The sequence below is a fragment of the Chelmon rostratus genome, chromosome 8 (assembly GCF_017976325.1).
Source record: "Chelmon rostratus isolate fCheRos1 chromosome 8, fCheRos1.pri, whole genome shotgun sequence".
NCBI classification, from domain to species: Eukaryota; Metazoa; Chordata; class Actinopteri; order Chaetodontiformes; family Chaetodontidae; genus Chelmon; species Chelmon rostratus.
Window position 1 is genome coordinate 28,955,761 of NC_055665.1, and position 72,089 is coordinate 29,027,849.

The 72,089-nt window shown below is 41.5% G+C and overlaps 3 protein-coding genes and 1 long non-coding RNA gene across 4 annotated transcripts in view; 2 read left to right on the forward strand and 2 right to left on the reverse strand.

The window, feature by feature from the left end:
* Window positions 1-2,379: 2,379 nt before the first annotated feature.
* LOC121610931 lies at window positions 2,380-5,130 on the reverse strand. The gene is made up of 3 exons (XR_006007056.1): window positions 4,206-5,130; window positions 3,820-3,914; window positions 2,380-3,462 (listed from the first exon to the last, which is right to left on the reverse strand). It is a non-coding gene; the product is annotated as an uncharacterized LOC121610931 (long non-coding RNA).
* A 9,694-nt stretch (window positions 5,131-14,824) lies between these two features.
* Window positions 14,825-40,519, reverse strand: LOC121609938 (aldehyde dehydrogenase, mitochondrial-like). Its single transcript, XM_041941744.1, has 13 exons — window positions 40,294-40,519; window positions 39,226-39,330; window positions 38,562-38,702; window positions 36,864-36,943; window positions 36,425-36,536; window positions 27,042-27,170; window positions 26,469-26,582; window positions 19,834-19,936; window positions 19,117-19,301; window positions 18,595-18,759; window positions 18,099-18,256; window positions 15,651-15,765; window positions 14,825-15,092 (listed from the first exon to the last, which is right to left on the reverse strand). The coding sequence occupies exons 1-13, from the start codon at window positions 40,408-40,410 to the stop codon at window positions 15,060-15,062; spliced, it is 1,557 nt and encodes a 518-aa protein (XP_041797678.1). The 5' UTR covers window positions 40,411-40,519; the 3' UTR covers window positions 14,825-15,059.
* A 9,284-nt stretch (window positions 40,520-49,803) lies between these two features.
* On the forward strand, window positions 49,804-65,016 carry fbl (fibrillarin). The gene is made up of 9 exons (XM_041942692.1): window positions 49,804-49,919; window positions 51,278-51,370; window positions 51,724-51,879; window positions 53,682-53,776; window positions 56,311-56,481; window positions 57,477-57,609; window positions 58,557-58,669; window positions 59,085-59,230; window positions 64,771-65,016. The coding sequence occupies exons 1-9, from the start codon at window positions 49,910-49,912 to the stop codon at window positions 64,793-64,795; spliced, it is 942 nt and encodes a 313-aa protein (XP_041798626.1). The 5' UTR covers window positions 49,804-49,909; the 3' UTR covers window positions 64,796-65,016.
* A 1,862-nt stretch (window positions 65,017-66,878) lies between these two features.
* The window catches only part of dyrk1b (dual-specificity tyrosine-(Y)-phosphorylation regulated kinase 1B), a 74,744-nt gene continuing 69,533 nt past the window's right edge, over window positions 66,879-72,089 (forward strand). The window contains exon 1 of the mRNA XM_041942378.1: window positions 66,879-67,555. The gene's annotated coding sequence lies outside the window, so the exon portion shown is untranslated. The remainder of the gene's footprint in view (window positions 67,556-72,089) is intronic.

Below are 72,089 nucleotides of genomic sequence, written 5' to 3' on the forward strand. Positions count from 1 at the left end.
AAACGAGAGGAGAGTTAGACCTTCAAAATAAAACAGGAAATGACAAGACAACAAACCCAAAACGAGACAACCTCCCCACGGTGTGAAAGAACCCCCCCCCCCCCCTCCTTTAGGACCAGCTACTAGGCGGTCCAGGCAGGCTCGGATGCTTCTTAGCTTCGTATGGAAGTCCTTGATAAGATCATTGTCTACAATGAATCGGGAGGGAATCCACTGTCTCTCCTCTGGCCAACAGCCGTTTAACTTTGTATACAGGACCCCCGTCTTCCATCTCCGGAGGTGGAGGGGGTGGGAGGGCCGGGACCATGGGGCTTTCCTTGGCAGGTTTGACCTGGCTGACATGGAAAGTGGGGTGGGCACGAAGGGAACAGGGCAGACGGAGACGCACCGCGGCTGGACCAATGATCTTGGTGATGGGGAAGGGTCCGACAAACTGTGGCGCCAGCTTCTTAGACGGCACCTGAAGATGTAGGTTCTTGGCTGAAAGCCAAACTTTCTGGCCCGTTTGGTACTGAGTTTCCGGTTGCCTCTTTCGGTCTGCCGTCCTCTTAACCCAGTCCCACGAACTGGGGCCCCCGGTCTGAAACAATGTCTTTGGGGAATCAATGAATCTTAAAAACGTGGTCTATCATGATTTCAGCAGTACCTCGGGAGACCGGGAGCCCCGTGATGAAGTCCATGGAGATGTTGGACCACGGTCTGGAGGGAATGGGTAGAGGTTGCAACAACCCACTGCGTGAGCCTGAGGACGGTTTATTTCTGGCGCAAACTGATCATGCCTCAACGAACCCCCGGACCTCCGGCTCCATGGATGGCCACCAGAACCTCTGGGAGATGGTGAACATAGTTCACGAATCCTAAGAATTGCTGAACTCTCTTGTGGCTATCAGGTGTGGGCCATTCAACCACAGCGCGAACTTCCATCTGCACTCTTCCAGGGGCTACAATGAAGCCCAGGAAGGAGATGGTTTTGGCATGAAACTCACTGTTCTCAGCTTTTACGTATAACTTGTTTTCAGTAATCTCTGTAACACTGCTGCTACCTGCTTCTGGTGAGTTTCGAGGTGAGAAATGAGAATATCATCTAGATACACGTACACAAACTGGTCAATGAAGTCTCTCAGTACATCGTTAATCATGGCTTGGAATACAGCAGGTGCATTGGTGAGCCCAAAAGGCATAACTAAGTACTCGTAGTGCCCACTAGGTGTATTAAATCCTGTTTTCCACTCATCCCCCTCTCTAATTCTGACCAGGTGGTAAGCATTTCTCAAGTCGAGTTTCGTTAAATACTTTGGCCTGTTGAAGCTGGTTAAAAACAATGTCATGAGTGGTAGTGGGTAACGAACCGTAAAGTTATTTAGCAGACTGTAGTCTATGCAGGGTCTAAGGAAGCCGTCTTTCTTCCGTCTCACTTTGAGCAAAGTCTGAATGTTTTCAGTCATGGCTTTCTTTTCCGGACTGGAGACTGAGTAGAGGCAACCCTTAGGGATAGTGGACCCGGGAATCAGGTTGATGGCGCAGTCGTAAGATCAGTGAGGAGGTAGGGATGTGGCTTTGGCTTTAAATACTTTGCAAAGGTGGTGGTAGGTTCTCCTCTGTGACATGACAACATGATCCTTTCGATCATCCTTTCGAGCAAGGTAAGTATTTACGAAGTTATTTAGGAAATTGGTTGTAGTGCAAAATCCAGACACAAAGAATTCAACAGCTGAAACCACTGAAAATACCTAAGAAATTATTAAGAACCCATTAGACAACCTGGACCTGCCCAAACTATCCAAGAAAGGAGATGACACCTTAGATGCCTTACAAACACTGCACTTCTGGCACATATTATCCCCACTATTTTACAAGCTGCCATCAGCAGAGGTGTCAAAAGTATTCACATTTACTACTTAAGTAGAAGTATAGTTACTGGGGTTTAGAAATACTTTTTTAAAAGTAGAAGTATCAACTGAAGTATTCAGTTTTTAAACTACTTTTTAAGTAAAAAAGTAAAAGTATTAAAAGGGGAAAAATGCCATTGAGGACATTTGCGTAGATTATGGATGACAGGGCAAAATTGACTCATAGTAGATGGTTTGCAAGATAATAATAATAATAACAATAATAATTTTAATAATGATTATTATTATTATTATTACATTTTTTGTACATTGTACAGTAGTACTGTATGATAACATGTGCTATCTGTTTTTAATGTGCATTTATGACTTGAGACCAGTGGAAATTTCAACAGTGCTTCCAAATAAAATACATGAATGAAGAGTAATAATGACTTATTGAAATGGTGTAAAACTTCATACCTCAGAATTAGGTTATCAAACAATTATCTTTTATTGAAAATGTATTAGATTGACAAACCAGCATGGGGTCCACAAATGTAAAAAAAATTCATTAGACTTTATTACACTCGACCAAATGAATGCAACACACAATGGAGTCACAGAGCCCTGGTGGCCACACAGGTGTAGCACAAACACTACTACACTACACGCACACATGCACACACACGCGCGCACACACACACACACACAAACACACACACAGCCCATTCTCAACTCGAACCAGAGCATGCAGCTCATAGAACAGAAACTGCTGGGCACACACGCACACACGCACACACACACACACATTACCAATAGGCCTTGTTCAGTCGCAAAAGCAACAAGTCAAACTCAAAGTTTTTTGCACCAATGCATTCCCTCCTTGGCCTGAAGATCATCCCTGCAACACTAAACAGTATTTCACAGGCAGCGGAGGCAGGGAGTGTTACATTGAGCTTCTGTGAAAGTTGCAGCACAGCTGGGATCGACTTCAGTGCTGGTTCTCCTGGGCACCCCAGGTATGCCTCCAGCTGCTGGGTTGCTTCAGGAGGGCCTGTTATGTCTCGTCGGGTCTGTTGAGGTGTTGTTCACTGTTGTCTATATATATTATTGTGAAAACTAATTCTCCTCTCGTTTCAGGCCCTTGACTTCCTGGTGTTTCCCGCCTGTCAGATTGTCTGACCGGCCTGATTGTCTCCACCTGTTCCTTGTTACCTCGTATATATAATGTCTGCGTTTCCCCTGTCCTGTGCCAGATTGTCTCGTGCCAACCCTGTGTTACACGTCAGTCCAGCGTTTGTCCTTGTGATTACCCACATTAGTAAAAGAGTCTTGTTTTTGCCTACAGAGAATATCCTTAGTGCTTTTTGTTGTACTTTTGTGGGGTTTTTTGTACTTTGCATTTTTGACTCCCTTCATTCTATTTTGAAATCTTTTGAGTTCTGCAATAAATCGACCTGAAGCCTTTTATTGTGATAGAAGTGTCTGAGTCGTGCATGTGAGTCCAGTACTTTGAGCCTTGCCAGCATCACAGGGCCAGCCTTCTTCAGGGAAGAAAAGAAGTCGTCTTCCTCTGATGATGAAGATTTCCCAGCAATGAGACTATCGAGGTGGCTTCTGATGTAGTCAAGGCCTGGAGAACAAATGAAACAGGAAAAAAAGAAAAAATACCAGAATTTAACTACACACAAGATCATGTAATTTTGTGTTGGCTTGTGTGTGTGTGTGTGTGTGTGTGTGTGTGTGTCATGAAATGTCATTTCAGCCTCATTTCACTCCAATTCACAATATTAAAAGCATGGTTTCCCCAAGCACTTTACAGTTAAGCCACCCAACTTTTTTCTGGAGATGGTCATATCGCATTTCATATGAAACTGCACACCATACCCTTTCCAATGATGACAGCCCCATATATCCGTCATTGGCTATCCCTCTACTAAAAATGTTCAGCTGGAAAGGGAAGTTGAAAAGTAAGAAGGAAGACACTTACCAAGTTTGAGGATATTTTGGAATGTTGTCCAGCAGGTCTTGAATTTCAGTACCTTCACATATTCGGTCATAAAGGACAGTTCCACTGGGGTGAGCCTGTACAAGAGAGAGAACAGAGACACAACAAAGCACATTTAGCTTACTTGAAAAAGGCAAGTGTTAACTGAATGCAAATCTTGTTTCAAATGAGAACACAACACGAAGTAGAACCCATTCACAACCTACTGTTACAAAAGTGGCCAGTAGATGGCGTTAACACACTGTAAATAATTCAGGGAAAACCATAACTACAAAATGAATGTTCATTAAGACCAACACAATACCTTTTTTCAAGGTGAAAAAGCAACATGTGACTTAAAAACTAATAAAAGGAAGAAAAACACTTACTTTGTTATGCCAAGTTTACCGCAGACAGCTGTGAGGGCTCCTTCGCCTTGCTCTATTGTGATCCGTTGAAGTCTTTCAACCGCAGTAAAGAAGGAGTTCCACCTGGTGACGATGGGCCTCACAAGTTGGAGCTTGCAGTGGTCTTCTACTACCTCCGCTGCAGTAGTTGATCTTGCACTTTTGTTCCACAGGCTGGAGCATTTTGCAAAGGTGGACCTTGACTCACACTTGTACAGTTAATTGCCCTCCGCTTTTGAAGCATCAACTGTAGACACCAGGTTGAGGAGATGGCATGCACACCGGTGATGCTTGGGCAACTGAAATTCTAAGTGGTCATCCTCATCCAACAGTGCTCCGGCATCAACAAAATCGATCTCCTCTTCGTCACTGTCGTCATTTTCATCCCTACCACCATCTCCATCTTCTCCCTCCTTGTTCTCATCTGTCTGTCCAAACACTCGGAAGGCTTTAAGGAAATTTGAACCATTGTCAGTTGTTGTGCGAACAATTTTCTCTCTGAATTTAGTGTGGACATCATTCAGGGCTCCAGCCAGGGCTGAAAAGCTGTGTGAACCTTTGAGTTGTTTGCAGGCCAGTGCAGCACACGATCTCTGCATGGTCTGTGGGTCAAACCAGTGTGCGGTTTCTCCAATAAACCTCCGATGGTGAGCTGTCCAGCAATCCGTTGTTGTTGCTATCACCTCAACTTCACTAAGTGCAGCTTTGAGGTTTTTCTTCATCTCAGCAGAGGCCTTTGTTACTTTATTAACAACAGTATTGCGTGTCATTACATTTGCGTTCGGCTGAGTTAATTTAAACACAAGATACTTGTGCTCAAAAAGAGGATTCATTCTCAGTGAAGAACCTTGGAGCCCTAATCTGCCTCTATACATGCCAAAGAGCAGTGATTCCTAACACGTCTCTGGAGGTCATCAGGTGGAAACCTCCCTTCAACAGTGTTTCGCCTACTTAGTCCCACTACACCTCCAGGAGGCTAGGCAGTGAGCTCCGGCGTCCCAGAGTCACCCCCCCTAGTGCCAGTTCACACTGCTCCTACACAATCCAAACAGCACTGCCACATTCAACTGACCCAGAGATGCTCCAGGTAGTGGCCAGTACCGATGCTACCATTTAACTATTGCTAATGCTAGTGCTAACCGCTAATCCGATGCTACCATTTAGCTAATGTTAAGTGCTAACCGCTACCTGCTAAGAGGAACAGAAGAAGACAATAAAGCTAGATTCACCTATACTGTTAATGTTAACTGCTAGCTGCCAATACTAACTGCTAAGATACTATCATACTACCACTGCCTAGATGCCACATGTAACTGCTGATTGCCACACTACCATCATCTACCCCTGCCTCTCACCAACTGCACCCATAAAAGCCCTAACATTTCCTTCAAGAAGCAAACAAAACAGGAAAACAACCAAAAAGATCAAAAAACAAGCCAACTCTGTATCTTACAACGGAAACTCACCTGAACAGGCCGCATGGTCCCAAAGAGAGACTCTAGCTGGCCACACCCCCACCTTATCTAAACTTCCTCTTCCTGGTTCTCTTCCTATTGGGAGAGCGAGAAGATGGGGCGGGGAAAGCAGAGTAGAGGAGAGGTGTCTTGTTCAGACTTTAACCCCTCCTCCCGCCGGGTTAGGCATGTATGTCCTCTGCCCCCCCCCCTCCCTCACAGTCCCTATTTCACCCCCCAACTACTATTATTTCTCCTGATCCATATCCACTGACTAGACCTAGCAGCCTCATCTCCCTCATTGTCTTCCTTAAATTTTGCCCATGCACTCCCAGCTCTCTCAACAGTGAAACAGCACAAAACCTCTACACCCCACTTCAACCGGACAAACCCTGGTCTTCCATCCCCTCTGCTCAGATTCTGTCTTTAAATCTGCATACTTAGTCTTCTTCCTTTCATAAGCTGCCTCCACTCAATTTTCCCAAGGGACTGTTAACTCAATAAAATACAGTCTTTTTACTCATGGACCATAAGACAATGTCCACCCTCAGATTACTACAAACTATTTCCTGGGGCACAACTAGCTTTCCTCCCAAGTCGACCTGCATTTGCCAATCATCAGCCCCTACCAGGCAGCCACCTACCTGCCTTCTCCCTGACTTAGCAGCTCTATTCCCCCCCCCCTCTCGAACAAACTGCACACCTAACCTCTCCTTTCTAGAACTTTCAGAATTCACCTGCGTCCTTCTCTCTTCAATGCCTGCGGCTAAGCTTCTCAGCACCTGATTATGCCGCCATGTATACCGGCCTTGTGATAAGCTAATTCTACAACCTGACAAAATGTGCTTTAAACTTGCTGTACCTGAGCAGAGTGGGCACAATTGATCGCCCTGTACCCAGAGACTTAGGTTCTGCGGGGTTGGCAACACATCGTATGTCGCCCCTATCAGAAATTTAATACGGCCTTCCTCCATATTCCACAGGTCCCTCCAACTAAGTTTCCTCTTCTCAACACCTTCCCAATTCAACCATTGTCCCTGTTTGGCTTGACCAACTGCTTTTGCCCCCCTTAACAACTCCTCCTGCCTACGCACCTGTTCCACTACAAGCTTTCTTTTCTCCTTTAGACCTGCTTTATTCCACACTGGTTTGCCTGGGCCAAGCCCCAAGCCTCCCCGGCCAAATTGAACATTTCCTACTATTTCTGCATGCCTAAGCGCTGCCTCTGCCACCTGCACTGCTGCCCTTGGGTTCCATTTCCTCCCACCAGAAGGATTCGGAACCACATTGCTAACATGTCCTTACTCCCAGATAATAAAAGTTCTGTCCTAACCTTAGTGCATTTAAACTCCTCTGTTAGACTGGATACTGGCAGCTGAAGCATTCCTTTCCCATACAAAGCAACATTGCTTAAACACCTGGGAGCACCCAACCATTTTCTAATATAAGAGCTAATTAGCCTTTACATTCTCTCTGCTACAGATAATAGGACTTCATATACTGACATTGGCCACATTAACCTAGGATACAAGCCAAACTGCAAGCACCACAACCTCAGTTTTCCTGGGAGCCCTGATTTATCTATTCTCTCCAGCCCTTCTGCAACATCCTTTCTAAATTGCACAACCTGTTCAGCATCATTCAGGTCCACATTGTACCACCGTCCTAGACTCTTAATTGATTTCTCCCTAATTGTTGGGATTTCCTCACCATCTATAACAAACTTCCTAGCACTTACTTTCCCTCTGTATATTGAAATACTCGTTGACTTACTAGGCTTAATCTTCATACTAGCCCACTTGAGATTCTGATTGACTTTATCTAACAACCTCCTTGTACATGGCACTGTTGAAGTTAGCAGTGTCATATCATCCATATAAGCCCTAATTGGTGGAAGACGCATTCCATTCTGCCGTCTCTCCCCACCTACGACCCACTTGGAAGCCCTAATAATTACCTCCATAGCCATTGTGAAAGCTAGCGGGGAAACTGTACATCCTGCCATAATACCAACCTCCAATCTTTGCCAGCCTGTTGTGAGCTCTGCGCTACTTGCACACAGTCTGATGTCTTGGAAATATGCTTTCACCAAGTTAACAACTATCTCCAGCACTTTAAAGTAGTCAAAGGAACTCCAAATAAGGCTATGTGGCACTGACCCAAACGCATTAGCCAGATCTAAAAATACAACATTCAAGTCTCTTTTCTCCCTCTTAGCTGTCTGAATCTGATGCCAAATCATGCTAGTATGCTCTAAGCATCCCGCAAATCCTGGTATCCCTGCTTTTTGCACTGTCGTATCTATCATACCATTCCTTTCTAAGTAATTAGCCAGCCTCTGTGCTACGATACTAAAGAAAATCTTTCCCTCAACATTTAGGAGAGAAATCATCCAAAACTGGCTAAGGTCCAATGACTCCTTCTCCTTAGGGATGAAGACACCTCCTGCCCTGCGTCATGCTCTTGGAATACTCTGTTTCTCCCAAACTATTCTCAGGTACCTCCATAGTGTCCTTAAGATGCCAGGTGCACTCTTATAGACACGGTAGGGGACTCCATTAGGCCCTGGGGCCGAAGAAGGCTTTGCACGCCTAACCACCTCCACAACTTCTCTCCACCTAGGTGGGCTCACATCTATCTCCTTCTCCACTTCCCCTAATGGTGGCATGTCCGGTGGAAGACCTATGTTCCTATTCTCCTTTGAATCTGAATACGTCGACTTCAAATACTGTTCAATCTCTGATTTAAACAAGCCTTTCACAAAATTAAAGGGGTTCCTAAAAAATGCCCTTTTGAGTACTGCTAACCTGCTTCTCAGTTCCTCCTGCAACACCTTAATTCCCTCCCTTTCTTCTTCTGACGCCTTCCTCCACTGCTTTCTTAACTGCCTCCTTTCCTTTACTAACTTCTCTATTTCTCTTTGCCGCCTTGACTTGCCGACCTGCACCCTCTCGCCTTTCCTTTTGACAAGCACCCCAAATCTCTCTCAACCATAGGAGTAGATCACATCTCCAATTTTATCCAATTTCTCCACTACATCTCCTCTAAGCCTGCTTAATATGACTGATAAATCTCTATCAACTGCCTCCCACTCTTTGCTATCATTTGCCCCCTGAAGATGATGCACAAGGTCAATGAAGCTCTGTTGCTGAACAAGGTGTGGTGGGTGCAAACCGTGGACAACAAACTTGAGGATGGCATCATCCACACTTGTCTGGGAAACTCTTGGTGTCTCCCACAGTCTAATTTGCTTGGAGGGAGGGGCCAGAGATGATAGGGCCCCAGTAGATGACCTCCTTTTCAAAGTCAGCTCTTTGTACCTCTCCATATGGTTGGGGGGTTTCTTCTGTGAAGAAAGTAAAATGCACAGGCAAGGTAAGACAACTAGTTAAGGAGCAGGGGCCACATTACTGAAACTTGAAAGCACAAGTTAGGAGGCCATATACTTTGTCCTAAATTCAAATATCAACTGTTAACTGAAGTGGCAGTTAAACCCTTGGGAACATTAATGAATGTTCCATGAGCCAGTGGCCAACAAGCCAGTGAGCTTGAGCTAGCTTTTCTTAAATGTAGCCCCTAGTTCACTGGTCTGGAATAATGATGAGCAGAACAACATGTTTCCACAAGATGTTTAGAAAGTACTTCTGAACAATAGTAACTGTACTTCTACTTCAGTAATACAATACTTTTGTAATGCAATACTTTTTACTCCTCTGGAAGTACCACCAGGGCTCTGTGACTCCATTAGGACTTAAGGGGAAACTAAAGGAGAACTATGGATAGAACCCAGACGCAGACACAAGGGACGTAGGAATAACTTAACAAATTTATTTATCACAGTGTCATCCAAGGAAAACCAAAACTCAGGAAACTGAGATTTAAGACACACTAGGGTAACGGGTTCACAAACAAACAACCAAGACAACACCGGGGAACACAATATTCTTCAAATGCTGAATGACAGTGAGTTTATGAAATGCTACAGATCGTGCAGGGATAATGTGTGTGATCTATCCCGTTCAAGATGCACTCACACCCAACGCAAGTAACTGCAGAAATTAAAATGATTATAACACTAAGATATTTGGCAAATGGAAAAGTGCAGCAGTGATGACTCGGGTCTGTTGCAGCCTTCATCAGCAGTGTGATGACAAACAATTACAGCACTGTGGCTCAGGAGGCAGAGTGGTTATCCATTTGAGGAAGTTTGACAAGGGCCAAATTGTGATGGCTAGATGACTGGGTCAGAGCATCTCCAAAACTGCGGCTTTTGTGGGGTGTTCCCGGTCTGCAGTGGTCAGTATCTATCAAAAGTAGTCCAAGGGAGGACAACCAGTGAACCAGAAACAGGGTCATGGACAGCCAGGCACGTGGGGAGCGAAGATGAGCTACTGTAGCTGAAATTGTCCAATGCTGAAAGCGCCAACATGAGGCACATGAGCATCAGAACTGGACCACGGAGCAATGGAAGAAGGTGGCCTGCTCTGATCAATCATTTTTTCTTTTACATCACGTGCATGGCCGGTACGTGTGCATCGCTTACCTTGGGGAACACATGGCACCAGGATGCACAATGGGAGGAAGGCATGCTGGCAGAGGCAGTGTGATACTTTGGGGAATATTCTACTGGGAAACCTTGGGTGCTGTTGTCACAGGGTGTGTGTGTGTAACTGAGCCTTTCTTCATTTTTTTTTCTGCACAAGTCTATCTTTTCCCCCTTTCCCTGGGTGCACGGTCTTCATTTCTGACTTGGAACACCTGTTGGCACTTGGAGAGAAGAGAACATTAGACTGGCTGCGTACAGCCCAGTGAGTTGGAAAGAGAGACATGCCACTTACCCAAACATCAAATGCCACTGGACCACACAAACGGCGGCCTTTACGCACTGTGGCGACACTGCAAAAGGAGAGCACATACATGAGGGCCAAATACACACCGCACAAAAACGTTAAGAGAGGCAATGCCGTATAGACTCACCCACAGCGCAGCTGTAATTTACCACAGCCAACCAGGTGTCCACCCCAAAGCCGCCATGGGCACAACACTCAGGACAGGATTTTCCTGGAAATCCCCTGAAGAGCATCATCAATCCATTTTATCTTGGCAGCAAGAATGCAGAACTTAAAAGAGTAGTCAGCTGTGCTCCTGTCTTGCCACGTCTGATTTATGTTGAAGGTTTTCTTTTGTGCTGTCATGATCCAGTGGGCAAATAAGTGGGGCTTCAAGCTGTCAGTGGCCAAGACACAGGTAATATGCTTCTCTAAGAGGCATAAGTCATTATCACTAAAACTGTATGATCAGACCCTAGAACAAGTAAGCATAGTCCGATTCCTTGGCGTCTGGTTTGATGAAAAACTGACGTGGGGTCAGCATATAGGGAAAGTCAAAACAATTAGCAGTATGGCATGTAAAAAGATAAATAATCTGCTGAGATGTCTCTCAGGGCAACATTGGGGGGGTCCAGAACAGCCTTACGCAACATCCACTGGGCTCTTATGAGGGCAGCACTGGATTATGGGTGTTTAGCGTACATGTCTGCTGCTGAGTGTCACCTTAGGAAGCTGGAGGTGGAATAAGTCATGGCCTTGGGAATATGCTGTGGAGCCTTCAGAACCTCTCCAACAGCTGCAGTACAGGTAGAGATGGGTGAGATGCCTCTGCGTCTCAGAAGGATTAAGTTAATGCTATCGTACTGGGTCAGTCTGAAAGGACATAATGATACGCATCCAGGAAAGGCGGTCTTGCTTGACTGTGCGGAACACACAAAATCAAATTTTATGAGTTTTGGGTGGGTATGCAACAACAGGGCAAAGAGTGCAGGCCTGCAAAATATCCAGTACTGTCTTAGGGGCACATATACATTCCCACCCTGGTCGGTTGTTCCAACGGAGGTGGATATGAGATTGCAGGGGGAAATTAAAAAGAGACCGAGGCAGGTGTCCGTGCCATTTGTAGTGCAGAGGTATCTGGAGAAGAAATGTGTAAATAAAGTAATGGTGTTTACTGATGGATCCAAGGATCCCAAAACTGGGCGAACGGGCGCTGCGGTTTATATCCCAGAGGAGAGGGTCACTATTAAAAAGAGAACTACAGACAAACTGGCAGTGTACACCACAGAGCTGCTAGCCATCATGGTTAGTTTGGAATTGGTTAAGACGAATGGGTGCCGAAGCTCTGTGGTGGCATCAGATAGTGTGGCAGCACTGGCCAGCATCAAATCTGGGAAGTCTTGCAGACAAGGCATTTTTTGCAGAATATACAGTATTATTCATGAACTGGACCTGGAGGATATTCAGGTCAGCTTCATCTGGGTCCCAGCACATATGGGTGTGGATGGTAATGAGGGCATTGGCAAAACAGGCTCTCAAGTCGCAGTGTATACAACTAGATGTGGCATTAAGCAAATCGGAGGCAAAAAGTATAATTAAGAACCATATGCATATAACATGGCAGGAGGTGTGGAATTTTTTAGACACAGGTTAGTACAACATCCAAAAACAGGTGTACGGTGGGAGGAGAGTCAGTAGGAGAAGGAGAGAAGAGGCGATTATTACCCGGTTGAGAATAGGGCATACGGGACTAAACAAGACATTGAATATGATAGGCAAACATCAAACAGGAAAGTGTGAGTGTTGTGGGGAATTGGAATCTGTATAACATGTGTTATTGTTGTGTCCAGTTTTGAACATTTGTGTAGTTTTTCCCAGACTCTTTAGCCTCGTTTCTTGTGTTTTCTAGTCTTGTCTTTGTCTTCAGCCATGCTACATTTCATTTTTGTGTAATTCCAGAGTTGTCTTTGTCATATTACGTTTCTTGTTAGTATTTTCCTAATATTGTCTTTGTCTATGAGCCGTGCCACATTCGTTGTGTTAGTTCAGTGTTTCCCTGTGTTGTCTTTGTCCTCTGTGTCTAGCCTATCCACCTATGTGAATAGGTGGATAGGCTAGACACACTGCCAATAGGCTAGACCTACTGCCAATGCCACTGCCCCCCCTTTAAGAGTCCCAACACAGAATGTATCTTTGAGGGGTCCATGGAAAACCTCAGCAGCCGCTGATGAAAAACCACAGCACGCTGGAGGAGAATAACTATCAAGATCTCTGTGGGATGCATCTGGGCCTGGGGCATGACCTTCTAGGAGAGAAAGGTGAGGTGGTGGCATGGAGACCTCGGGAGCCAAGCTGGCAGCAGGAGTCTGGGAAGAGAGCTGGGTGGATAAACAAGAGATTTCGTGAGTTAGACATGGCCCAGTTATAGTTTGACAGAAATTGAAGTATTTGCTTGTGTTGACCAACCTGAGCTACCTGAAGTAACAGAGCTGTGTCTGTGGAGTCCATATTGGCCAGATTGTTCTGTAAAGGTTGAACTCCAAGTGCAGAACTCAGACACTGAAGATTTGAATAATAAAACGTTTTATTGTCCCAAAAATATGGATAATGACCACTGGGAGATCTAGAAAGGAGCAGACAGGTAGGTGAGGTGAGTCAGCAAGTTCTTCAGGTGGTAGACTGGAGCTTGGCAGTCTACCTGTGAATGCACACATTTTATCTTTAGGTTCCATTTTTTTTGACCAAGACCCAGATGACACTGGAATGATGGTGGCATGCTTTTGTGCTTTTGCTACATCCGTCCTGTCTGATCTTTAATGTTTGCTTCGAAAAATGGCTTGTGTTCTTTTTTTTTTATCTGATACTTTCGTAACCACGAAATCACATAGGACTAACGTTCCTACATCAATACGACTGTGTCTACTTGATCCAGACATCTCTGACCTGTTTGCCTGCCTGCTGTTTGCTGCTGCCATCTGTCTCCTGGCTGCTTAACATAGGCTGGATCCCTTGCCGATCTTCGCTGCTGCTGTGTGTGTTGCTGCATCACAGCAGCACCACACACCCACTTCCTCCCAGACATCACATGAGTACAGCCAAACCTCCGAGACATACCCAAATCACTCTACTATATGTATACTACCATACTATATGAAACTTGCTCTGTTCAACACCTGGTCGAAAGTGTCAACCCCGATTAATTCATTACTGACAGTTACCATGCAAAAACCTGGCAAAAATCTCTGGAGTACTTCACACTCAACCAAACTACCCCCAATGGATATTATTATAAGGAGAAACAACGCCCTGATGGTGGAATTGCAACTGCCAATATTTAAAAGCCAGCTTGATTACCATCCAAGCCCCAGCCTTATTTGAACACATTTTAAATCTACCACCTCCTCAAACTTTACCCTGACTTTCTCTCTGGCCTAGCTGAGTTTCTTACCCAGCTCTACTCCATTTCACTTTCCATTCTGCTCCTGATTTATTTCAACATGCACATGGCTTCCACAGACTGCAGAATAGCCACAGAATTTCTGGTCATGCTTAAATGCTTCAATCTCATTCAACACATCACTTTCCCCACTCATTACCATGCGCTCATCCTCTACCTGGTCTGCTCCACTGGTATCACCATCAACCACCTTGCCGGCTCTGACCTTGCCATCTCCGACCACTTAGCCATCATCATGGACGTTGACATTCCTATCCAAACACACATGGCCCATCACTTTGCACATATCAAGTCCATCTATTCTTCTTTCCAATTGCCAATGCAGGACCTGCGCGCAATGCACATTAAGGAGTAGAGACAGTTATTTCCACGCACTCCGTGCTAACCATGCTGCTTGTGGGACCTTGTCCAAACTCTCTTCCATCTTGGTGACATGACCCCAAGGACATATGAACATTTTCTCTGTATTTGAGTGTGTGCTTTAGGTTATTTTCACACCTACAGTTTGTTTGCTGTGGTTCGAATTATTTTTCCATGGTTTGGTTTCTGTTCAGAGAAAAAAATCTAAGCATACCAAAATGCAGCACTAAGCAACGTGAGAATGTTCACTCATTGGTCACACTTGTCTGGAGCAGGAGCAAGAACAGAAGGAAGGTCCTGAAGGAGGTCCACTGCCCAAATTCTTTGTGGTTATTTGGGCCACTCTCCTGGGACACCTTACCCTTCATTGTGTGACACATTTGTCACACAAATACGCAAATAAAAGGGAAACATACAAGAAGCTGAAATGCAAACTAGAAGACTGAAACATTTATGAGCATTAACATTTACTGTAAATAACAGACAGATGACAGATCAAGCTGAGTGCCTGAAGTGCATTTATTATGAATGATCAGAAATCCCAAGATTACAAAAAGAATATGTGACTTTATGTCTACTATTACTAAAAATCAGGTGGGAAATTTAAGGTTTGTGGAGTATTGTCACAACAGTGTTGTCTATATTCTGGTGTTGGAGACATCATCAGTCTAATGTCTCCTCTCAGTTGCTTCCTGGCTGAGAGCAATCATCTGCTGACTGGGCTCACAGCACATGTCTAGGAATTCTTCTGTGGTACCTTGATGGTCACCTGGCAACACAGACAAAAAGTATTTCAAAATGTAAAGATTCACAACAATGTTTAAAAAATCATCTGCCTTTTCCTTGGAGTCTGTATATCCTGGGGGACTCGTTGCTCCTCGAGGACCTCCCATCCCTGATGCAGAATGAGTGCAGACAGAAGGCCCCCTTTGGCCCCTTATAAATCTCGGGCAAGATAAAAACCAAATCCCTAGATTAATATCCAATCCTCTCAATTTTATTTGCATGGCAGGAGATTGGCCGGCACCACATCTCACCATTGTTATCACAGTATTTGTGTCTTTCTTTATCTGTTTTATCTATTTTTTCCTTTCTTTTGTTGGTCTGTCTGTCACAAACATTGTCAGTTTTTATAATGTCGATGTACAAATACCAACAGCAATACTGATGGTTGTCCTATCAACAGATATTTGTCACATGTATGTTTGTAAATGCTTGTTATTTCTAAATGCCAATAAAAACATTAATCATAAAAAAAACAAACACTTCTGATTCAATGTGGTTCGTCTGATGAACATTTTTATTTTGTCTTATTTTAAATAATTACCGTTTTGACTTCTGTATAGTTGTCCAGACCGTACTCTCCAAGCTCTCTGCCATTACCTGAAGCCTTGTAACCTCCAAATGGAGCCTGAGCCCCAAACACATCATAACAGTTAATCCTGCAGAGGAAAGCAAGCACACACACACACACACACACACACACACACACATACACACACACACACACACACACACACACATAAATAAAGTAAGAATGAATTTGGTAAATATATACTTGCTGTAAAGCTTATGGGAACTTCTACACTAATACAGATTCAAAAATAAAGGCCTTTATTGTTAGGTATCCACTCACTATGATTGAATTATTCAGTATCCTCATACTACCCACAGAACCCACATACTGTCATAGAAACAGTCATTCTTGCATTTAATGGCAACTGCAGTATTGTTTCTTAATAGAGATTTGTTTTGTGCTTTTGTTAACAAACTTCCAAAGTAATTGAAAAATTATTTTTAAAAAATTATGGACAAAATATGAATTATGTTAATGGGACATCTAAAATAATGTGAAGAGTGTCTGAGCTCAAGAGTTCGAAAGTGGTGGGGCTATGAAGCTCCATGCAGAAGCACACAAAGTTTCATCCTAATGCAAATGTCCTTTAATGTATTAAGCCACAACCAATAGCTACAGCCATTAAGCCAACTGGTGGTACTGTCCAAGTCTTACAATACTGTATGACAAACCCACACTCAACAACATTGTTTCCACCATGGGAACCTCCAGGTTTCTGGGATCCACTATCTCCCAGGACCCAAGGTGAATTTCAAACATAGCCTCAATCATCAAGAAGGCACAAGAGGATGCACTTCTTGCATCAGCTCAGAAAGTACAAGTTCTGCTGACCCAGTTCTACACTGGAATAATCCAGTCTGTTCTATGCACATGCATCATTGTCTGGTTTGGATATGCCACCAAACAGGACAAGACTGCAACAGACTATAAGGACTGCTGAGAAAATCATTGGTGCCAACCTGTCCTCCATTCAGGACTTACATACCTCCAGACTAAGGAACCTGGGAGGAAGCATCACTGCAGACCCCTCACATTCTGGACACAACCTGTTCCAACTTTCTCCTCTAGTAGGCAGATCACAGATCACTGAACACCAAAACAACCAGACACAACATTTTCTTCCAACAAGCCATCACCATAATGAACAGTTAGTCATACAGTGTCACTAACCCTCTGATGCAATTTCACATCCAATAATGCTACACACTGTAAATTTTATTGTATATGTTGTTTATTGCCTCATCATTCTTAGTTTATATTGTTTATTATGTTTTTGCACTACCTGAACTTTTAGTTTTTTTAGTCTTTTGTTTTCTTTTGTTTTTTTGTCCTCATTCAGTCTTTTTTTCCAATGCAAGAACATTGAGTGCAGTGTTTAAACTGGAGAAAAAAAATTTGTATGTGCCAACATACTTGACCAATAAAACTGATTTTGATATGTAATGATAGGACTGGCTCTGCTCCCAATACAGAAACTGAAAATGTATGCCAATCAGCCTGGCCAGCTCAAGTTCAAGTTCAAGCGCTAATTCTTTTATTGTCACATGCACAATAACTACAGTGAAGCAGTCATTGGCAGTGAAATCCTTAGAACTCAGACTCCCTCCAACTGTGCTTTTACAGATAGACAAACAACATGTTTTTTTTCAACACAAGTTGAACAAAATTACAGCAATTAGAATCTAATACGTAAAATGGCGCAACAACTAAAAATTAGGAATAGGCGCAAAGACAATGGCACCAGCTGAACTGTAGTGAATTTCCAACATTCTCACATGTGTTCCCCTGGTCCAGGTGGAAGAGAGCACTGTGGAGGGCTAGGGCGATAGCGTTCCCATTTTACCTTATCATGTTTGGCCTGCGTGCAAATTCTAGTTTGTCCAGTGAATCAGGAAGAGAAGAGGTGATAATGGTTTTGACTAACTGATCAAAGCCAATTTGTCCTAAGGTGCATTTGTTAGTCCCTGCTTTAAATTGCTTAACTAAAGTTAAACTTAAAGCACAAACTTCCCTGTTAACCCAGGGACCATACAGCAGATCTGAGATCTGATTTGCCAAAGGGAGGATGAGGGAGGGCATTAAATCCTTCCTGGAAAGGAGCATAATGGAGTGTTGCCACCATTGCTGCTGATATCTCAGTAGGACTTTCCTCAGGTTGGCATTGTCAAAATGGCCAGCCACACTAAAAGCAGCTACTGAAGAAAAATGCAAAGTTGAGGAAGACCCTGAGACACTGCCGCCATCCTTGTTGCCATCTTCTCTTATTGTGTCATTTTTACCATTTCAGTAATATAAATGCTGTAAAATGACACAGTTGTGCTGTGAATATCTATGAGAGAGTTTTAGGATTAACTATGAATATCTGTAGCTTGCAGACTATAGTTTGCACAGTAATGATTTTAGTAATAGCACTCTTACCAAACTGTGCCAGCACGGAGTCCATTGGAGACGTAGTTGGCCTTATCAATGTCCTTAGTGAACACAGCTGCTGCAAGACCATATTTAGAGTCATTGGCTCTCGTCACCACCTCCTCCAGTGTTTTAAACTTCAAGATCTGCATCACTGGACCAAATATCTGCAAGAGAAGGAAAACAATAACAAAGATTAATATCTTAAAATAAATTTCAGCAATATTCAACATAAGACATACAAGCTAACCATTTAACAAATGGCAAACATTTTCCTGTTTTATATGCCCATCTCCACCCCTTTCAGCCAAACACCCACAAAAACTGGCAAACCAGCTATTTGAATCAGACAGGCAAAAAAAAGCATAAACTTGAATCAGCAACACTGTATGGTTTCAAATTTAATTAGGACACAGTGAATACATTCATTAAAGGTGTGTTTTTTATTTCACTTCATCTCTTTTTGGGGATTTTTAATTCATGCATTTCTTCCATATTATCCTACCTCCTCCCTGGCAATATTCATGTTGTCCTGGACATCTCCAAACACAGTGGGTTGGATGAAGTATCCTCTATCAGCAGCCACTCCTCCTCCACACATTAGCTTGGCACCCTCTTTCTTGCCACTGCTGATGTAGCCCAGAATTTTGCTGAACTGCTCCTGATCTACCTGGACAGGTCATCACAGAGGGAACAACAGTTGAGAATGTGTGAAACCATATGCCATTTATACTTTCCAGGAGTCCAACACTGAATCCCGGACATATTACTTCCTTAAATATTAAGAATTCAGCAGTTCCCCTGTGGTCTATGAAGCTTTTACCTTGTGTTCTCTATCTTCTACTGTATGTGTGTGTAAGTAGGTGTATGTATAAGCAAGTGTGTGTACATACTGTATATAGATATATTTTTCTGCTTTTGTTTCTATTTTGTTCTTTGAATGTTTATGGTTGTGATCTCGTCCCAAATAAAGCTGGTGTGAGCAACAGAGCACCGGTGTATGACAGTAAATGAGTGTCTGTGTTACCTGAGGTCCCTGTTCTGTCTTTAAATCAAAAGGGTTCCCCACCACTCGTCTCTTAGCTCGATCAACACTCCTTTCCACAAACTCATCATAGATGTCTTCTTGGACGTAGGTCCGAGAGCCAGCACAGCAACACTGGCCTTGGTTGAAAAACAGCGCAAAGTGGGACTGCTCCACTGCATCTTCCACTGAATGAGGAAGTGTCAAAGACAACCTTAATCTTAACTGGAAAAATATCCTCATATGTCCTCATAAATAAGCAATACTAAAACACATCTGCCATTTATAATGCGTTTCATAACTTGTCCTCTCTTTAAAGAGCAATTGATAGCGGGTGAAAGTCTTTTTTGCTGACTTCCTGTCTTGCTGTGTTTCATTTCTTCCTTTCTATAGGGATGTATAAGTGTACTCAGGGTGTGACAGTACAATAATCACTGCCATTTATATGAGATAAATATCCCTCCAAATCATGCATCATGTCAGTAGATATTGTGCTTTAGATATAGACATTCCCAAAGAATGTTACAATCAGATTACCACAAATTAATTGCACAAAAGTGAATCTGCTGTTTTAGGGGGGCCCTGAGGCAGTCGCCTGCTTTGCTTGGATGGTAATCAAGCATTGATTAGAATGTGACTGCGGCAGTTATATCTGTAAAAAATACGAACACGGCAGCAAATGGTATCTTGTAGCTTTGGAAACACTGACAGAATACATACTGTTGGCATCAGACAAGATGATATTTGGACTCTTTCCTCCCAGCTCCAGAGTGACTTTCTTCAGGTTACTGCTGCCTGAAGCCTGCTGGATTAGATGACCCACCTGATGAACACATATACGCAAAGAAAGAGATGGTGACGTCTTTGCTTCAGCTGAAATGATTCTATTGGTAGAAAAGTTAGTTGTAGGAAACTGCTACAGTATATTCAAGATGGCATTTCACATTTTAAATGGCCATTACCCAAACTGATGGAAGGACGCTTAGTCTTACAACACAGAATGCAGGATAAGGTTGGTCTAGATGTCCATGAGACCAATGAGAGAAACACAGTGGCCATGTCATATACTGCACTCACAAAACAGTACTCATGCCCCACTCAGATAAAACACAAAAACAATGGACTGGACAAGTCTTCACCCTTTATGTCAATAGTTAGTAAAGGCACATTTATCTGCAATTACAGCCTTCAGTATTCAGTCTACATGCATAAAAAAGGCAAGGACCTGCAGCTAGTTATTGCCCAAGTGGGTTTTATTAAGGGTAGGCCTTCTGCAGACAATGTTCGCTGGTTATTACACTTGATTTTTACGAGATGAGGAATAGCACTGAGCCCAAGATAGCTCTTTGGTAGAGTAGAATAGGGGTTCTTGTTTGGCACACTACACAGGTATGAGGGTTAGGCTCCTCATTTATACCAACCAACCAATAAATAAACTTTATATATATCCCCAGCCAGGGAAATTTGGGCATTACAGCAGCATCTGAAAGCAATAGGAAGAAAAATAGCAGCAGAGGTAGAGAACATTCGAAAAAAATAAACAAAATACAAAATAAAAAGTAGACTATATCTATATGCACACATTATACAAGCAAAGTGGAATTTGACTATATAAAGGAAAAATGAAATATGTAGGAAAAAATATATAAATAAAAAATATAAAAGTAAAATAATAAAATACATATATAAATATGTAAAAGTTGTGTATTGCCCTAGTAGCTGTGGAAAAAAAAGAACAATGTAAACTGCCTTCAGATTAAAAACAACAATAAATAGTGTTACTACAATTGCACAGAAGAATAAAATATACAAAACAGTAAATGCTATGCAATATTGCACAAATAGTATGGATATGAGCGTAATTTGTCAAACAACATCAACACAGTCTTATGTTAAGTAGTGCTGGAGTTGAATAATCTGACATCTGATGGAATGAAGGACCTGCGGTAGCGTTCCTTCTTACACACTGGATGCAGCAGTCTGTTACTAAAGGTGCTGCTAAGGGCCCCCACTGTGTCATGCAGGGGATGGGAGGGGTTGTCTATGATCGATGTCAGCTTGGCTAACATCCTCCTCTCACCTACATCCTCAGTGGTGTCCAGAGGGCAGTCCAAGACAGAGCCATCTCTGCTCCTTTTCACTAATATGCACTGGATTACACCATCTCTTCTTCACAAACATCGCTATGCCTCCACCCTTCCTCTTTCTGCTCTCCATTGCCTGCGTGAGTTAATTCAGCAACGTCTCCATGAAGCTCACTCCCGATACTCCCGCTGCAGTTTGGTTAGCGCCGTTAGCTCTTCCATCTTCCATCCAGGGAGAGATCTTACATAGAGACGGTATGGGTGGTTTATACCGTCGTCACTTGTCTCGGCACTTGACTCCAGCTCTGCATTCCCTTCTCCGTCTCCGTATCTCCGTAGGGATCTCCAGTCTTTCCGCTGGGAGTAAGCCGGTGTTGCACAGCGCTAACAGCTGGTCCCGAGTGTAAACAATGGAGCCATGGCTGAATGGGCACCCCATGTCGTTTTTAAAAGTCCACAAAAGAGTAAAAGCTTCCTGCTGTGTCGAAGTGGGCAAAGAAGCTGTTTAAGGTGTCAGGCAGGGTGGAGTCGTGGCTGGCGAGCTGAGTGTTAGGCTTGTAGTCTGTCATGGTTCTGATGCCTCTCCACATGTTCTGGGGTTGTTATTGTTGTTATTGAAGTGATCTTCAATTTTGTCTTTGTATCGAGCTTGGCCTGCTTAATTCCTTTCTTCAGCTCTGCTCGAGCCCTGCTATAAGCCAGCCTGTCACCAGCTCTGTAGGCAGTGTCCCAGGCTTTCAGCAGGGACCGCACTGTGCTGTCCAGCCATGGTTTCTGGTTGGGAAACACTGTGATGGTCATGACTGGGAGGACAGCATCAGTGCAGAATGAACATAGGACAATACAGATGATGTATACTCCTCTAGGTCTGCCTCTTCTCTGAACACAGTCCAGTCTCTAAGCTCAAATTTTCATTTGGGCATTTCACCGCCAGGTTTTCCAAATCAGGAGAGCAGAATGTGCTGCAGTGTGTGTGGCTGTACACCAGGCATTGAACACATAAAGCGCCGTCCTGTCCGCCCGGAACAGAGAGCGCCCCGCTATCTCCACTGCTGCGTCCGGGATGTTGTCGTCCAGCCAGGTCTCTGTGACAACGGTAACACAGCTGTCCATCTGGCGAGAGACTATCCGTAGACGGACCTCGTCGATTTTGTTGGCGAGAGACCTGGCGTTAGGGAGGAAGAGACAGGGGAGAGGCTGTCTGTGAGGGTTAGCTTGTAGCCTAGCTTGCAAGCTGGCTCGCTTGCCACGCTTTTGTTTATGGTGCCTCCTCCGTCTCCTTGGCAGCAGTGGGGGGGTGGTGGTGGGCCCTGGGGTCCGTCGCAGCTCCTGTGGAATAAAGTCCAGTTTAGGGGGTGTGTGGAGTCCGAACGGTAATCCAAAGTTCAATAGTTCGGACCTGCTGTACTGTGTCAGAGCTTCCAGAAGAGTGGTGAACGTGGGAATGAGTAAAAACAACACGGGGGCTACAAGCCGCTATCTTTTCAGCTCCCTCTGCACTTTCTTCAACTCAGTTCTGCCCCCAGACTTAAAAACCATCTTCTTCTCATTCAATGGGCTTTCAGTCCAGGGGTCACCCAGGGTTTGTTGTTTGGGAAACACCACACCTTCCTTGTACACACAGAAGTTGATGTAGTCCGTGATATATGTTGTCAGACTGTCGATGACTTTCCTGATACAAGCCTGAAACCTTTGCGCTCTGCCTTATACTTATGATATTCTCTATTTTTAACTTTATTTTAATGCTATTATTCAGTGGTTTTATTTTCCATCTTATGTTATTCATTGTCTTAATTTTCTTATTTTAATCTTTAATTAAATCTTTTATCTCCAGTTAATTTTTTTTTTTAATTTGCTATCAAGTAGGCTTGACTTGTTGATTAGAATATGGATTAGAATATGGATTAGGTGTGTGCAGCTTTACAGCAACTTCCTTTAAACCACTGGCCAACTCCTCCTTCTCTTTTATACATCTGTTATTTGTTGTAAGACAGCTATGTACACCAATCAATAAAGTACACCCTACTGTTAAAACTGCTGCATTCCTTGTCTTAATGGTTAATCATAGTGGCACGTTAGAGTCTTATGGTGGCACAAGCTCCAATACCCTCCTCCCTTCTGGACTGTGGATTAGTATTATTTCCCATCACTAAACTCTGTGTGTTAGTCCAGTGACGTCTGGGTTTGGCCATGTGGGTGGAGGTTCAAGGTGTCAAGCGCTTAGGGTCACATGGGAACATGGAGGTCTGACTCGGAGCCCACTGAGGCTTGAGACTGCACACAGACACTTCCAGTGGGCAAGACTGATCAATGTTGCAGCTGCAGATCAACCTCTCAGCACACAGCTCTGCTGTGTACTTAGCAAAGGACTTTGCTCTTTACTCTTTTCTGGACTTTAAAACAAACATTGGGAGATCCATTTGGCCACAGCCCTATTGTTTACACTTGGGAACAGCTGTTAGCATTGTGCAACACAAGCACACTGCCAGCTAACAGAACTAGCCAGACTGCAGCGGGAGTATTGGGAGTGTAGTATCATGTGCTTCACGGAGACATGGCTGAACAAACCCATGCCGGACACACGTGTCTCTTTGAACGGTTTTCATCTGCTGAGAGCAGACAGGTGAGCAACGGAGTGCAATAAGAGGAAGGGTGGAGGCATAGCGATGTTTGTGAACAATGGATGGTGTAACCCAGGGCACATCAGTGTAAAGGAGCAGCGCTGCATGAGAGATATAGAGCTGCTAGCATTCGGCCGTAATACCCCCTGAGGGAGTGCTCGCATGTCATTGCAATGTGTGTGTCTCTGTGTGTGTGTATATTGTGTATGGCAACCACTTGCTTTAAAATAAAAACAAGGATTGGGATCAGTAACGTTTCTACACTATAAGTAAATCTCAACAGAATCAGATACCTGGTTGAAGTGAGACACTGAACATCCTTGCATTATGTATGGAAGTGAGAACACAAAAAGGCATATAAATTCAGCACTTAATTTAAAAATGTATTACTTGAACCATATGTACACATCACTAACACATTATGCTTCAATTGTGATTTGAGAGAGACTACTGGCAAGTGAAACAAATGCTAGAAGAGGGTGACAGAATGAAAGGGAGAGATAGTAAAGGTACAGTCATTAGTGGAGCATGTTTCTGCACCTCTTGGAGTGCATTAATACTTGGCAGATTTGTTGCCTTGCCCTCTGTGTGATACACTAAAATCAGCATGGCATATTTCACAAAAATATGACCGTGACCAACGTTGCTCTTTAATTTTGGGTAAACTTCCTTCCATTTGGTGAGATACTTGCACAAACTTTTAGCCTTTTTGGCACTAAGACCGTCCCTAACACCTTCTTCTTCTTCTCACCTTCTTCTCACTCTTCTTTTTACTCTTGTCTTCCTCTGCTTTTCACTCTTTTTTCTCCTTCTCCTCACTCCCCCTCTTCTTCTTCCCACTCCTTTTCTTCTTCTCCTCACTCCTTCTTCTCTCTCCCTCACTTTTTAAATATTAAAATGGGATTGTTGTTCACTAACAAAATAGCTGCAATTAGAGCCAGCATTGCTGCTGATGTGAACACAGATGGCCTCCCAAAAAATAATACAGAGAGACTTCAGCCCATTAAAAACTTGGCAGCTCAGCTATTAACCAGAACCAAGAGGAGAGAGCAAATTAGTCTGTTAGTCTGTTAAAGTCAGAATTGATTTTAAGGTCCTCCTCCCTGTATACAAAGTTCTTAATGGTCTAGGACCAAGCTACATTGCTAACTCCATTGTTTGTGATTTGACACTGTGATCATCTGCTGCTGGTCTACTGGAGGTTTCCAGCAACAAGGCGAAAGAAAATTGGGGATACAGCCTTTGTACATTATGCCCCAAAGCTCTGGAACACACTACCTATAGATATGAGGGAAGCCACCTCGCTGAATATTTTTAAAAGGAAGCTAAAAACCTACCTCTTCATTTTTACAGCCTTTAACTAGCTATCACTTCTGACTTTGGGAGGACAGCTGAAGAGGCGGTTGAAATACAGGAGTCTTGACAGGTCTGAAGGAGAGGAAAGACAGTTTCTGTCTAATATATTATCTGGTAACTGTTTGAAATCTCCACCAGCAAACTATAGAGTAATTGCCACCATTGGATTATCTATATTAAATGCATATACTGTATATTAGCCATTAAGGGAAATCTCTTCGGAATAGGTATTACTTCCTGTTAGTCAATGGGAGGGAATGAATTGCATTCCCTGTTTATGAAGTTTGTTGTTGTTTGTTATTGTAAACTTTTCACAATCAACCTCCACCTCCTTAATATAGTCTTGAAATATACCTATACAGTGCTCTTTCGAGAGGAGCCTCTTCTTCTCTCTCACTGTGGCCAAATTGACTGAGCATCACAGATACACAGAATCTTAGCAATGATGGTTCTCAGGTGAAGCGCTTTGTCCCTTATGGGTCCACGCGTTTGGTGCATGATCTCAATGACTGGGTTGCTGGGGAGATCGATTCAGAGAAGCCCAGGAAGCACTCACTCAAGGAAGGCATGGGTGTCCCCTCCCTCACTGGTTATTGGGAAGTCCATGAGGGGCAAGTTGTTCGTCTGGCTGCTTCCTTCTAGCTCATACCATTTAGCTCAGAGCCCATCAAGCTTGTTTTTAAATTGCAGGGAATTAGCTTTGGCATCTTCATTACTTTAAGCATTTCAGCAGTCGAGAAATCTCTCACTGGGTGTTTTTGTCAGTAATAATAACAATGAAAACAATACGATAACAATATCACAGACTAGTAGCCTGAACAGTAAATACAGGAGCAAGCTGGCAAAGAGCATCCATGCTACCAGGAGGGCCCTTCATTAACCTATCCAATTATGGGCAATTATAGACTTTGGGAAACATAGGGTGAGCAGGAAATATCTATGTATCACAGACAAATCTTCACATCCTCGGTTTGCCTGATTTGAGAAGCCAGTTTTTCTCTTCACATTTGCTTTGTTTGGCCTCCATCCTTTTTCACGTCCACCTGCAAGAGCACCTCCTCCAATGGCATGTTTCTATCACCTGTGTTGATGATTCATGATTGTCTGTTTCTGTTAATGTGTGTTATCTGACGTGCATCAAATGCAGTGTTCAGAATGACATCCAACTAAACAACAACCTGACAACTTAATACAGTGTGTCAGAGTTGCATGTCTATGAGCTGTTTGAGTGTTTCAGCCCCTATACATCCAGGTTTTTGAATTAATTTTAGTAGAAAACGGAGAACTGTCCTACCTCTGTGGAGCCAGTAAAAGCCACCTTGTCAACATCCATGTGCCTTGCAATAGCAGCCCCAGCTGATGGTCCCATGCCAGGCAAGATATTCACTACGCCTTCAGGAAAACCCACCTGGAAACAGGACCACGTCAACAAAAGCTTGAGAAAATTTGGTCATTATTATTGAGAACGTCTTTGAAAACCACAATATGCTTAAGTAAGAGACACCATGAATTTCTTAAAGTAGAGTACAATTACACACAACATCACAAACCTATGCAACCATAAAACTAAACTTTTGGCTTTGCACTTGTAATAACAAAAGCAGCCTGAGTCTTAATTTTTGATTCTAATAAAATAGTTTTGATTAACAAGTTAGAAGAAGAAGATATAAGCTCATCAAAATTAAAGGTTAAAGGTGTATAGAATTTGCAAATTTGATTCAGTTGTTTTACCCACTTAAGTGTAAACACTGCACTGAAGGAAACATGCTCTCAAAGTACCTTTGCATTCATTTATAGTCATTTATATTTTTCTGATAAAGTAACATTAACTGATGCAGTGTAAAGTATAAATAAAGAAACAAAGTACCTCTTGAATCAAGCTGGCTACATAGAGTGCAGTGAGTGGTGTCTGCTCTGCAACTTTCATCACCACAGTGTTACCAGTCGCAAGGGCAGGGCCAAGTTTCCAGGCCAGCATCAACAGAGGGAAGTTCCACTGCAGGGAGAGAAGGGGGGCGTCAGGAGTAAAGGTATGGTCACATTGCACTGCATTTCCGTTCTATGAATATTTGTTCCATTTCCCATTCACTTCTAATGAAGTCTGTGTGACAGTCAAATTTCAGCATCTCAAGACAACTCTGCATCAGGCAAAAAAAAAGTAACTGGGCTCAACTTTTGCTGCAATGCGAGGTCATCTGCCAATCAAATAAATTCAAAAACCTGGTACATTACTTCATAAAATGAATACTGTAGTTCTCCTATTTACCACGTAACCATGTTAAACTATGACAAAATATGTCCATTAGCAACTGTTTTTTGCCCATGATGAGACGAAGACAAGATGACATGGATGTCACTAAACACTGTGACTAACATGCAATATTGTTCAAGAAAAAAGATGAGACTAAAACATAATTAAAAAAATTTAAAACTTTATATCTCTTTATTTTCACTGACAAAAACACACAAAAATAGGAGATTAAATATCATGGATGTTTTCATTTTCAATGCAGCAGTTCTGTTTCTTGTGCTGCGTGTCAAACCAGGACCAGGGCTACAGAAAAAGAGTTGCAAGACTCCCAAAGACTTCTGCTAAAATTGTGAAATGCAATGGTGCAACGGCTGTGGCTCAGGAGGTAGCGCCATTGTCCACTTATCAGAAGGCAGAGGTAAAGGTAGAGCAGAAGATTCAATCCCTGGCTAAAGTATCCTTGACAGAATTGTTTTAAAAAAGCTCATAATGAGCAGGTGTGAATGTGTGTGTGAATGGGTGATCGTACACTTGGGTTGTAAAAGCGCTTTGAGTGGTTGTCAGATGCTATATAAATTCCATTTTAGGTACAGTCCATTACATTTTAACACATTAGCTTACCTTTCATGAATCTAGTCAATTGTGGCACCTTTTTTAGTAAACTAGTTGATATTTATGGAAAGATAATAGCTAGTTAGATCCTAACTGCAGTTAGCCTGTGTGAGCAACACTTCGCTGCTACCATAACCAGATGTGGGCTGACCCACATTTTCCTCAAATTAACTATCTTTAGTTGTTAGATTTGTGGATAAAGTGAGCAACACTTAGTTGTGACTGTATCAGTGCACCTGATTACAATGACTGGTAGCTAGCTCAAAAAGATAGGGGGATTGACTTTGATAGCCTTGCAAGACAGTTCTCTATAAAGAATCCGAAAAGCAGCACAGTGTGTGATTGTCAGAAACATCTGTCTGTATCCTCGAAAATAATCATAGAGTTGAATCAGGGCCTCTAAACAACAAAAACTAAACATTATAATTTTCACGATGGAATGATTTATTGCAGGACTATTAGACTGCATTAGTTTAAGCTCTACCTACTTAAACTGGCAACTGTATATATGCTTGTAGGCTTCATAGAAACATGCCAACATTATATATATTGCATATATACCGCATATTGCACTCAACTACCCAGCAGGGTAGTGGAGTGCAAATGCCATATCCCTTTATTAATCAAATAAAAGAAAACTGCAACCCAGTACTAAATGTGAGCACTTCACTTAGGTTTTTAAGAACTCCTGTCAAATGGCTATAATTACAACATGGTTCTCAATACATCTGAAAATACCCACAATTTTAAAATGAGAGTTTGAACTTGAAGTCCGTAGTTATTATTAAATTTCAGATTCTATATTAGAATACAGGGACAAAATAACATATCATGCCAATGTCAAAATATGAATGGACCTAACTGGAGATGTGAACATTGACTTTTGTAATCTCATCCTCATGGAAATGTTTGGGAAACATTGACTTTGATGTGTATTATGTCCTTCATTATACAGTATTAACCTTAACACTCTTAAATGTTTCTTTAACTCTCCCAGTTCTCACCAACAGTGACAGGCTTGATTTGACTCAAGGACTGGTCTCCTATGTGCTCCTAGCAGTGAAATGCTGTGAACAAAATCTTGGCTTGGAGTTTGAAATGTTTTTGCTATCATATTAATAAGCAGCTGACTCTTCCTGAGCATGCAATGGTAGATTTGGAGCACATAAAAATAGATTTTGCAAGCACACACATCTTTTTTTCTCTCTCTCTCTCTCAATTTACCTTCTCCAGTTCTCTCTCAGGTCACATTGTAACGCTGTGCCAGGTCGAGCGCGTACAGAGTAAAGAGGTTGAGAGAGAGAGAGAGAGCCAAAGTGAGCTTGTGTGCAGTGATCTGCCTGTGCAGTGGGTGGGAGAGGGCGTATGATTAAAACTACGTGAGAGAAATCATTATTGCACGTTAATATGGATAACAGCAAACATGCAATACGTTCATTGAGCATAGAATGGATTCAAGCAAAATTATTTTTTGCTGACATTTAATTTCTCTTCAAAGTGTTACTTATGTGCTTGCATTTTTCTGTGCTCCAAATCCACCATTGCTTGCTCAGGAATGAAGCACAAATATTACGCCATATGTCATATTGGAATTGTTGGGTTAGCATTCATTAATTCATAATTCATTAAGATTCACTTGTTGTGCATAGTTATGTGAATGTCTTGTTATTAGGATGTAGGCAATTATGTCTTTAGAAGCATGAGAAACATATTAATGAATACATACTGTAAATCAGTGGTGGAGGCAGTACTCAGCTCATTTACTCAAGTAAAAGTAACAATACCACAGTGTAGAAATACTCTGCTACAAGTAAAAGTCTTGCATTCAAAAGTTTACTTAAGTAAAAGTACAAAAGCATGAACATCAAATACCGTCATATTGTACATGTACAAATGTACAGCTGGTAAAGGTGGAGCTAGTTTTGTACGATATAGTGGGTGAGTAACTTATGAATTCCACCCTGGGGATTATCTCAGCCATAATATTACACCATAATTTACTCATCAATCTGAATCTGCAAAGTAACTTAAGTCATAAATCATAAATGTAGTGCAGTAAATGCACTGGCTGATTGCTTAGTTGATCTCAAATCAGCCCACATCAGCTCAACTGATTCTCTGCTGTGCCCCCTATTGGGACATCTCAAACAAGACGCTCTATCAAAGTTCTCATAGCCTGCTTACCCTTTGCTGCTTCCTCTGCTAGCCATTTAAGAGGTGTATATGAAACAAGTGTAGTCAATGACACGTAGTAATCAATACACATCATGCATTAATACTGACTGAAAATTGTTGTATATATGCTGCTACTCTCTGTCCTGCTTGAAACCATTCAATATGATTAAGGCAAGCAGATGTTTGTGGATGCAGAGAGTCAGGAAACCTTTCTGAAAACTTTCAAGGTCTGCTTTCATGACAGGTGGCCAATGAGGTTTTAGTTCTGCTTTGGAGTATCTGTTGTTTTATTCTGGCACTGAGTGCTATTTTGTATTTTCATTGTTTGCATACTAAGTTTATCCATAAAAACAGTTCTCACAGCTTGATTAAGAAATGGATGTATCAAACAAGAAGTGCCTAAGCAATAAACGCCAAAGAACTGATTTCTGTCTGTGTTATCATGAACATCCAGGATGTGAGGGTTCGGCAGTGATGCTTCATGCCTGTTTCTTCGGTCTGGAGGTGTGTAAGTCCTGAATGTGAGGGCATGTTGGCACAAAAGATTTTCTAAGTAGTCCATATAGTCTGTTGCTGATGTTTGATGTTTGTGCATAGAACAAACTGGATTATTCCTGTGTAGAACTGGATCAGCAGCCGCTGAGGCAGGCTGACCTTTCTGAGCTGATGCAGGACATCTTACATCCTCTATTGCGCCTTCTTGACAATTGAGGGTATGTCTGAAGTCCACCTACAGGTCCTGGGAGATAGTGGATCCCAAAAACCTGAAGATTTCCATAGTGGAAACAGTGTGGTTGAGGATAGTAATAGGGGGTGTTGACAGGCTTCTCCTCAAGTCCATTATCCTCTCAACAGTTTTGAGCGTGTTCAGCTCCAGGTTGTTCTTACTCCACCAGAGGACCAGCTGTTAAACCTCCCATCTGTATGCAGACTCATCACAGTTTGGATAAAGCCAATGACTGTTGCGTCATCTGCAAACTTCAAGTGCAACAGATGGGTCTTCTGAGGTGCAGTCATTGGTGTAGAGGGAGAAGAGTAGGGGGGAAAGCATACATCCCCTCTGTGTTTTTCCCTAGCCTCATCTGCTGCTTCCTGTCTGAAAGTTTGCTATCCACTGACAGATGGAGGGTGGCATGGTGAGTTTTGAGTGGAGGATTTCTGGGACAATGGTGATGAACGTAGTGCTGAAGTTCACAAACAGGATACTTCCATATGTCCCTAGGTGGTTGAGATGTTGCAGGATGCAGTTCAGTCCCATGTTGACTGCATCCCCCACCAACCTGTGTGTCCAGTAGGCAAATTGCAGGAGGTCCAGCAGGGTGCCTTTGATGTCTTTCAGCACCAGTCTCTCAAACGATTTCATGTTCACAGACGTCAGGGCATCTGGTCAGTAGGCATTTAATCCAGTGATGGAGGATTTTTTGGCATCGCAGTTATTATGGAGTGTGTTAGTGGGTAGTCAGTAGGGAGAGGTAAGAGTGGTGCAGGGGTGTGAATGGTTGTTTGATGTCCGAGCCGGAGTGGATCATGGCTGTTGATGTAGGCCTATCAAACCTTCAATAGAATGTATTTAGGTCATCAGCCAGTTGATGATTCTGTGTGGGAAGATGTTCTCCTGTAGTTGGTAATGGCCTGCAGTTTTCTACACACTGATGAAGGGTTGTTAACTGAAAAGCTGTCCTCTGTGGTGTATTTGATCGTGCACTCGGTGCTCTACTATGTTGGGCTGTCATGCTATGGGAGTGTTCTAAGATTGATTGCTGGTGTCTATGTTGTGATGTTGGTCCGGCACTAAAATATGGTGTTGCCTGCAGTCTCGTCTCTGTGTGTGTTATTCCTTATAGCATAAGTACCCACAGTTAAGTGACAGTAATAAGGACTAAAGTTACAACATGGTGTCAGAAGACGGAGTTACGTAGTGAGCTGAGGTACTGTGTACAAGCTAAGCCTACAGCTAACGGCTAGCAGCTAACGCCGTGCAGCTCGACGGCGTGAGCATGAAGCAGTTTAAGCCGCCGTCACATCTGATCCTCACCAGCAACATTGCTGAAAACTGGCGCAGATGGGAACAACGTTTTCGGCTGTACATGACTGCTTTAGGTGCGTCGGACAAAGGAGAGGAGGTTAAAATAGCCATCCTGCTTCACACCATAGGCGAAGAAGCATTAGAAGTGTATAACACATTCACAGTCACCACAGCTGATGAGGACGATATAACGATGGAAGGCGTTCTTAAAACTTTCAAAGACTACTGCAGCCCACAAAAAAATGTCGTGTTTGAAAGACATCAGTTCTGCTCACATGTGATGGCACCATTTCTGTGGACAAATTCATTACAGAGCTACGCCAGAAAAGTAAAGACTGCGAGTTTGGCCGATGTGAAGATGATATGCTGAGGGATAAATTAGTGTTCAGTATAAATGACTCACGTCTGAAAGAGAGGCTACTACGTGAAAATGACCTTACACTTCGCAGGGCCATAGAAATATGCAAGTCAACAGAGCTAGCTAAGACTCAAATACAGGCGATGCAGACTTCACCCGCCACACTCGACACTCGAGTGGATGCCATTGAGAAAGCAAGAGGACAAAAACGAGCAGGCAGTGGAAATAAAAGCACCAAGGCGCAACCCACAATGAATTGCCAAAAATGTGGAAGAAAGCACGAGCCTCGTCAATGCTCAGTTTATGGAGTAGTGTGTCACAAATGTGGAAAAAATAATCACTTCTCCAAGGTATGTCGTACACTCAACATCAAAAGTGGCAACAACCGGGCAAAGACTGTGCACAATATAGAGAGTGAAGTGGACTCTGCTCAGTTGGCAGAGATGACGAAGAAGCAGCGCCCCACACAAAGGACAACAAATGGTATAAGACAGCCACCATCAGAGGCGTACCAATAAAATTCAAGCTTGACACAGGTGCTGATGCAAATGTGCTACCCATGTCCACTTTCAAGCAGCTGCCAGGTCCCATTCAGTTGCGGCCCACCAAGACAATGTTAATAGCTTTTGGTGGAGCTCGCCTGCCGTCGAGTGGCATAGCATCTCTACAGTGCAAAACCGCCAAACGCACCGCCATCTTGGAGTTCCATGTAACCAGCCTGACAGAGAAGGCGATTCTAGGTGAAGAAGCGTGTACAGAGTTGGGGCTGGTGAAGAGGGTTCACACAATCACATCCACACAGCCACCAAAGCCTCCATCCCCTAAAAAAGGAACTGATTGAAAAGTATGCTGTGGTCTTCACAGGTCTGGTTGAGTTTCCAGGAGTTCACCACATACACGTCGACCCGTCTGTCCCCCCTGTGATTCATGGCTGCGGAAACATACCCCTCTCTATCATGGACAAATTAAAGGACACTTTACAAGACCTGGAGAAGAGAAATGTGATAAAACCTGTCAACGAACCAACAGAATGGGTGAACAGCCTTGTCGCCACAAAAAAGAAGAACGGTTCACTAAGGGTGTGTCTGGACCCTTGTGACCTGAATGAGGCTGTCAAACGCCAGCACTACTCCATCCCTACTCCTGAAGATGTGCGCAGCAGACTGGCAGGAAAATCTCTCTCCACCATCTTGGACGAAAAAGATGGATACTGGCAGATCAAGCTAGATGAGCCATCTTCAAAATTGTGCACCTTCAACACACCATGGGGCCGATATCGCTTCCTCAGACTCCCTTTCGGGATCAAATCAGCCAGTGAAGTGTTCCAGCAGAAGAACTGTGAGACCTTTGGTGATATCCCAGGTGTGTATGTCATTGCAGATGATATGATCATCGCGGCTCCATCAGAACTAGAGCACAATGAAATCCTGCACAAAGTCATGGAGAGGGCAAAGACAGCGAACGTGAAGTTTTACAAGGACAAAATCCAATACAAAGTAGACACAGTGAAATACATGGGGCACATAATCACATCAGCAGTACAGAGAGCTGATGACACAAAGATCAAGGCAATCATCGACATGCCCCCCCCAGAAGACAAACATGGCCTCCAACGCTTGCTGGGAATGACGAAATTCCTAGCGCAGTACATACAGAATGAGGCTTCACTCACAGCTCCCCAATGTGTGCAGTTCAAGAAGGATGTGGTGTGGCAGTGGTGCCCACACCACAGTGCAGCGCTAGAGGCTTTAAAGACTGCCCTTACACAGGCCCCTGTGCTGTGGCACTATGACCACAAAAAGCCACTGACAAGCAGACTCGTCAAAAGACGGACCAGGAGCATGCCTGCTACAAGAAGGCCAACCCCTCTGCTATGCTTAACGGGCGCTCGCTGACACTGAAAAGCGATATGCGCAAATAGAGAAGGAGCTGCTTGCCGTAGTCTTTGCTGCCACGAGATTCCACCAGTACGTCTTTGGCAGGCCAGTTTCGGTGCAATCAGATCACAAACTTTTGGAGGCCATAGTGCGAAAACCACTGAGTAAAGCACCCGCACGGCTACAAAGTATGTTGCTGCAAAGGTACGATCTGAACATCACATACACACCAGGCAAGCACATGCACATTGCAGATGCACTGTCACGAGCCATAGTCAGCAGAGTGGAAGAAAACATCGATGAGAATCCCTGTGATGAGAAAGTTGTGTACGCCATGGAGGCCACAGGTGCACTGAGTGAAGAGACACTCCACCAGCTAAAAGAGGCTACAGCAGCAGACAGTGTATTACAAGCTGTGTGTAAGAGACATCTGAACGGCTGGCCTGCGAAAAGACACAGCCTGGACAAAAGCCTACACAGCTACTGGCCGATGCGACACAACATCAGCATTCAGAACGATATTGTGATGGTAGGAAACAAAATCATCATACACCAGAGCTTCAGAAAAGTAATTTTAGAGAAACTCAATCTAGCTCACCAAAGAGTGCAGCGCACAAAAGAAAAGTCTTTTAATGGCCGGGCATGACACGAGACATAGAGACAATGGTGGAGAAATGTGTGCAGTGCCAACAGTTCAGCCACAACAGCAGAAGGAGCCGCTCATCGCACATGAAGTCCCAGAGCTTCCGTGGATGAAAGTAGGAGCCGACATTTTCCAGCTGAAAGGTCAGTCATATCTTTTGATAGTGGACTATCTGACAAAATATCCTGAAGTGCTGAACCTGCCTGATCTGACAGCTCATACAGTAATCCAAAAAATTACAGGACCGGCAGAAAAATGTGGGTGTGGTGGAGTATTCCCTCCCCCTCAATTAGCCGGCTGATGTGCCCTTGAGCAAGGCACTTAACCCCCCCGATATGCTCCCGGGCGCTTGATTGCAGCCCACTGCTCCTGTGTGTGTTTCACTGCATGTTGCATGTGTGTGTGTTTCAAGAGAGATGGGTTAAAATTCCCAGTCTCATTCTTGGGATCAATAAAGTAAATAAACTTAAAAACTTAAACTCAGCAGCACGTACAGAGCAGGATACAGGATCTGCAGCAACAGAACGGTCTGAACCCAGACACACATGCACACGCGAATGGGAGCCTGCCACACTGACAAGCCAGAGACGTGAGCCCCGCTCCTACAATGTACTGACGCCAGCAGGAAAGACAGTCAGGAGGAACAGGGGATATCTGAGCAAAGTACATCCCAGTCTGATCAGGGACACTGACCCCGATGAGGATGCAACGCTCTCACCTGGGTCGCACCTGGGCCCAGGTGAATGCAATGTTTACAAAGAATGCTTCATTAGAAGGTTTGATAAGGTCTTTAGTATTGTTTACAGCAGTACTATTTTGCTAATACACGTGTCACTGAAATGGTTTGTTCAGTATTCATCAAGTTACAGTTTAAGGTTAAAAGAGGTGGTGTACCTGGATTTGCAGTCACACTTCATTCTTAGAAAAGGGGGATGTGGTGTATTTGATTGAGCACTCGGTGCTCTACTATGTTGGGCTGTCATGCTATGGGGGTGTTCTATGATTGCTAGCTGGTGTCTATGTTGTGATGTTGGTCCGGCACTAAAAGATGGTTTTGCCCACAGTCTCACCTCCGTGTGTGTTATTCCTTATAGCATAAGTACCCACAGTTCAGTGACAGTAATAAGGGCTAAAGTTACAACATCCTCAAGGTTTTTGGTGTTAGTTTCGTGTGATGTATTTCTGGCTCGGTTATACAGGACTCTGTTTCCTTCTGTAGGCCTCCTATATCTATTTTATTTAACAGGATGTACAATATCACAATCTTTAAATTATTCCCTGCATCCCTCCACCCCCAACCTCCCTCACCGGTATGATCTGTCCACAGACTCCGATGGGTTCATGTCTGGTGTAGCAGAAATAATCTCCATCAATGGGAATGGTCTTTCCCTCCCATTTGTCAGCCCAGCCTGCGTAGTATCTAAACACAACACAGCTGTTTCAGACATGTGTTCGTACAATATCTGTGCTTACATCAAAGGTTTTTTTTTCCACATTTCAAAGCAGAGCTACTTCATCTTACTTATGTCTTACCTATGAGATTATTTTAACCTAGATGTATCGACAGTACAACAGTATCAACCACCTAGACTAAGGCAGCTGAAGCTATCAGTGAAAAAGCAAAGGCAGCGTCATATCAGGGTTGCATTTTGTTGTTTTGTTTTAAAAACTCTGCTTCCCTGTAGCCAAGAGAGGCACACAATGACGCTTTAATTTGCCATAAAACCCTGTGTTGTGTATTTGTTACCTGAGACATTTCACCACATTAGGCAGATCCACAGAGTAGGAAACAGCATATGGCTTTCCATTGTCAAGGGTCTCCAGTTCCTGTGACAACAAAACAATATACATTTTTAATGCATAGCTATTTTACATGCTATGTAACACTGAACCAATCTAAATTGAAAAATACTATATGATACGATGCGTTTTCAAATATCATAGGAAATAATTCGACTAAATTATGTAATTGTTATTAAGAAGCCATAAAAGACCCACATTAAGGAAGTGATGTGTATTTTTGACAATCTAGAACAGGCATGGGCAAACTACGGCGCGAGGGCCATATGCGGCCCTTTACAAATTTTAATCTGGACCGCCGAACTCGAAGAAATTATATCAATAAACCTTGTTAATGTTTTATTTTCCCTGCAATTCTGGCTTTTTCCCCAATAGGTGGCGCACTCTAGATACATTGAGCTTTGTTGAGGTGCAGCGTATTACTCCACGTTTGCGCTTTACTCTTCGACCCTCAGCCCTTCTGTAAAGATGAGTGGAGTTAAGAAAAGAAAAGTGGACAGAGAATGTCCAGTTTTTAATAAGGAGTGGACAGCTAAATATTTTTGACTGAACACCGATCAGCTGCTGTATGCCTGATATGCCAAGAGACTGTGGCGGTGTTTAAAGACTATGATACAGCAAGAAAACTGACTCTAGACTTTGATGCGCTGGATAAAAAGGGAGACCAACAACACTGTTCCCACTGAAATTAAAAGTACGTTTCTCCGTTGTGTTATGTAAAAAATGCCTTTGAAAATAATTTCTTCAATAAGCCTTACATGTTACATGTCATGTCTGTTAAGGGATGCACATATGTGGTGCGCAGGTGCACGTACATTCTCAAAACCAAGTGCGCAAATGCAACGCGAACAAATATAACGCGCTCTGCATGCTTCCGTCCTTGCGCTGCTCATTGTTGAGTTTTGGCGTTAGGGATGATTGAATAGAAGGAGAGGACAAGTAGACCTGCATCTCCTACCGTTTTTTAAATAAAGACAGTCAGGAGGAGAGTGATGATGATGATATCCTGAAGGATACACAACTTTCAGTGCTTTAAAATAATAAACAAAATATTTTATTCATTTAATTTTCAGTGTTTTAAGAGTAATTTCAATAAAAAGCTCAGTTCTGTGGGACTTCAAAGACAGATATTTAGTTGTAATGCTTTTGTTCATTTTCAGTTGAAATTAAAGCACATGTTTGCTACATATCCCGTGATATTTTATTTTCTCTTATGAGGTGAATTACCAAAACACTCCATCCATCTGCTCCTGGTCCGTCCCCCCAGTCAAATTTGAGAACCCTTTAACTTACTCAGTTAAAGCACGAGAGTAAATAGCATCGTTTTATCCACAAAATTGTCTCGGCTCGTCAGTTATATTTTCTTTTTGTTGAATTCTCTAAATAATGTGCAAAAAGAAAGAAAAGGTAATACTAGACAGTCAGTATTAGATATTCAGTACTAGTCTATCGTGGAATTTATGATTAAACGGGTTAATTTTTGTTTTGCATGATAAGTTTTACGTGAACATTGATGTAAATGGTAACATATTTGTGTGCTCATGTGAATATACCTGGTGGGGCAGCAGCATGACACAGATAAAAGCTGCCCTGTTTTTTCCTCAAACGCTGTTCAGTAGTGTTTTGGCATTTAATAATGACTTACTGCTAGGTAGGCAGCATCTCTCTCAATGGCATCTGCCAATCGGTTTAGAAGCAAGCCGCGATGAGAGGCATCCATCCGTCGCCATGGTGACCCCAACCTAAAGGCATTACGTGCTGCTTTCACCGCCTTGTCTACATCTGTCTGGAAATATGACATCACAACATGATTAATTTGATGAGTTGGTGCTTTAAAAGGAGTACTAAAATGAAAATGCTGAACAGGTGTAGTTAAAGAAAACTGAAATTAAATTTTCCATGGATTTCAACAGTGACCTAGAATCAAATCTTTAAATGACATCAAAAGTACAATCCACTTCTCCTATGTTGATTCATATATCGATATTCAAAGCATAGCTCAAAACACAGCCTCTGTGTCATGCCAATGTTATGTGTGGGACATACGGATGAATGGTTTCTCTTCCATCGCTAAATTGATGACATACAGTTACATTTTCATTTTTCACAATTACACTTTCACTCCAGCAATTCCAAAAAATCCAAAATGTAGCTGATTGAACAAAAACAAAATGATTTGACTGGCTTTATGAGAAGAAGTTAATCATCTATGTAGACAGGGACAATACTCTGACAGATTAATGCCATGAAACGAATCTAATGTTACTTTCTAGTTCCAGTCAATGTTACCCAGAACAGAATTTGTTTACCTCATTCGCCTCAGCAACTTGACAGATGACTTCTCCAGTTGCTGGGTTAATGGTAGGGAAGGTTTGTCCACTTGCTGCATCCTGCCACTGGTTGTTGATAAACAGCTGAAACATAAAAATGTATCATTACAAGAGCTGCATTTAGAACATTTGAATATGCATTTAAAACAAAACAGAAATCACGTAATTATATGACCCCCCCCCTTTGAACTACAAGTCTGACCTCTTGCAGGGGTCTGTCTTGGAATTGCCACTCCTGAGGTTGATCTTTTTTCTTTTGCCGATTTTAGGGAGTTTTTTATGTGTTCTTACAGAGCCTGAAAATTTCAAGCATGCAGGCTGCAAACGATGTCAGAAAATTATTATCCCCCCCCCCACAACATTTTGTATAATGCCCCACAGGATAGTAGTTGTAGATAAAACTGACCTAATGTTGCAGACAATGAGGCAGAGACACTCCTATATGAGCTTAAGATAAGCAATTCACTTGGCACCCTCACAAGTTGTTTGTTCCATAAAAAAAAAAAAAAAAATCAGACCATCAGGCGAGATAGAAGGGTACAGTCTGTGAACAAATTAACATGGCCAAGTCATACATGGATTAAACCACAGGACTGCAAGGGCGCACTGTTAATCATTAACGTTATATAACCTCACTTCACTATGTGAAACTTCCAAAGACGATTTCACAATGGGAGTTTGTCTGGATTCCTCACTTCTACAAAAAGAACAGAGATTTCATTTACTTCTCTCCTCAATGCGGCCGGCTGCTCTGTGACAAACCAGTAGCACCACATTACATTAACAGGAACCAGATACATAGAACACTGGTTCCGGATCCTAGACCTCAGGTCGTATCTCGCACGTTTTCCATGCCAAAGAGGGCCTTGGTACGTCACGAGAACAAATTACTAAAATTATTGTCAACAACCGTGAATATTAGCTAATCACTGGTGCATTTACACTGAATAATCAGTTAAATTAAGTTGAATTGTTTATTCGCTACGCAACACACACTTGTTGATTGCGCAGCTGGCCACTGCATGTGATCCATGTAGCTAACTGTACCTTGTTATAGTGGACCTCGGGTCGGGTGCTGGGTGCTGGGATGGCGGCCGCCGAGTAGTGACACACCGATAGTCGGCTCAATCTGGGAAGGGCCCGAAAACACACGGTACGGATCATCGCGGGTCTTCTTCACGGTAAACTCCACAGAAGTGCAGCACTGCCTACGGCTTTCAAACAGACTGGGTTGAACGGTCAAGCACCGTCCAGAAGGTCCAGCACCGCCCACAATTTATCTGATTTTCAGCGATACGGGTGACGCCATCGCGTTTGTTTTGTCTTCCTACTTACGGCTGAAAGGGTACAATGTCCAGTGTTAGATGTTAAATTAGGGGATGCCATAATGATTGGATTAAGAGTAGAGATAAATTACAATACGTAACGACCATAACATTAAGAAATCTGAGTGTTTTGTATGATTTTACAAGTTGCATCCGCCAGAGGTGCTGTTGAGGCAGTTTACTTGAGGCTGTGGCTCGCCCGGATTCACCCGGAAGTGTGTTCCTAACATTTCGTGGACGGGAAGACGTCAGATGAACACACTTAATCCGAGAATGTCCCGGCTACCTTATGGATGTATAGATTCAATTAAAAAAAAAAAAGAGTTAAAGCAGCTTCTCCAACATCGATGGCTTGAAACTTGGAAATTGGAAATTAGTGAGGTGTTAGTGCAGATGCTGATTTTATTTCTTTTTTCTTTTTTTAAACTAAATCTTAAACTTTATCTGCCTTTTGATATTACGGTTTGGGCTATCTTTTAAAACAGAGGACATCCCTGTTTTTGAATGGGAGGATAAAAGGATGAGACTCCTAAAAGTCCACTAAACTGTGTCACAAAGTGACTTACTTAAATAATAAGACTGAACTATATTTTCAAGTCCCTATATTAAATATTGTTTTATCTGTGCCTTGTTGTCCATGTGTATGTCTTCTATCTCTCTTTTCTTCTGTCCTTGAATCTTCTAGTAAGTTGTGTATTCAGTTGCTGCTGTCGTATTACAAAATTCAACTGCAATTTTGAACACTTCTTGAGTAAAGCTCTTCTTCACTTGAAAACTGAAAAAATCAATCACTCAATCTGGCAAATTTTCACAAACAAGCTATACTTTCTTGGATGTTAGTTTGTAAACATAAGTTTTCACGACACAAGTGTCTGATTTGTAATAATCAAAATATTTGATATAAGAATAAATCTTTGTTCTTTAAGAGATGGTTTGATCTAAATATTATGTTTGTGACACAGCTGTTGAATGAAGATGGACATTTGTATAATTATGCTGAGTTCTTAAGAGAGTATGCATTTCCAGTTACACCTAAAGAATTTGCCATAATATTTGATGCTCTCCCTACCGGACTATTGATATTGTTAAGAGGAAATGTTGGACCACAGCTGGATGTACATTTTAAGGCAAATTTGATGCTGGACGGTGTACACTTAACAGATAAAAGATGCAACAATGGATATTTGAAGAAACTTTCCCAAGAAATTATTACCCCAGTAGCTAGGCCATTGTGGAACTCGAGATTTGCGGACATGGATAAAAACTGGAACTTAGTATGGACGTCAAGCAATACATACTGTGTCACGAACAAAATTAAAGAAGTTTCTTTTAAAATCATGTTAGTTAGTTAGTTAGTTAATTCATTTAGTGTGGAGATTTATCTTTGGTCTCATAAAAAACAACCAGCAGAACAACACAACAACAACAACAGCAACAAACAGCAACACTTACACACAGACATCCTCAGGGCAAAAAGCAGGACAGCGGTGGCAGTTACATTACAACACATCAACGGGACATGGTGTTCAGTGCCCCAATTGGGGATAAAGGAATTTTTAAAAATATTACGATTTGCCCTTGGCACTTTGTAACGTCTACCAGAGGGAAGAAGTTCAAACTCCCTGTTGAGTGGATGAGAGGGATCGTTTGCTATTTTTACAGCTTTTTTACGAAGCACTTCCTCATACATGCAACTTAAATGTTTCTGTCTTATTCCTATGATTTTTGAGGCAAGGTTTACTATCCTCTGCAGCTTGCTTCTTCCTTTTATGTTTAGGTTACCATACCACATTGCCATATTAAAAGTTAGAATTCCCTCTATCAGGTTCTTCTAAACTGTTTCCATAATGTGCTTGCTCACTCTGAAGGAGTTGAGCTTGCGCAGTAGATGGAGTTGTTGGTTACAGGTTTTAAAAATATAGTCTGTGTTTTCATTGAAGTTTAGATTACAATTAATATATGTACCCAGATATTTGAACTTGTCTACTGCCTCTACCATTTGTCCCCTAATTATAAGGGGCTGCACAGGGTCCTTTTCATAAAAAACAAATTCCTGTGTTTTTATTACATTGATCACTAAGGAACTTTCATCGCACCACTTCTGGAGAGATGACACATGTGCTCTATATACTTCCTCTCCGACTACGTCCCCCTTCTTTAATAAGGCAACCAGGGCCATATCATCCGCATACTTAAACAAACGAAACTTTTCCAGATCTAATTGGAATTCGTTTGTGTATATGGAAAAAAGTAATGAGGATAAAATAGTGCCCTGCGGGGCGCCAGTGTTCAGTACGATGATGTTGGACCGAGTATTATTAACCAGAACCTGTTGAGGATGGTCACAGAGGAAGTCCCTAACAAGGTGGATAATACCACCAAATACATTCAATCTACCCTGTTAATCAGGCCATCTATAAATTTAAATATATCAATACCCACTGTACCTTTTGTGAACAGAAGGAGGAAACTATTTGTCACCTTTTTTTTTGAATGTCGTTATACTCATGTGTTTTGGATAGAACTTGAAGTCATGTTTAAACGTTTGACAGGCATCAAGATTAAACTTAAGAAAAAAGATATAATTCTCACTTATGATGAAAAAAAAATAAGGGAAAGGAATTGTTTTTGTTGAATCTTTTTATTTTACAAGGAAAATATTATATTCACAAATGTAAGTGGTCATCCAAAAAAAAAACATTTCTATGAATTTAAAATAGAAATAAGATATTATATTATTATTATTACAAAATATGAAAGACAGAAAAGCTATAAAAACATTAGAATATTATAAATTATTGCAAACAACTATATGATTTAATAACAATTACCCCTTTCAATGTATATATGTATATATTTTTTGTTTTGTGTTCATTGTATGTTTGTGTATATATATATATAAGTTTAAATAAATAAATAAATAATGGTGTTCCAATAAAGACATCCCATAGGGTGATGACGAGGTTGTCAGATTCTGATAAGCTACTTAAGTGTTCAGTCGTTTTCGTTCATGAAGTCTGTGCTCTGAATATATTTAGAGGTCAGTAACAGGTTAATTAAAAACAATGATTTTTGCGTAATTGCTATTGTCACCTTATATATATTCCTAACTAAGATGGTTAAAGACATTATGAACTCCACTATTCAGTCTTACAATAACTCACATTATTCCTATAAGTTACAGATATTGCAAATGCTGGTGGGCTAACTAGCGACATCTCTCACACAGATATCGATACTGCCCTTGCACTGACACAAGGATGATTTCAAGATTGCGTGTATATGGTCTCATTTTTAATGGATGTTTCTGTTATACTGTATTGTATGAATCTGGTTGTTCAATAATTCCCATGAATTAATTCCCATGATGACGATGCACCTTTAAAGCACTTACTTGATTAGTAGGACCACTTGGTTGAATTTTAAGTCCTGATGTGAAAACATGTTTATGGGTATATTATTTCCACAGATACGGCAATGAACATCAGCCATGCAGTGGAGAAATCTGAGGATCAGCACATCCACATGCATGCTCACTGTAATGGAGAAACACAATAGGATCCATCTGTCTTAAAATATGACCAGATGTTACCTGTTTGTAAACAGGTAACATCAGCTGGTGACTTCTCTGAGGCCATTTAAATAGGGCTCATTGGATACAAATGCCCGCAAACGCTACAATGGGAAAGTCAAAGGAGCTCAGCACGGATCTGAAAAAGTGAATCATTCACTTAAACTAGTCAGGAATGTCACTTGGAGCCATTTCAAAGCAGCTGCAGGTCCCAACAGCAACAGTGCAAACAATTGTTTGTAAGTATAAAGTGCATGGCACTGTTCTGTCACTGCAGGAAGAAAATGCAAGCTATCGCCTGCTGCTGAGAGAAAATTGGTCAGGAGGGTGAAGAGTCAACGGAGAACCACCAAAAAGCAGATCTGACAAGCATTAGAAGCTGCTGGAACACAGGTGTCAATGTTCAAGTCAAGCGTATTTTGCATCGCCATGGACTGAGAGGCTGCTGTGCAGCCTTAGCCACAGCCATAGCCACAGCCACAGCCACAGCTATAGCCATAGCCATGGCCACAGCCGCTGTGGCCATAGCCCCATAGCCCCATAGTGAGTGTTATTTGTTGAGTTTTCTTTGTTCATGTCCATGTTGTGTTTCAGGTAATTGTCTCCTTGGTTTGTCTTTGTCCTTTGTTTGCCACAGCCCCAGTAAGTTTGTTTCTTGTCTTGTCTTGTTTTATGTCAGTGGTCCACCGTCCTTAGTGTTGTCTGTGTTTCCCTTGTTAGTTTGTGATTCCATGCCATAGCCATATTGTGAGTGTTTTTGTTTGTAACCTTAATCACCTGGTTTCTGTTGTCTTTTCCTAGTTCATAGCTTTGCCGAATTGTTCTCCTCGTTAAAGAGTGATTTTCTATTTTACTACTTATGTTATTTAGATTCTTGTTCCTCCATTTTAGGAGTGTATTTTGAGTTGTTAGTTTTTCTTATCTAGTTCTTTCAGTTGGTCAGTTCCGTTTCATAGCCCTTTGTGTTTTCCTCCTTCGGGAGCGTTTTTGGTTTTATGTATAGCTCTTGTCCCTAGTGTGTGTGTGTGTGTGTTAATCATATTTCCCGTAGTTGTGCTTTCTCGTTGTGTTTAATAAATTTATTTATTTTGAATCTACGCCTCGTGTGTCTACATTTGGGTTGTACCCCTTAGTTCCCCTAAGTCCCCACTTTCCTGACACCCTTCACTTCAGAGTGATCGCATTCATTTAGTGGTAATAAAATGGATTTGTTCAGATTAATTTTTAAACCTGACACAACAGAGAACTCCTCAATGCAGTTAACAGCTTTGATCACCTCAGACCTATTAGATAGGTCAGTGGTATCATCGGCCAGTTGGGCTAATTTAAATTCTCTCCCTAAGGCTGTTATACCGTGAAATGAATCCTTTTTGATATGCACAGTCATAATTTGAGTTAGAAGGAGGGAAAAAAAAGGACTCAAGGGGCATCCTTGTCTTATTCCCCTACAGATATCAAATAAAATAAAACTCATCCAATATATATTCATTGTAATCAATCATATCTAATACTAATCTTTTATTATTACATGTATTTTTTCCAGGCATGAACCCAGATTGTTCTTCTTCGATAATCTCATCCAGTCCAGACTTTAACCTTTTTGCAAATACCATGGCAAATATCTTTGCATCATTATTCAATATGCTGGTCTCCAATTCTCAATACTCAAATAATCTTTTTTTGGTTTACAAACAGGGCCAATACCTCACTGAAGTCTTTATAAAACTCACATATTAGCCCGTCATTACCGGGAGATTTGTTATCTTTTGGTGACACGTTTGTACCTCTGTGAAGTTCACCCTCAGGTCGCACATAGTCCTGAAGCCTTCATCAATACTGTTAATGTCCTTTTTAATATCTTGAAGAAATAAATCAGTGTTACTTTCATTTTTTAATATCAGCCATATATAATTTCTGGTAGAAATCAGCTACATACTGGGAAATATATTTTTCATCTTCACATACCTGGTTATTAATTTTATGTTTACAAAGAGAATATAAGTCAAAGTTCCTTTTTTTCAAATTAAAAAAGTATTTGGTGCATTTCTCCCCTTGTTTTAGCCACTTCCTTCGAGACCTGACAAAGGCTCTCTGGCCCTTTCCTCATACATTCTGTCCAATTCCAGTTGTGAAGCTGACAATTCTTTTAGTTCTTCACCAGACAGACTAAATTTCTCTGATAGTTTTTTTTAATTTTGTAGTTATCTGATGTTCTCTTTCTCTACTTGCACACTGGCATTTTTTTTCCCAGATGCAATAGCTATCTTTCTAATGTCATATTTCATTCATTCCCAAGATTCCCCAAAACTGTTTAGTGAGTTTCCTTGCCTCCAATATTTGCAACAACTGGTTAATTTTGTTTTGTATTGATGAAAAAATAACTGCATTATTTTGTTTACTGTTGGAGGCATATATGTTTATAAGAATAAACTGTGAATGGTCGACATCTACAAGAAGGACTATCCATCAGTAGCATTAGCAATAGTTAAATGGTAGCATCGGTACTGGCCACTACCTGGAGCATCTCTGGGTCAGTTGAACGTGGCGGTGCTGTTTGGATTGTGTAGGAGCAGTGTGAACTGGCACTAGGGGGGGTGACTCTGGGACGCCGGAGTTCACTGCCTAACCTCCTGGAGGTGTAGTGGGACTAAGTAGGCGAAACACTGTTGAAGGGAGGTTTCCACCTGATGACCCCCAGAGACGTGTTAGGAATCACTGCTCTTTGGCAGGTATAGAGGCAGATTAGAGCTCCAAGGTTCTTCACTGAGAATGAATCCTCTTTTTGAGCACAAGTATCTTGTGTTTAAATTAACAGTATCAGAGAAGTGATTGATAATGTTCCCTTTAAATATCCCCTGTAATATAGCGACCCCTGCTGACCCGTTGCTACCGAAAGAAAACCACACATCACCCCCCCCACTGACTCCTCCAAAATGCCACATCTGTTTCTGAAGCATGAGTTTCTTGGATAAAGCAAAAATCTGCACATTTATTCTGGCAATATAAAAATAAACTCTTTCTCTTTAAATGATTTCTCATGCCCCTGACATTAACAGAAAGAAAACTAACCAAGACTAAAATAACCAAGACTGAAAAAGCAAACCACTCAAAATCCTCTCTTAGGATTTTAGGCTAACTGGTGATCTCTCTGGGTTGGGAGCAGATGCTGCTGCAGCAGATCAGACCGCATTTATACTTCAGATTTACCTCTCCACATTTCTCTCGGAGGAAACAAACAAAAATTATAAACTATATTTTCGGCAGGCAAGCTAATCTATTAGAAATACTCCAGAGACAGAGCAAGGAAGACATGTTGTTATCACCCTCTCAGAGAGACAAAACTAGACGGAAAACAGCAAAAAAACAAAGGTTGTGGGTAGTCTCAAAAGATAGTCTCAAAGATCAGGATGCACAACGGCTGTAGAATTATTGAGGAGAGAAAAAAGCGAAGACTATTGAAGAAGAAGACATGTTACATGTCTTTGGCTGTGACTCTGATTCTGTCAATGTAGGCGTGCGCTCCTCTGAAGCTGGCTTTCTTCCTCTCTTCCTCGCCTTCTCTATCTGCGGCCACAGCTGATTCCTGGATTCATTGATTTTTTGTGTCAGGTCCTCCATGATCTTTATTCTTCTTTCTTTAAGGAACTCTGCTGTTCTGGCATCCTTCTAGATCAGGCATGTCAAACCGTTACTGTGCAGCAACCGCCTCTAAATCTCACTAAGTAACACTAACACATTGGCCTCTCGTCACTTGTTCTGCATGTTATCTGGCTTGTCGGTTTCTCTTCACTGACAGCTCTGCAATCGGTCTCATTTAACAGGGAAAGAGGACACAGCGAGGCTGATAAAGTTCAGGTCAGAAAATGAAATGGCGTCCAGGCATCCAGCCAAGAATGAACTTATTAATTCTCATGTGCGTTCATAAAAGTGTTTCATATTTATTTGCTAGTGCTGGAGGCTTTTTTAAAATTAGATTTGTAGTTGTTAAATTATGGCAAAAAAGGTGCAACACCGCCATCTATTGGCGCAGTAGTCGGCTTGGGTACTGCACAGAGAAAAGAGGACTTCACTGTGGTAAGGCGTCCTGTTGCATGGTCCGGGATAATTAATAATTTTATTTAACGTTTCAGATGTTTATACTTTATATTTACTGTGTCAAGTACTCACTGTGACCTGCGCTAACTGTTTTGAGCACTTACTGTGAGATATAAGACCGTAAAATTATGTTTAGAGATTTGTTAATGATGCTAAACTATCACAACGTCGTGTCCGTTGTTGTTCAGATTGTCCCGAGACTGTGTTGCTAATTTTCCCATGCCACAGCGGTGCTGTATGCTGTGTTGCAGGTAATATTTTGTGTATCTTTTATGTAATTTCTCATGATGTTTCATTTTGTACATCAGTCTGTGTGAGCACTCTTTTTATTTGTTCAGATAAAAGGCTCATTTGTTCATCCAGATGTTGAATGTGTTCTTAAAAGACATTTTATGTCACATAAAAATTATATGAGGATTGTTCACTTGTGACTTACAGAATAACAATATACACTATACGATCACACAAGGATACTTTATTTCAGTGTTCGTTGTACTGCACAGAGAAAAGAGGACTTTACTGTGATTGTCCCGAGACTGTGATGCTTACTTTCCCATGCCACTGCGGTGCTGTATGCTGTGTTGCAAGAAGGAGCGGTAATAAAAACCCCATAATCCACCTGGTCGTTGTCTGTGGTCTGTAGAAGCAACAGTAGCGTGGAGCTGCATCTCACAGATAGCTGGGACCCGTCACACATATAAGGATAAAATATAAATATATCGAGGGCGGGGGGTGGTGGGGGTGTGAATATAACGTTAAATGCAGCAGATCCAGCTGTGTTCCAACGTTGCTTCACGTGACGCTTCAGATGAAAGGACGTCTCAATTCTCATAAAACATGTTTCCTCGTTTCTTCTCTCCTTGCGTGGTTTCCTTGCGTCCTCTCATGCTAAAGACGCAAGTGAGGGAAACGAGGATGTAATTTTGAGAAATGGGATGTACCCTAAGACGCAAGGAACAGACGCAAGTGAGGGAAACGTGGATGCAATTTTGAGAAATGAGATGCACCCACTGTCGTTGCTTCTTCTTCTTCTTCTTCTTCTTCTTCTTCTTCTTCTTCTTCTATTGGCGGTGCCGTTTGAGTGATTCAATACTCCCAGTAGACCTTACAGCAATGTTCTCCATGCTGCCACCTGCTGTACCGGAAGATAATTTAAGCAAACACATCAAATAGGCATTTTGCCTCCCGTCAGCTTTCTTTAATTTTTAATTTTTTTCAAATTTGATTTCATTTTTTAGAAAGATAAAAAATACGGGAGGTGTATGGGGAAAATATGTAAACCGAAGGACAGCGGAAAAGAAGGTAAAATACGTGAGAATCGCGCTATAAACGGAAGGGTTGACAGGTATATATTTGCCACAGTCAAACGCTTGTGGTATGGCGTATTTTCGTATGGCGTATTTTTCTTTTACCTTAAACGACGTTTTTTTGCCGTGTTTAAAAAATGTATTTGAGCTTGTTCCTTACGGTTGATTATATTTCTAACACATAGACACTCCTTACCAGTTGGAGGCGGTAGTGCCCCCTCTGTCGCAAAACATCAAGCTGCAGTAGAAGTAGTCGTGCAGTAGCCCTACATGTGGTAGTGCTGCGACTGTTAGGAGCGATACAGCAGAAGTGAAAGAGAAGAATCCAGCATACAGCCTTGATTTACTGCTTCACAACAGACACCATGAGGCCAGGTACAGTACATAGCATTGCGCATCGCTTACGATGGTGTTTTGAAGTAACGCTAAATTACATATTATAGTTTGTCAACTCCTCCGTCGTGTGTTTGGAGTTAAAGGTACTGATGCATGCTCGGCCTGCACCGCCATGTTACCCAATTATACTCCCAGTAAGCTGTTACTGACAACGGCTGCCAAGTATATGTATTCTTGCTCCATTGTGGCACACAACATTACTCTAAAATGTAATTTTTGAAGTTTAGGTTGGTGTAACTGTTGGAGCGGTCGGTCTGATAAATATCCGTTCGACACGTGCCTCCTTCAGGTCGCCAGACACACGTGTTGAGCTTCCGTTCAACAGAGCAAAACAGCCTAGTTAACCACGATGCCTTACCTGACCAGAAGAATGTGTCACATTGCGTGTATCGACATCGTTTACAGGAAAATCGGAGATTTTTCATGTTTTTTCTCCTTGCCTCTGAAGTTAAAGCTCGAAAATAACTGTAGCTCCTGCTAATATTAGCCCGGGAACCTTTGTCAGTCCCACACCGTCGCAGCTCACAGGGTTGTATCAGATCATTCTTCTTTCATACTTACAATGAATAAAAGACGTATGTATCAAATTTGAGCAGTGTGGAAAAATAAGACTAGTACTCTAGTACGGGAATATCTTATAGTAACATTATTTTCACACACTGCTCCAAACAAGGAGCAGATTGGTTCTTGTGGGCGTATGTGAACATAGCAAGTTTTTAATAGGAACCATGTGGGACTATGTCAGGCACAGTGGATGAGACCTTCCTAAATGGGGCTAATGTGAGCTGTTTTGTCAGCTGTGTTATTTTACGTTGTGATTGTGTAAATATATAATTAAATCTGTACTTAAGACTATACCCTACATACAGCTTACCAGTTTTAAAGATACAATGAGGAGGGTTTTTTTTTAACAATTAGTAGTGCTATGGAGAAATGTTTTTGTCAGCAGGTACATTTTGTTTTGTGTCATATCATTACACACTGCATAGAGTTGGTGACAGTGGTAGCGCGTTTAGAAATGAAGCCAGCCAAAGGCAGGAAAAGGAATTACTCACTGCAAAAGATGGATGTAAACAATGGAAGTGTCAAGATATTGATAGATATCTTTTATATTAACAGCCCTTTCCTGTATGTGCTATATGTAGGTGAGAATAAAAAGCAGCCCAATCTGGCCAATCAAAATCTTAATGCGATATCTTGGTAGCCCCACATATTAGTTTGGAAGAGGTATATTGTAGTTCCATAGGCTACATCTGTGGGCTCTGTTGGTGTTCCATAACTTCCTAATGCATGTCTATAAATACAGATGAGTCTTCTATTTTCTATTTGTTTTTCAGGATTCAGTCCTCGTGGGGACAGAGGAGGAAGAGGCGGAGGTAGAGGAGGATTTGGTGACCGGGGAGGACGAGGAGGATTCAGAGGAGGAAGAGGTGAGACAGGAGGAAGTTGACAATAGTACCAGTTGTTGTAAACATCATGTCATTTGTGTAATCACATCATACACCTTACGAGAACAGATTTTTCAGGCAATTACAGGACATTCAATGTTTGTCATTAAAAAAATCACATCAGTGGTGTGCATCAGTTAACATGTTAAACGTATGACAGTACAACACTGACTGAGCTATGTTATATTGGAAATCAATTTACCTGTATGAACACCACACATTTTCAGTATAAGCTTTTAATTCAAATTAAAGCATGAGTTCAGTGTGTATTAGCAAGGTACAGTTATTGTTCATGATTTTGACCAGAGTAGCACTAAAATGTGTCTGTTTTTCAGGTGGAGGATTCAGGTCCCCAGAGGGTGGAGGATTTCGGGGCCGCGGGTGTGGCAGAGGCACCCCAAGAGGGAGAGGAGGCAGAGGCGGGAGGGGTGGCGGCAGAGGAGGCTTTGGAGGAGGGAAGAAGGTCTTGGTTGAGCCACACAGACATGAAGGTTGTTGTTGCTCTTGTTTGTTTTGGTTACTCTGTTACATATAAGTAATGATTCTAGTAACAACTCTCATCAATGGTTTACAGCATTTTCACTCCACCATTAAGTATTGGCTTAGCCCTTATTGATACCAAAAAAAAAAAAGTTACTAGGCACTATCCGCTAGTGGTAGACTGATTAGATTAACTGCTTGATTAATTATCAGCCAGTTAATCGGGTCGATATCTGTCATTTTGAGAAAACCGGCATCGGCCGATGTCTGCGCTCATGAGTGCATTAAACAACAAATGTCTGCAGACACATGAGACTTGGTGCAGATTCTTTAATTTCATGGTCATGTGAATAATATATTAGTGATGAATAATTGTTCATTGGGATCAGAAACAAAGAGATGCGGCTGGGTTCTACTGTTTGCACTAAAATTGCAAAAACTATGTGAACCTTTCCTTCACTGTCTGGTGTGACCTTCTTGAGCAGCAATAACTTAAATCTAATGTTTTGTGTAACTTGATCAGTCCCACAGATTGTTTTGGAGGAATGTTTGCCCATTCCACCCAACAAAACTGATCTAAGTCAGTAAAGTTGGTGGTGCATGAACTTCTGTCTTCAGGTCATGCCTCTGTGCCGGCGATAGCCGTGGCTTGACGCAGGCTGTCTGTCCGTTTATCCCATTCATCTCAGTAACACCCTAAGGGAATTTCTTGAAATGTGGCACAAACATCCACTTGACTCAATGATGAACTGATGAGAATTTGGTGGTCAAGGTCACTGTGACCTCAGGAAACACACTTTTGGCCATAATTCAAGAATTCATATGCAAATTGTTACACAACTTCACCCAAATGTCATCTTCACTGTGACCTCAATATTCTGCACTTTTCTAGCTGTTAGTGGTCAAAGGTCACTGCGACCACAAAACAGTTTTGGCCATAACTCAAGAATTTGTGCAATAATTCTCACAAATTTCACACATATGTCTGATTGGTTAAAATGATCATGTCATGAGTCAAGTCAACTTCACTGTAACAATGTTCTGCAAAAACTCTTTACTGTCCATTATTCAATGACATAACTCAGGATCAGAAGGAGTAATTGTGACCATATTTCACATTTGGTCAGACATTTTGGTTTGACACTAATCTTGGGTGTCTGCGCTGATTGATTGTACTGCCGGGTTGAAAAGAAAGAAAAAGATTCTGACAACCAAAGCCAAAACAGTGAATTCAGTGCAAATCTGGATATTACACAGTGCTTTTGGCGTATATGGCCTAAATAGAGATAGCATAAATAGAAATATAGACATTTTTCCTTTTTTGGAGAATGCCTAGATAAATTCTCAGAAAAACATTTGTAAAGTGTCAATTTTTTTGGTATTATCAGGTTTTATTGAACTTGGACTAGTTCAACATTGTTATCCAGCAAATAACACCCAGATACAGGCACCTGCTTGCATCAAAAATCAGGTAGAATTCAAAACTTTCTACCCAAGTGTGACATTACTCACTGCCAGTAGCATTTACAATGCTTCTGAATTTTGTGGATAAAACCTCACAGTGCTATTTCAGAAAAGACCAAACCATGTATGTACTCCAATCTTCAGCTTCACGTTTTTCTGACAGACATTTAATGGATCATTTTGAAGTGTTTTTTTTCATTATAGGTCACATTAATGCAGAAATACTGAAAATTCAAAGGGTTCACAGACTTTCTAGTGGCACTGTATGTGGCACTTCTGTCTGATTAGATTTCCAAATAGTGTGTTCATGAGAGACTTAACTCATGTGTCTATGTGTCTGTCTACTCAGGAGTGTTCATTTCCAGAGGGAAGGAGGATGCCCTGGTGACCAAGAACATGGTGGTAGGAGAGTCTGTGTATGGAGAGAAGAGGATCAGTGTGGAGGTGAGATTGTGTTTCATAGCAGCATGGTGGGAACAATTTAGGTAGCACACTGATTCTGCACTACAATCAGGGTTCGAAATTAGCACCGAACAAAGCAGGCATTTAACAGATGATTGCCTCTGTCATGAAAATGTCAACTCAGTCATCAGGTGCATAGTTGGACTGGCCACTGGGAGCACTGGGAGAAATCCTGGTGGGCCGGCCACTCTGTGGGTCAGGTTGACAATCAGATTTCCTGCTGTTACCAGTCTATCATCCTGTGATTTTGCACACCTCTTGTGTCTGACACATCACAATCATAGAAACAAAAGAAACCTCTCTGTGAAAAAGCAGACCACCAATCACATGTTTACAGTCTTAATCATCACAACATTCTACTTTTGCTGCAATAAGACAAATCCATGCTGCACAAATTTAAACAGATAAGGCTACAACCTTGGTATTGCTCATATAAACTCTTGGCCACTGTCAAGAAAGATCAACTCTGATCGATGTTGTATCCACTTATGTTGACAACTGATGATGCTTTACTGTCCAGGGGACACGCCCTTTTGAAACCTTAGAAATAAGTTAATATGTTTGGTTTATTTGTGTTTTGTAGTATCTCATGGTGATGTGACACGAGGCTGTACCGACTTTTGTCAATTGAATTGGATTTGGCAGTTCAATACAAAGATTTGACAATTCGTTCCCTTTTTTACACAAAACTAAACTCTTATATGATCCAATGTGAATCTCATGTTTTACCTATAGGACTCACATTTTAATGCCTGTCTTCATTATCTCTGATGTGAAAACACAGAAGGTAAAAGTGTGCATCCTGCTCATAGTTCAGTTAAAACACCCCACTGCAGCATAGTGTGTCTCCTGCTGGGCTGCTATCAGTTCAGGGCAGGCTCTAGCCATTTTGCTGCCCAAGGCGAAATTATGATGTGGTGCCCCCAAGTTGCCTCCCATTCTGCTTCTTCTACATTGCTCTGTGTACAATGATACAGCTAAAAAACAAGAACCAAAACTTGTTTACCAACCGCTCCACCTCAGGTTCATGCTTTTCATCCTTTAACCATCTTGGAAGTTGGACTGATCGCCAAAACGCATAGTTAAAGATGAAAAATTCTCTTTGATACTTTAAGCAAGACTAGTGTATTTTTTTTTGTTTTGTACAATTCCAAAATGAAAAAAGGAAAGAAGCACCAAGCAAAAGTTTTAGCACCCCAAGACATTTGAGCTCTCATAACCTTTACCAAGGTCTCAGACCTTAATTAGCATGTTAGGGCAATTGCTTGTTTGCAGACATCATTGGTAAAGGCCAGGTGATGCAAATTTCAAAGCTTTATAAATACTGACTCCTCAAATCTTGTCCCAACAATCAGCAGTTTCCTCTTAGCAGCTTCCCACCACTGCGAAAATGAAACTAATTGATGCCCACACAGCAAGAGAGAAACACAGAAATACTCTTAGCTGGGGGTCACCAAAGGGGGTGACCATGCAACTTTGCTTCATGCCCTTTTCCTTTGTTATTTTGAAACTGTAAAAGATGGAAATACAAAAATAATCTTGCTTCCAATAATGACTATATGTATCATCTTTATATTTTTTGGAAATGAGTTCATCTCCTGCTTGCTGAGCTATTCACAGTAACAGAAATTTACATATATATTGTAACCTTGTAACATGTATCATGTATAATTATGAGTATAACACTTGGGCATGTAATTATTTACTGAATCTTGTGATATTGCGATGGAAATATGGCTCGATGCCTTCGCGGGACTCCTATCTACAGTGGCGTTAAATGGTTATTTACGATCTGGCTTTGTCAAAAATTGTATTTTTGTTTGAACAGCAGAGGGAGCAATCAATGTCAAGACAGACTGCTGTTGTCCTTTATATGCAAGCCAAGCACTGCGAAAAATAAAGCCAACGAGAAAATGACGGATGAACGTGCTGATAATGAAAAAGAGATTGAAGATGCTCCATCAACTTTCAGAGCTGATGATGTGTGGCAGCATTTAGGTATCCCCGTTTCAAGACCTGTCAACTATCTCCCACACAAAGTGTTTTGCACATACTTTAAACCTTGCTTCACAAGTGGGTTTGAACGGAGACCGCGCCAGCCATCTGCTTGGTGGAGTGAGGCATGTAGCAGCGTTTTATTTTCACCGCAGTTTAACAGCCCCAGCTGTACTGACCACCAAACAGACTGTTAAACCTCCCAGTACATAAACTGATCATGGATGTGGTCACCCAATGGAACTGCTCTTTAAATGATTTTATAGAAGGACTGCTGCATTGTTTTTGTTTTGAAATTGTACATGGTTCAGTCATTCATTGCCAAAGACAACTTGTGCAATTTTTTTGCACATGGCTGGCTACGCTGTACACACTAATTTATCATTGAAGACATTTGGTTTGATCATTATTGAACTCTTCAAGAGTCTTGATCTGTTAAATCAGCAGCTGTTGCTTTGGTGTTTTGGTGTTTTGGCCTGACTTAAAATTAGGATTCACTGTTTCCTTACTTTGTCTAATAGGAAGGAGAGACTAAGATTGAATACAGAGCCTGGAATCCGTTCCGCTCCAAGCTGGCAGCAGCCATCCTGGGAGGAGTAGACCAGATCCATATCAAGCCCGGTGCAAAGGTCATGTACCTGGGTGCTGCCTCTGGTACCACAGTTTCCCACGTTTCTGACATAGTTGGACCGGTGAGTACTATACACTCTCAGTGGTTGCCCAAGATATAAATGAACTAGCACAGTCCAATACAACACATCCATCAAAGGAACTTCACACAAGGTGTGATGAGGTGTGTAAAAAAAATCTGGCATACCATTGAACAAATTTCCAAAGTTTTTCCCGAAAAAAACGTCGAAATACATGAATTGTACATGAATACATGAACATGAGAGGTGCAAGCTGAAGGTTTGCAATGGCCCTCACAGTCCCCTGACATAAAAATCATCAAAAATCTGTGGGTGGACTTTAATAGATCAGTGCATTGTAGGACCCACATGCTCAAAAGATGGCTCCAAGAATGTCACAGAACTAGAAGCCCTTTGAAAGGAAAATTGGGCAGAAATCCTGCAAACAAGAACTGAAAGAATCCTCACAGCCTTCAAAAAGCCTTTACAAGCTCTAATAGTTGACAAATGGGTGTTACTAAGATCTGTCGACGCATGGTGCCCAAAGTTTTGATTCGGGCCATATATTTCAAAACTGTAAAAGATGGACATTAAGTAATCCCTTGCAATATTAAAGAAATATGTCATCTTTAACTTTATGCTGTTTGGAAATCAGGTCATCTTTTACTCGCTAAGCTATTCACAGTAAAATTAATTTTGACCAGGGGTGCCCATACTTTTGCATGCCACTGTAAATAAAAAAAAACAAAACACTTGTTCAGCTTTCTTTTTTTTGGTTCCAGTGAACATTTAACACTAATGTGTTATTCATGTGAACAGAAAAATGTTCAATCGGCTTTGTGAGCACAGGCATTGGCCAATGCAGTTATCTCAAAATGCCAAATATCAACCCAATTAATCAGTTGAATGATTATTCAGTCTAGCACTACTGAAAATAAATTGTAAAGGAAAGTTGAACTTAAATGTAACATTTAGCTGAGCCTGACAATAATTGAATAATGAGTTTATTTTCCTGAAGGTAAGTTAAAGAAAGTAATCTTTGTGTCTTTGTGTTACAGGAAGGGCTAGTCTATGCTGTCGAGTTTTCCCATCGGTCAGGTCGGGACCTTCTAAATGTGGCAAAGAAACGTACCAACATCATTCCAATAATCGAAGATGCTCGGCACCCACACAAATATCGAATGCTTGTTGGTAGGTAGACCTTAACCACATCAGTAACACTGCCAACCTCAGTGCTCAGGAGATAGAGCGGCCTATTGTATGAAGGTGTATGTGAATGAATCAGTGCTGACTTGTGTTGTAATATTTTGTACTTTTTGAATGCAGTCCATTTACCATTTACACTTAGTTTTGTTGTCATGGTTCTTATACTAGTTCTGGAAAATGACTACAGCGTCACTATTTTTCTAGCCAGGGCTGTACGCCAGTAGGCTTTAAAAAGTCTTTGTAAGCAGCACTGTATGCACCACGACCCCACTAGTGTTGTGTAATTGCTACACACTGAAAGTGTGAGCTCTAGATCTTAAACTGAATCACACTTGAGTTCACCATATAATTACACAGCTCATATAACCCTCTTTTGTTTTTGTGATTCATGTTCACATGGTCATGTTTTTTTTTAAACATCAAGTCTTTTTTTTCTGATCTTCACTGCAATTGTAGACATTGGGTTCATAATTCTGTTCATTCCCAAAACCAATAACGTTAGCATACATGACTGGCAGAGAAGACTGTTACTGAAGTGCAAGCTGCTGTAACAGGTTGAGCAGCTTCAATCAGCTCCTGAAGAAAAGGATATGTGTGAACCTTTTTTGTCTCATTTTTGTTGCAAAAGTCAAATATTTTCCATCATTGTGCCTAATCAGACAGAAAAGTTGAACACTTGCCAAAATTACAACCAGTAGGCTTTCTAAATGTTGTGTTGGAGTAACATGCTGTATGTCAACTTGACATTGCCATGTAGCTTAGTAGATCTGCTTATTGTTCTTTTTGAAAATGGCACTGGACAGTGGAAAAAAGCACAGCACCAATCATCTGGGTCATCTCCAACATGTACATCTCTGAAGTCAGACTAGATTCACAACAAATGTGTAAATATGCGCTGTGTGTCCAGACAGTAATGGTCTGTCCCTCTCTAGGCATGGTGGATGTGATTTTTGCTGATGTTGCCCAGCCTGACCAGACAAGGATTGTTGCTTTGAACGCTCACAACTTCCTAAAGAACGGAGGACACTTTGTTATTTCCATCAAGGTACACTGATGACCGCCTCAACAGATGGCTGTTTTCCAACCTTTAAGTCATTAACTATGAACTCCAGTTATCGTGTGGTAAACTAGCTGTAGTGATGTCCAGAGCTGATTATAAAACCAAGCAAACAGCTGAGATAAGGCTCGCTGGGATAGTCTGGACTGATGGCAGGATCATATTATTGGACTGATATCTGCAATGTAAATGTTCAAATAAGTTTTCAGATGCTGTTTATTTTAACCCATTAATATACCTTTTTTAAAAAGTGTTTGAGACCCTGTTTGACCATCAGTTTGGAGTCATACTCAATAGACTAAATGAATTAGGGGTCAAAAACCTGTCTTGGATAATGCTACTTACACTATAATTTCATATACAGTACTCTGACTTCTGATCAAGTCCACTTTTTTTATGTCAGGCCAACTGTATAGATTCAACAGCGGCTCCAGAGGCAGTGTTTGCCTCAGAAGTAAAGAAGATGAGTGCAGAGAACATGAAACCACAGGAACAGCTCACACTGGAGCCCTATGAGAGAGATCACGCTGTGGTAGTGGGCGTCTACAGGTACACGAATATCAGACTGGTTTCTCTGACCAGCTCTAAGTATCAACCCTTCTTTACCATGCCACAAGTAAATTATCACTGATGCAGCCAATTGTTTTTAGAAGTCACATAAGTTGAACAGAGATCATCTGTGTGCAAACAAAGAACAACCTGAGAACTTGTTGTTCCTTGTATCTGAAAATTATGTGCAAGTTGCATCGATCGTTTTTGCTTGAAATATTGTAATTCAACCGACCCTGTGGTGGTGTTGAAACAGCCACTTTCACACTATGGTCAGTAACTAACAGTACGAACCATAGCTATATGTAGAAACAATATACAGCGGGAAGATGAGTATTGACCATGTCAAAACATTTTTTTCATTAAACATATTTCCAATGCAACTATTCACATGAGACCAGACAACGGCATTAACTCAATTACAATAAGATGCAAAATAAGAACAGTAAGGGTGCTAATCAGAACAATAGGAAGAACAAGAACAAGGTGCAAATAAGCAACAACGGAGCAAAAATAAAGTGGAATGACACAGGAAAAAGCACTAAACCAGTGGCCAGCCAAAGTCAGTGAGAAGAGTGCCCCAAGGGTGACTCAAAGACAGCTTGTTAGACAGCTGTTACAGTCTGAGAAAACGATAGACAATGAACTCGTACGCCACAGTGTCCATGCACAATCACCTCAGAAGACTCCATTTGTGTAAACAAGGCATGTTGAAGCCTGTTTGAAGTTAGCTGCACAAAATTGGAGAAGGCTGTACATTATTTGGAGAATGTATTTTAAGACAAGACAAAATGGAACTTTTCATCACCAATACAATGTGCAGGAGGAGGAGGAGAAATGGCTCTGCATAAGACCCTAAAAATGCAATACCTAGAGCAGGCATGTCCAAACTATTCCATAAAGGGCCGTGTGGCTGCAGGTTTTCGTTCCAACCAAGGAGGAGCACACCAGGCCAGCCAATCAACATCAAGGGATCACTGAGTTATCAGCTGAAGACTGAGCTCAGCTAATTAAGCTGGTGTGCTCCTCCTTGGTTGGAACGAAAACCTGCAGCCACACGGCCCTTTATGGAATAGTTTGGACATGCCTGACCTAGAGTGAAGTTTGGAACCATTCTGTTCCGGAATGGTTTCTCTTATGGTTAGGGGTGGACGATGACCTAAAAATCTATATCACAGTATTGTTTTTGTTTTTAATACAAACATAGAAAGGGATACTCCACTCAAAACATGTTTCTATCTTTTTCACTCTATTGGCAATGCAAGGGAACATATCTTAAACAATGATTAATAAAACGGATGTGTCCATTGGCTCAAAATAGGAATGAAAATGAGGTATATGTGTCTTTTGGGAGGAGTAGACTGCAGCATAATTTAGGTTAATTAGTAAATGTAATGTGATTCTTTCTCTGAGTCAGACAAGCATTAGGGTTAGGAATCTCAACAGCATTTATTTGGCAGAAAATAATGTGCTAAAATATGCTAAAACATTTATCATAGTGAGTGACAAATCCCCTATTCATGGTGCTGACAGAATCCAAAATATCAAAGGCAAGATGACATAATTGACTAAATTCTTTTCTGCAATTAAATTAACAAATTGTCATTAAAAGACACTTAATAATTTGTCCAAAAAAAAAAAAACCCAGAAGGTTCTAGAGAGATAATTGTCTGCATCACATCTTAATAAGTATTTTACACTAGTCTGACTACAGTTTAACATGTTGGAATAAGAATCACTGTCTCTTTTTCATGAAAGTCACAATGGCAATATTACAGGGTGAGACCTGGTATTTTTTGTAACACTTTCACTTTAATAATAAAATTTGAATAAACAAGCAAACAGCGCTCTATGCAGCAGTGGGAATGGGGTTTCAGGAAGAACAGAAGTTACACTGGTGCATATTTACAGTCTGATCTGAAAGATGGATTATAAATAAACCATTTTTTCAGTTGTTCGCAAGTTTTAATAATTCTCTCCATTGCATAAATATCAATTCATGTGTTAACAGTAGGTATTTCTTTCTTCAGAAGATTTCTTAGAAGCCACCAATATTATTCTGAACAATTATTTATTTTTCCTTCTCTATTTAAGTTGCTCAAACTTAATTGGGTACAGCTCAAAACTAGTGATCTTGGTTTGGAAGACAGTTTCCAGGATGCTATGAACTAAAATCCAAAATGGAGCCACAGTGGGATGCCTCCAAATATATGAATATGATTTGCACTCATAAGATCTCTGACAGTCTGAACTTCTTTGAGGCAGGGGTACAGAAATGGCAATATTTTTCTAAATTCTCTCCAATGATGAGAGCTTGTTGTTCTGCACTGTTGCCCTAGTATGTGCTCCCACTTTTCTGAAGTTGCTGCCGGCTGAAATATAATTTTGAAATTACCTGTTTCGAAAATTTGCCCTCATATGCTCGGATAAATATTTAAAGTAGCTCGTTTTCTTGTGTTGCATCTATTTGATAGGTCTAACGGGAAAATTAGCTGAGCTTTCATCAATTTATGTGAGTGTTGGCCAGCTCATATGTCGTTGCGTTAATTGACGTAACTGTACCATAAACATAACTCTTCCATGACTTACACCAACAACAGCAGGGAAGCGTGCTGTGTCTGAGAATGGCCTTTTTGTAAGCCTGCAAGGTGTGGACATGCAGTGGAAAAAAGATCAACTGTGTCAGAATATGAGGCTATGAAAGGGCTATAATTGTTTGCGTTATCACTCTGCTGATGAAGGCAGCGTTTCATTAACTCACCGGTATTCAGTGTTCTTTCCACCATCTTCTCCTCTGCTTAAGAAATGCTTAAGCCTCTTAAAAGTCCTTCTCCCTACTTCTAACAGGTTTTAAACTTAGGAGCGCTCTCAATGCTTTGTGAAAAATTTTCATCTTTACCAGGATCAAGTCTTAACTGTAAGGGGAAATTCTTAGAAAACGTCATAATTTTCTGAGAATTTTGTCACCGAAAGCAACTCTTTTTACTAGCAATCTTTATGAATGCGACCCCTGTGAGCAACATATTGTACCTTGTCTTATGAGTCCAGTATGCTGTGAGACCACTGGAGGTCTAAGCTTAGCTGTACATCATGTATAAACCATTTTAAAATTTCTGCTTTCTTCAGATTGAATTGTAAAGTGGTTTGTCCCATACCTGTAGTGAACTAATCACCCTGGGTTAAGTGTTGTCTAAGAGCTGGTTAGATAGTGAGGGATCACCAATCTAATTGATCTAGCTTGATAGTCAGAGACCTGGAATTAACTCATTTATATGGCAAGGCCAAAAACAGTACTGAGTTCATTAAAATTGTAACCTGAATGTTTGACTTTTCCACAAAATGTTATTTTTTTCAACTCATTTTTATCAATATTTTCATGATAAAATAAAGTTGCCAAATGGGCTGAGGGTGATAAAGATTAATCTGAACAAGCTTCAACAGCCATGCAACTGTTAGCTTTTGAGTCTGAGATAAAAGTGATTACAAAAAACTTAAACACACCAATGAGAAACTCAAGGCGAGACTACTCGTCTGTTGTTGTCACTAGATTCACTGCAGACACGCAGCAGCTGACTGAAAGAGGAGTTAGTATTTTACAGAGAAATATTACCTGCTTCCGGGTGAATAAATGTTAATGTTACTCTACAAAGGAAGCTAAAAAGGCAACAAGAATGCTGAGCTTTCAAGTTTCATCAGGAGTCACTAATAACGCAATCAAGCACATAATTTTTAGGACTTTAAAAACACACAAAAGGCTATCATTTACTGTGTACTGCCATTAGAAACTGAGTCTAGTTAGCTGATAATTGGCCTGATCAGCCAACATCAGTAATCAATACAAACACACAGACTGTAAACCATTTATCAAACCGATGACTAACCACAGTCCATGAATGCCAAACAACGTTTATCATACCTCAGCAGTTACCTAGTGTTTCTGTGGTGGTGACAAAACAGCAAAAAATATACATACCTGCGCTATTTTAGTGGGAATTGACTGAAAAAGAAGCGAAGCATTTCAGAAATTTCAATTTGTCCCATTTCCAAAACTTTTCTATTATTTGAATTTGTGACTAATTTGCCTAATGCTCACATTTCTTCATATGTTCTTCATAGGCCAGAAGGCTTATGTTCCTTTAGTTCCTGAGGCACTTTTTTGTTTTGCTTCTATTTGTTTTGTGAAAGCATCACATTACACCTACAGTTGAATATAGTGGCACTGCCAACACCTTCATACATCCCTTTAACTGGGTGAAACGGCACCATCTGGTGGACTGTTTAAAGAGTTACGTCTTTACCACTCAATGTACTTGCATTGGGGAAAAAGGAACATGCAGCTCAATGAGGACAAAAAGCAAACAACTGAATGATAAGTTAGTAGTGCAACATAAAAATAAATAATAAAATAATCCAAACAAACAATGTGGCAATACACAACATATACAATGAGCTTTACAGTGTGCAGGTATTTATGTTGACAGTAAGTCGTGAATGTGCATGTTAAAAACATAAGTTAATGGATTGTAAATGGCCAGTCAGTTGATGTTTTGGAGTCAGGGGGTTAGTGACACATGAAAATAACATTGCCAATTTTGATTGATAGCAAAGTGTGAGCAATCGAAAGCAAGTGACATAGTATGATTAGAAGACACGTAGCATGTGCTGTCTGGCTATGGTTTTCATCATTTCTCTGGCTCCTCCACTTGGTTGCGTCTCAACTGTGTTTCTTGTAAATGACACAGTGCAGCACAGTCAATTGTTGGATACCTCTTGCAGCATTGTAATATAAGTCTGCATTCAGTCAAAATTGTTGGTTTAAGATAATACTGTTCATAATTCTCATTCCAAAGTCAAACGTTGTACATAGTAATTTGCCTGGATCTGGGAAAGCGATGGCTTAATTGCAAAGAAGTTGATGAATCATGAAACATGAGCACTCAGACATTTGGACAGGTTGGAAACAAAGCAAATTATCTAAGCACACCTGAAATGTTGATAGAAAGTCATAGTCATTGTGAATTTGGTGTGAATTTTGGTATGTATATATATATATATATATATATATATATATGACTGTTTGGGTAATAACTTTACCATTTACCTTTGTTGTCTCTTCCAAATAAGTTTTACAAAACCCGGGGGTTTTTGTCAACCTTTTAACATCTGCTTTTAGTGGTAATAGCTTAGCAGTGTGGCATGTAAAACCCAGGTCATGATTATGATGACTTGTGTGGCATTAAAATAAAGAGGCAGCGAGAGTACACATTAATATAGTGAATTTGAAAAACATTGATGGGAACAAACGATCCCATTACTACTCCAGTGGTCCATGACAGGCATTATAAGCATTGGTTTCCCCTCCCAACTAATGTTCCCAGAGTTGAATTATCGTGATGCTTTGACACTGACATCCACAACCTCCCAAACTGCAGCAGTTAAGTCTCTTGTTACATCTGTGTGTGTGTGTGCGTGCGTGCATGTGTGTCTTTCCTTCTCTTTTTAATATATTGTGTTAACATGCTCTTTTCTTTCCTCCTCAGACCTCCACCTAAACAGAAGAAATGAGGTGTGGAAAAAAGCTCTGGAATTACCATTGTCAACCATCTTTTTGTACTGAGTGATGTCTGTTGCCCTTCTCTCCTAATAATTTGATGCTAGTGGTATAACTTGTGTTGACAGAATGATCAGTATGATGGAATATGTTGTAATTCACAACAGTTTATGCTTGCTTTAGTTTTTTGACATAACTGATAACTTTGTCTTAATAAAATTGTTTGATTCTTGTTTTTGATGGGTTATAATCTTTGACTAAAGTTCCTTGTATGGCTACCCATATACAGTGCATTTGGAAAGTAGTCAGAGCTTCACTTCTTCCACATTTTATGTTACAGCCTTATTTTATCATTTTTCCCACAAAATTCTATACACAACACCCCATTGTGAGAATGTGAAAGTGTTTTTAAAATGTTTATTTTTAATAGATTTGCTAAGAAATCACATCCACATTAGTATTCACAGCCTATGCTCAATACTTTGATGCACCTTTGGCAGCAATTAGAGCCTCAAGTCTTTTAGAATATGATGCCACAAACTTGGCACACCTATCTTTAGGCCCTTTTGCCCATTTGTCTTTGCAGCACCTCTCAAGCTACATCAGGCTGGATGGGAAGCGTTGGTGCACAGGATGTCTCTGTTCATTGCTGCATTCATCTTTCCCTCTATCCTGATTAGTCTCCCAGTTCCTGCCGCTGAAAAACATCCCCACAGCACGATGCTGCCACCACCATGCTTCACTGTAGAGATGGTATTGGCCTGGTGATGAGCAGTGGCTGGTTTTTTCCAAACATGACACCTGGCATGACGTCAAAGAGTTCAATCCTTGTCTCATCAGACCAGAGCATTTTGTTTCTCATGGTCTGAGAGTCCTTCGGGTGCATTTTACTGAGGAGTGGCTTCTGTCTCGCCACGCTACCATACAGGCCTGATTGGTTGATTGCTGCAGAGATGGTTGTCCTTCTGTAAGGTTCTCCTCTCTCCACAGAGGAACGCTGTAGCTCAGAGTGACCATGGGGTTCTTGGTCCTTCTCCCTGATCGCTCAGTTTAGACTGAGGAGTCCTTGTGATTCCGAACTTCTTCTGAGGCCATGCATTGGGACGTTCAGAGCAACAGAAGATTTTCTGTACCTTTCCTCAGATTTGTGCACTTGTGTACAGACAATTCCTTTGACTTCATGCTTGGTTTGTGCTCTGACATGTGCTGTCAAGTGTGGGACCTTATATAGACATCTGTGTCCTTCCAAATCATGTCCGATCAGCTGAATTTACCACAGGTGGACTTCAATGCAGCTGTAGGAACATCTCAAGGATGATCAGTGGAAACAGGATGCACCTGAGCTCAATTTTGAGCTTCATGGCAAAGGCTGTGAATACTTACGTAAATGTGATTCCTAGTTTTTCCATTTTCAACAAATTTGCAAATATCTCAACCTTTTCCAATGTTGTTGGGGTATTGTGTGTACAATTTTGAGGAAATTCAATTTTGGAATAAGGCTGTAACAATGGAAAAAGTGAAGGGCTGTGAATACTTTCTGGATGCACTGTAGCAGGGAAGTTTACCTTTACACTGTAAACAAGCAATAGGTATTCTGAAGAAAAAACATTTCCAGAAATGACTGTCAATTCAGGTCCTTGGTGGCCCAGTGGCCAGCAGGACCACCACCTGGACCTGCATGGTCATATTTCCTAAATTAGTAGTAGTTAAAGATGGATTTGGAACTCAGATTTATGGTTGCGGTCCTCTGTTTTCGGGGATGTGGACTTCCTAGACTGACAAAGTATGTTTGAGATTAGTTTCAAGTAGGCACATTCCGAGGAAATGAACCAGGTGTCACAGTTTGTCAGATGGCGAACTGCCGCGCTCTCTTCCATACCCTTTACAAAATGCCTCGACGTGCGTTCCTATATTGTATTTTACTACACGAAAAATAACAACGCAACCACGTCAATTTCAGTACCATGTTTTGGAAGTCACTTGTGTGACTCCGCGATGGATTTGTTTTGGCAGCCATTTTGTGGGAAATTTCTCTGGAACGCGCTGGGCCGTACTTGCCTAGTGTCGGGAGTGCGCTCTCAATGCAGCCCCTCTCCTTTGACCGATATTAACATCACGGAGGGGCTGGCCAGCATAGACCTAGATGTAGCTGTGCCTCCTTAAGTATATGTAGTTGTTCCATAGTGTCTGCCTGTATTGTCGGGCGACTCATCGGCTGGCCGCTGCCTGCCAAGCAGCCTATAGTGTCGTCCAAATACCAATGGCAGTGTTTTATTAGACCGCTAACGTTAGCTGTTGGCATGCTAGCTGATAGCTAGCTAGCTAATGTTAGCTTCTTGCCTTTAAATTAATTGAACAAGCTGGCGGTCTCGCTAATCCAGCTGGCCCACGCTGTAGTTGTAAGGTGGTCATTTGTATATATGAGAATGATTCTCGTACAAGTATATTACTCTTGCTAAACAGAAAGAAGACTCAGTTTGAAGTGTCGGTGGTTCAGGCGGCGGGCTGCCCACCACCCCTTAGGCACGGCTAGCTGTGCCTCGCCGGCAATCTGTCCCCATCGACAAGCCGCTCTCTGAGCTCTGGAAAATAACGCATTTTTACTGGAAAATAATCACACCGGGATTTTATCGGCAAACAGTTCTACAGTTGGATTTCTGCTGTGGAAGTGGGACGACTGACCCGGGGGAGGGGGCTCGGTTCGTGTGGACGGAGGGAGATAGAGGTTCCGAACATGGCTGCTACGCGGAACTTGGTTCGACACACCGCCTGAGGTAAGAAATAGCCGGTCTGCGTCGTATTTTTTAATTCATGTATGAATGTGGGGCCAACGTTCATTGGTCCCTGTCTCTAAAATGTGTGTTAAATGCTCGAGAGTCAATCAGTGGTAACGCTGCTTGATAGCATAATGAAACCCCTTCCTACGTTATTCGTCCGTCACCCGGCCTCATGTCACCATTCCTCTGCCACTGCTGTTAAGATGGCTTATAGGGCAAGGGGCAGGCTTCGATGAAATAGGTGGGTTAACGTCGGTGATAGACAATGGACCCCGTTTTAACAATTAGGGCTTGGCTGTCGCATCTACAGTAGCCGAGGCGTGCAAAATGATGGACATTACAACGTTACCCCGTTTCACTAGTGTGCGATGTCCTCCATGTCTACCGTTATCACCTCCTGCCCTTCTCGTTTAACGTTACTTTGTGACTGAGTCGTTTTTAACCGCTAACAATCTGGCGAGTCCAACAAGTTTTATGTTGGCCATAAAGAGGCGAATGATCGATGCGATCAGTGTGTGTATCTAGGCAAGTTTCAGTAGCAGTGGTATCGCGACCTGCCTTAAGTTGACGCACGACAGAATGGGAGAGAATGCCGGCAGACCAAAACGGACAGAGATGAATGGGTGTGTTGCTGCATGATGGAAACGTGGTGATATCCAACTACAATGCAGTAGATGACTATATCCTGCTGTGTCGTGTGGCTAGTGATGGCTTTAGGTGTCAAAGCAGCCAGCCAGCAACCCACCGATTGTTCTGTAGATCTGCAGCATTTCATCTGCCATGGCAGCTAACGCCAGCCGCTAGCTCAGCTACCGCATCAGCCCCAGCCCCTACCCTGCCCTGGAGTAGAGGGACACAGGCACTCAGTTGCTTGCAGATTGATACCCCTGGATAAGGAGCAGGACTATGATGAGACTAGTGCTTATATACAGCTGGAAGAATCATTGTTGACCTGATCTCCTGTCTGTCTGAATGGGTCTCTGTGGTCCTCTTTTTGTCGTTGTTTAACAGAGATGCTGTGATCTGGAATTGTTGCCGATTCAACAGTGAGGTTACTGTTTTTCTTGTGGTCAACATTTGAGTCTCAAAATGAACCTTTCTCCCCTTCTGCTTTACTCAGTTATTTTAATTAATTATTTGTCTTCTCAAATCACATCATGGCAATATTGAACCACTCTTACGCATGATTGATTAATCATTTGTCCAAAGGCCATATATAGACATAATGCAAAGATGGGAGAAAGGACACATTTCCTGAGACTCAATCTTCTGCAAGAAGTCTCTTACAGTCCAATGAGGATATGTGCAACTACTACACTATATGTGAGGTTCCAGTGGAATTAGGTGCGTAATCCAAGCAGTTGCAATGTCATTGAGCTATGTAGGATTTACGCGATATTGTTTGTGAAATTTTAATTCTGATTCAAACTGGTATAGAAACACGTCTCGAATAGTGTAAAAACATAGGACAAAATGAGTCTAAATGCTTGCATAATGTTGCTGATTGTTTGTTCTGACGAGATTCCTTCAGTCTCAGTTCCACCATTACAGACAATATAATGAGAACATTCAGTTTGTGCGACTACCTGCTAAGGCACTGAGCTCTGTTCATCATGAAGCCTGTTCCAACTGAACCTGCTGCTTGGCTCCAGTCAACCTCTAGTAGGTTTAAGTGGGAAAACACCTGTGCCCGGCTGGGGGATTACTCCCTTTCCCAACATTGTCAGCGTGGCACAACTGCTTAACCATTACCACCACCACCACAAGCAAGATTTCTGTGATTATGTTTACCATCTGTCACCATATTTTCTAAGAGGACAGAAGAAGGCATACAGTAGCAGCGATAACTAGTCTGAGACATGGTGTTTAGTAAATATAAAAATCAATTAACTTCTTGTGTTGTGTTGAAAGATGCTGTGAACATGATATCTTGTGATTATGTATTGTATGAACATATTGAGCATGGTATGAGCACTTTGAAGTACTGTATCATGCAATACAATGCATCGTGGCACAATATGTACGAGGATATGCGTCACCAACTCAAGAATAGATTGTAATATCAAGTCAGGTCTTGTCAATTAGATCCCAGTCTGGGTGCACAGTGGGGGTGGAGCATCAAGGAATGGCTTTTTTGAGCTCCAGATTTTCAGTGTTCTCTCACAAACTTAACATAATGCTCCATCCCACGGGTACAACGTTAAGTACATTTTCGGCTTGTTGTTACCAATGTAGTGGTTTTGCAGTCATTGGATAAATGTAGTCAACAGACAATGGACTTGTTTCCTGACTGACAGCAACACTGTGACCAGTTCAGGCTGTGCATGAAACAGTTTGACACACACATTTCTAAACTAATTCCAAAAATGATCAAGAACTCCAGTCTGTCTTATTTTTCTTTCCATTCTCCACTTTCTCTCATGGTTTTGTTCCTCTCTACTCTTGTCTCTCTACATTCATGTAGTCAACTTGGATTAATGGCACTGTCACTTAAAATGAACCATTTTGAACTTGAGCAGATGCATCACTTGCCTCAGCTACCGCCACCTAGTGTGGATCTGCATGGATCTGTTTCTGTTCACATCTGTCCATTGACTGCATTCATCCATGCCAGCCACTTAATGTTGATGATGTCAAATAATGCAACTGAATGACAGCATTCACCACATTTAATCAGGAAATTTTAATGTGTGTGGAGAATGTCAGTATAGCCAAGTTCAGACATTTGTTCTTTATTGTAAAGTAATACAAAAACTGAAATGCTTGATGTTTTGAGCATCAAATGCTCCATGTAGATGTCAAGGTGGGTGTGAAAAGTTTATGTAAATTTGTACTTATTCCATTTTCATAGCATCTACTACTATTACTACTACTACTAGAAGTGTAACAATATTGTCAACTCACGATTTGGTTCGATAGACAATTAGGGCTCTACTGAATAGGTAATATATTTTGTCATAATGTTGATGTTCAAATTCTAAATCATCATGTGAATGCTGTGCAGCCATCTTTATTTTCTTCCTTTTTTGTCATGTGTATTTGTCTCATTCCCAGGTTGTCAGATGCCAAAGTGTTTTTCATGCCCCTCTGCATCACATACAGGCCGTAGGCTCTGATACAAATGCACAGTTCTGGTACAGATGCACAAGGTATCCTTCAGCACCTGTATAAGACACACCAGGTTGTTCACTAAAAATGCAAAGCCACCTGCAGCAATTTCCTTAATCAATCTTTTCTTAAACCTAACCAAGTAGTTTTAGTGCCTAAACCTAGCCAAACTGCGACCATTTCACAACGTTAACCATGTATTAGAAAGACTCTCTGGCAGGAATGCTTTACACGACGGGCATTAGGTGTTGAGGAGCATGACAAAGCGCTGTCAGTACTTGATGACCTGGGATGAGAACGTGTTTGTTTAAACACAGAATTATTAGGCTACACTAATATTATTTGTGTTATACTGTTTGTAGAATTAGATTCCAGTGGTGGCTGCATAGGATTGTTTCCAAGCCATGTGATCCAATTTCCAGTATCTCAAGAACGTTGTCCAAAAGTCAGAATGTGTTGAAAAAAGACAGATGCAATCATTTCCAAAATGTATTCTTTTATCTCAAAAAAATATTCTGGTTCAATCCATATTATTGGTGTTTAGCCTTTCAGTAACATTATCAATGTGGTTTGAAAACTGTTTTCTCTTTCGCTTGACACACACAAAGGGAGACACGCTCCTGTGCCAATGGGATGGTCTAGCAGAAATAAGCCTAAAGTTGTGATTACTATGTCATGATTATGTTATGCCTGTACTGGATTAGCATGCTGCCTGTATGTATTTATGTTGATGAAACTGGCACGTTATGTTCATTAAAGAAAGCAGATTTAATGAAAAGAGAGTAATTCATTTAATCCATTGAATAATTTTATTCAAGATGAGGAATTTTTTCAACAATTTTTTTAGGATGATTATGTCTTAAAATATGACCGACATTGGTGCCTTCTAATGCAAGTAGTACATTCACTACAGCCCTTACAGAGAATACAGGGCACACGGTTCTATACACTCTCGATATAATCATCAAAGTAAGAATGAAAACAAACTAAGCTCTCTTATTTGTTTCCTGCTACACGATTGGCATGTTTTCAAACTATTTCTTTTTCTTGCAGTTTTTCCCTACGGTGCAAAATGTAAAAAAATAAAATTTCTTTTTTGTAAACAAGCAAATCACTGCCTTCTTGAAACATATTTTTGGCCTAGGACAATGACAAAAATAAGCATGCTAATGTTTTCAGGCAGCATAGACCTCTGACTGTTCACAATATCTCCTGCTCTCGAAAAACCCAACACTGTCTTGGAACTTAGGTTGTTGATGTGGGCTGTAACAGTTATGTCTGTAGTTATATTGGATCTGTCAGCCTTCAGGAGGACTCTTTAACCTGCTTCCTGCAGTAGGTTGGAATATCACTGACAGGCTTTTATGTACTGAAGCATGTATCACAGAAAGGGCCCTAGGCGCCCCATATAAGGTCTATCAAT

Excerpts from the sequence above, each read along its gene's own strand:
- LOC121609938 (XM_041941744.1), bottom strand. The coding sequence starts at position 40,410 with ATGATCCGTACCGTGTGTTTTCGGGCCCTTCCCAGATTGAGCCGACTA. Across the intron at positions 36,944-38,561 it reads GAGATGCTGCCTACCTAGCA|GAACTGGAGACCCTTGACAA; the intron begins GTAAGTCATTAT and ends TTGTTGTCACAG. Across the intron at positions 18,760-19,116 it reads AGACAGAACAGGGACCTCAG|GTAGATCAGGAGCAGTTCAG; the intron begins GTAACACAGACA and ends TGACCTGTCCAG.
- fbl (XM_041942692.1), top strand. Across the intron at positions 53,777-56,310 it reads AGAAGAGGATCAGTGTGGAG|GAAGGAGAGACTAAGATTGA; the intron begins GTGAGATTGTGT and ends TTTGTCTAATAG. Across the intron at positions 58,670-59,084 it reads ACTTTGTTATTTCCATCAAG|GCCAACTGTATAGATTCAAC; the intron begins GTACACTGATGA and ends TTTTTATGTCAG.